The sequence below is a fragment of the Cyprinodon tularosa genome, unplaced genomic scaffold (genome assembly GCF_016077235.1).
Source record: "Cyprinodon tularosa strain WSP-4 unplaced genomic scaffold, ASM1607723v1 ctg518, whole genome shotgun sequence".
Classification (NCBI taxonomy): domain Eukaryota; kingdom Metazoa; phylum Chordata; class Actinopteri; order Cyprinodontiformes; family Cyprinodontidae; genus Cyprinodon; species Cyprinodon tularosa.
Window position 1 is genome coordinate 786,344 of NW_024039250.1, and position 72,089 is coordinate 858,432.

At 39.7% G+C, this 72,089-nt stretch overlaps 1 protein-coding gene across 1 annotated transcript; it reads right to left on the reverse strand.

Moving 5' to 3' along the window:
• Positions 1–491: 491 nt before the first annotated feature.
• Positions 492–59,334, reverse strand: LOC119795629 (putative uncharacterized protein DDB_G0271606). The gene is made up of 2 exons (XM_038303705.1): positions 58,365–59,334; positions 492–544 (listed from the first exon to the last, which is right to left on the reverse strand). Exons 1-2 carry the CDS (start codon positions 59,332–59,334, stop codon positions 492–494), a joined length of 1,023 nt encoding a protein of 340 aa, XP_038159633.1.
• Positions 59,335–72,089: the final 12,755 nt, after the last annotated feature.

Sequence of the window (72,089 nt, forward strand, 5' to 3'; positions counted from 1 at the left end):
ATTGATTTTAAGGACTGTCTTTTTACTCTGTTTTTAATGTTATGGTCTTTTAAACTTGTTTTGTAGCACTTTGAGATTTGAAATCAAATGTAAAGTGCATGATAAATAAAATTCATTATTATTATTATTAGAATGACTCCAGTGGTTAACTGGCTTAAGGAGCCTGAATCTAGAATATAGCAGTGCAATTCTAGATTACTGAATACTAGATTCTAGTAAAGAACTCGAGATGGATGGAGCAAAGAAGAAAAAAAAGCCAAATCAAGCTTCATTTTCTTTAAAAGTAAATGCTTATCTCAGTGTCGTCTAAATATGCATGTTTTACATTTGAGTTCATCTGCTGTTTAGTGCAATTTAATCCAAAACTTGTTGCTTTACTGGATAAAGATTGCATCTTCTCCTGCATTCAGAGCCCCACCAGCAGAAACCTGCTTCCTGTAATAAACAGGAGTAGAGTGGCACATATGGGCTTAATGTTTTCCTCTCCAGTGCTATGTGATGCTACCAGCTATATGGATTAGCAGAGCTGCATGAAGTTTCAGCACTGACGTAAAGAGACATCAGAGTGAAGGGTTGCTGTGAAGCTGCACTGGCCTACTTTAAGGATATGATCCATGTTTAATGTCCCCCCCCTGCTGTCTATGAAGGCAGAGGGGGCCACTTGTTTTTGTCATGATGTCATCTGTGTGGACACATTCTTCTGAACATTGCTGGGACACGTTGCATGAGGAAAAACGTGATGACGGCGTCGCCAAATGTAGAGATCTTCAGGCAGAGCTGGAAGCTCTGCAGCTTTTTGCTGCTTTTATTCACATCTCCGGTGTGCCGTCGTCAGTGCAGCTTGCCCGACTTCCGCTTGTGTCTTAAGATAGACATGTACGACACAGAAGCATTTCCTAATTAATGCATTCATTTGCCTAATTAGTAACCTCATTGGTATAAGTGGTTGCGGTGACTGTACGTACTGATTATGGAAGAACATCTGGCTGCTGAAAAGCTTGTTGTTAATCAGGTTGTTATTGTAGGAAAGAGAAAACATAAATAAATGCTAATTTATTCATATTAACAACATGCACAGGTCTAGGCAAGATGACGTGTGCTTGTCTAAGACGGTAGACAGTGGATGTTTTAATATAGGCAATATGGCTCTCTGCACAGGGTGTCTACTTCAACAAGTTTCTATTCAGCCTAGTTGAACGTCCAGTGATGGAATAGTGGATAACCGCCATATTGTGCATGGTTGGTCTGGTTTATTAACTATTTTAGTGAGTGGGATAGTATCTAACTCAGCAGATTGTTAGCTTTTGAGCATATGGGCTGTTTCTGTGTTTTTCTACTCTTTTTCATTTTTAAGAGCTGGAAAAAATGTAACATGTCATTTCAAAAATGCTCAAATATAATCTGGAATATAAAAGCTTATTCGAGATTATAACATGGGTGGAGCAACATGAACTTATTTACATAAAGTCTCATCAGTAATCAAAATCATTTCCGCAAAGCAAGGAACAAGAAAAAAAGAGAAAAGATACCAAAAAATAAAAAATAAAAAATGGTGAATTTAGTGAATTTCCCAATGGGAAATTCCATTGGGACCAAGCAGCACTAAATTGGTGACTTAGAAACGACGCTGTCAAGGAACGCTATGGACAGCGGAAACATGCAAGAGGAGGAGAGTTTAGTGTCGGAGGTCGTGGATGAGTCTCCTCCGTCATCCATTTTTTATTTAGAGGAGGAAAGCGGGGACGAAGATGTTGTGGAAGAGGACGCCAGGGCGGCAGAAGCTTGGTTTGGTGTAGAAGGCTTCCAGCCGTACATGTTTGAGCCCTTGCCTCGCAACGCTGCCAGTTCTGTTAGCTCTACGCCTGCCGAAGACACAGACGTCCATCCCCGTGAACACTGGGACGCAACTCAATGGGAAAGGAAAGGATTCTTATTTCAACTGTTGCGTATATTAGCTGCGACATTTGAATCAAGATGCTATGACTGAAAAAATGTGATTGACAGCTGACTTTTGATATTTGAATTTTTTTTCAAAATAGAAATTTTCCAAGTTTTGGGACAATATTGTCTGATTAAGAATACATTTATATACATGTTTAAACCAGAATAATTTGACATTTAAAGATTTCCCTCCGACTTTAAAGGAAAATTCCGGTTTTTAACACTTTTAGCCCCTTTTCTGTAGTGTCCAGGATGAAATCGAATGATCGACACCAAAATTTTGACGATTGGTCCTGTCTCTGCTATTTGGCTCATGCAGAATCCCCCCCTGGCTGCTTCAGAATGGCTTGCATAGTGCATGTCAGATAATGTCCTTAAAACAACCTTAAACGTTCTTTTTTTTAAATATGCTACTCACCGGGTCGTCAGCGCTGTTTAATGACGTTCCAAAAAAAGTTTCGTGAAGAAAAACCGTTCCTGTCTTGTTTTATTTAGCATTTTGTAAATCCCAGAACTATTTTTTCCGATACATCACAACCGCTTATAAACTTCCGCATCCCGTTCGAATCTGAAGCGTTGCACACTCCAGACCACTAGTTGGCGACAATGTCTCTATATACTCCTCCTCAGTATATTCCGGTTCAAAACGGTATCCTCTACCGTCAAACTCAAAGTCCAACATGTCCTCCTCAAGAATCCACCTTTCGTATTCCATTTTCAGAGTTTTTTAAAGTGTTTAACAGAGACGTTAGCACCTCGACGTCGGAGTACACAGAGTGAAGCAGAAACACTTGGGCCTTGCGAAAAGACTACAACTAAGCGTAAACAGGCCCCATTTCCGTTTCCGGTGGCGGAGGGATATTGACTATTCCAACAGAACTCAATGGGATTTACAAAATGCTAAATAAAACACTACAGGAACGTTTTTTCTTTACGAAACTATTTTTGGAACGTCATTAAACAGCGCTGACGACTCGGTGAGTAGCATATTTAAAAAAAAGAACGTTTAAGGTTGTTTTAAGGACATTATCTGACATGCACTATGCAAGCCATTCTGAAGCAGCCAGGGGTGGATTCTGCATGAGCCAAATAGCAGAGACAGGACCAATCGTCAAAATTTTGGTGTCGATCATTCGATTTCATCCTGGACACTACAGAAAATGGGCTAAAAGTGTTAAAAACCGGAATTTTCCTTTAAAGCTGCTTAATTATTTGAGGAACAGTTTCTGTTAGAAAATGGAATCTGTAATCTTTGTGTAAATCACTGCTAAAAATGTATTTGCAGCTCAGACTTATGACAAATAGCTTAATTCAATGTCATGCCCCAAGCTAATATTGACACTTCACCTTGTTAATGTCCCCATCTTTTTCCCTGGACTGAGAACATATAAAGAATATTGAAATTCTGTTACAAGTTTTTTTAAAGATGTTGCTGGACCAAATGACTTTCCTCTGCAGGCAAATAAAGAAATATCAATAGTCTGAACAGCTTTGGTATGACAGCTTCCTCTGGTATATAAAATAACTGACCAAGACCCCTTTTTTCCCAGCTGCAATGAAGAGATGAATGGGATCTTTTAAAATGCTGACATTTTCAGGTGACAAATTTACCACAGAGCATCACAGAGGACCTCATCTACCTGCTTTGACAGAGTGCTGCTCAAATTAATGTTGGTATGGGCCTAAATGTCATATGAATATCTCCTCTTCTAGGTATAGTCTTTTTTATATTAGATATCTATTGCAAATTTAAAGAAGGGGAAAAGCAGAACAGCAGTACGATGTAAAGATACAAGATGGATGATGAAAATATTTGATTCTTCTGGATCTAACTTGGTTGCATCTGGAAAGACCTTCAGTATTTCTTATTCAAAACGACTAAATAAGTCTTTATCTGGGTGTCCTGTCCTCTGCAAGGATCTCTGGTCTGCTGCAATGTTGATCAGCATATTTTGCTTCTAGTAAAGGAGAAAATCGATCAGTCTTTGGTTTGCAAATCATGGCACTGGATATAACTTATGCATTTAGCATGAGGTGACATCTGGTAATAGGATTTATGAATCATAATTTTTTCATCTCGTCATTGTCTGCTGATCTTAAAGGAAAAATATAGAGGACAATCTTTTATTTCTGGGTGGATCATCTCCATAAGTGGTCCTCCTAACTGTCAATCATTCTGGTGATATGTCTACGTAAGGCGTCCTACGCGCTCGTCCCGTTAGCTATCTTTTTCTGCGCACTTTAAGGCATATATCTGTGGTGAGCTACGGTTTCAGACAGTCATTGAAGCTCACCTTTCTCACCGCGGTTCTTTGAAAATGGCAGAGGGTCGTAAGAGAAAAAGTGTCTATGAAGTGTATGGGAAGAAAGAGGCTCTCCTCACAAAGCATTATGGGATTTGCTGTAACAGCAGCCCGCTGCCGCCATAGGCTATCGGTACCGGACAGCAGCGACTAATAACAAAGATGGTGCAGGCACCGAGGTGGACGAGGAGTTATGTGACCAACGGAGCAAAAAGAAGTGATCATCTGTCTGAACGGTCAGTTAACTGACTTCACTATAAAGTTCACTATATATTCCCCGATCTATATAGTGATGGAGGGATTTAGGGGTTAAGGTGGACGGACAGACACAGTAAGCTGGTATGAGCGATGAGAACAGCAACTTTTAAAGTCGTAGGGAAGCGGCTGTTCCAACCGTTTCTCCTGATTGGTGCCCGACTTTACACGAGTGAATAAAGTAAATGTGATTGGTCGTTTATCAAGGGGGCGGGATTGTTGTGGCGGAAGGTTAGCAAACAAAGTTTGGTTGTGGCCGGTTTGTCGGAAGCATCTTGCTAACCAGTTAGCATCTTAGTGCTAGCAGGTTCCCAATGGGAAATTCCATTGGGACCAAGTAGCACTTAATTGATGACTTAGAAACGACGCTGTCAAGGAACGCTATGGACAGCGGAAACATGTTAGAGGAGGAGAGTTTAGTGTCGGAGGTCATGGATGAGTCTCCTCCGTCATCCATTTTTTATTTAGAGGAGGAAAGCGGGGACGAAGATGTTGTGGAAGAGGACGCCAGGGCGGCGTAAGCTAGGTTGGTGTAGAAGGCTTCCAGTCGTACATGTTTGAGCCCTTGTCTCGCAACGCTGCCAGTTCTGTTAGCTCTGCACCAAACCGTTGCGTATATTAGCTGCGACATACGAATCAAGATGCTGTGACCGAAAAAATTTGATTGACAGATGACCGTTGATATATGATTGGTCAAATTTAGGTGCATGAGGGGAAATGGGCTCGTGCACGCTCTCACACATAGTAGTAGGCGTTCCCTCTCGGGAGCAGGTACAGGGTTGTGCATGTGCATTTTTTTTTTAAGTGGAAAGGGTGCGTCTTTTTTTATTTTATTTGCAAAAATACCACAATACCTTTAATTATTAATTTATTTGCATGCTTAAAGGTTATTTAAAGCATTTTGCCTCATATTTTAAATTTAAATCTGTTTAAAAGCTTACAAAGTTCAGGATCTAACATTGATCAGATTCCTTATTCATGGTGTTTCAAAGCTGGAAGCATCAATTGTAAAATAGTTGGGCAGTGTTTATAACCCCATTCAACTCTCAGCTACGCTGCAAAATGATATATTGAGCAGTCCTACTCCCGAATGACTAATTGGCACCTATTTAGTATCCTAAAGTTCTTGGGTAGACATGTTCATCTTTTTAACTTTAATAAGAAACATTTTATTATTCTGTGAAAAAAGTGGGAGTTTTTTTATAGGCATTATTTTTCCAGGTAACCAACATTAAAGGTCAGCTCTTGATTCCTGGTGTGCTTAGTATCGATCGCTCTGCACATGCTGTATTCACTGCCCAATGCTTTTTTCTGTTTTGTTTGGTTTTTATTTTAACCCTGTAACCATCTTCTCTGGTTTACAGTAAAACTTGTAAAGTTTTTGTTTGACTTTTACATTAAAGGAGTTTGAAAACTTAAAAAAAAAAAAATGTTTGTCAGGCTGAAAAAAAAGCTTTGCAATAAGCTGAGTCATTCCTACACACGTATCAGGAACATGTAGAGGAGAAAATAACTTTTATCCATCTGGCTGCAGTAACAATTGAATCATTTGTTTTTCACGATTTGCTTCGAACTGTCACCGCCTTATGATCTTTGCTAACAAAAAGCTGTAATTAAGATGTCTCTGCCGCAGGGTCATTGATCCAACATGTTCACAGAAACCCGCATCTGGCGTCTCTAACCATGTTCCTATTGATCAGTTTGGCTCAAACCGAGCTCTGAAGTGTTTTTACGTGATGGAAAGAAAAGCAATTGCATCATTGCACAAGTTCCCAATATGAGTAGCTGTTGATAAGCAATTTTATGTTATTTAGGGGCACTTTGGAGCTGAGAGGTGCAAACAAAGGTCAGAGACTAAAAGCTGGAGTGATGGCATTTAATTTCACTGTTCCTAAAATGAAAGGGAGGACTCTAGCTGTTTTGTTTAATGCAGCTGCAACCATGATTAGAAAAACCTCATGTAATCATCTTTCATATCAGTATACTTGATGCTGTTTTGATGCCACCCCCCAAACAAGAGCCCCCCCATACCTAATTTTGTCAATTCTATTCAGTTTATTTCTATAGCACCAATTCACAACACATTTCATCTCAAGGCACTTTCCAGTTCAACCAGATCATCCAGTCAGATTGATTCAAATATTTCTATCTAAGATTTTAGAAGGTTGCTAAATAGTTTTTTTTTTTTGTAGTAATGGGTTGGTTATATAGTTAAATGTGACACTTCTTTAAAACCTCAAATGGGAAACTGGTGTCTGGACCATCATTTTATGAGCAGGGTGGTCGACTGCAGGCATTTTCTTCTGTTCCTCTTTTTGATTGAGGATTTTTTTTATTTGCTTTTGTTCTGCTTTTTTGTGGTCTAGTTGATTTACTTGTTTTACTAATATTTTTCCTTTTATTTGTCCTCTATTTTAATAATCTAATTCATGTAAAGCATTTCCATGTTCTGAATTGTGCTATACAAATGAAAATGCCTTGCCTTTTGTCATTCCTCTTACTGCAGTTATATGACTACAATTTTCCAGGCGTCGTCTCTAAAGTTTGTTTATCTATATTTAAAATAGAACCTCAAATTTCTGGGTTAAAGTCTATTTTTTACCGTGAGTCTTTTCTGTGAGGGAATAATTTGTCCAGTTGAATACAGTATAGACATCTGGGTTCTGCTCTACTGCCGAGCATTGCTAACTTTTATTTTTGTAATGTTTCCTTTTTCACTGACAGAACTCAGCTTGGTTTCTATCCTTGACTGCGAAATCTACAAATATGGACATGGTGTTTATGCTCTTTATTCCACACTGTCAAATTATGATAATATATTAGAGAGAGAAATGAAGATAGGGGGTAAAGGATGGCAGAGACGGTGATTTGCTTCTGTTAAGGATTTTAATTTTCCACACCAGAGGAGTCTGGTTCCACATGAAAAAGGATGAAAGTACTGTTCAAGGAGAAAAACGTAGTCAAATCCTCTCTAAGCTCCGACTACATTTTTACACAATGGAGATTTTCAAGCATAACATTTATGGTGAATTTGAGTAATAGAGTCGGAATTGTTTTAAAACAAGTTTTGAAACAATCAGACCGATGTGCTTTAAAATTACATTCAATTTATTTTTTACATCAGTAAAATATTTTACAAGCTGCATTTATTTTTTTTTAAAGGGGTCATAGAATGCGAAACCCAGTTTCCATTGTCACAGATGAATAACGATAGTTCAGTGAGAGAAGTTCAAACCCCATTGTATGGAGGATAAAAAGTGCCAAAATTAAATAAATAAATACAACATTAAATAAATAATTAAATGTGTCAATAATTAAATAAATGTGGAATTAAATAAATAAATGTGTCATTCATTAATTAAAACCACGTCACTAATTTAAAGTGCCACAATTAAATAAATAAATACAGCGATAAACAATTAATTAAATGTGTAATTCATTAAATAAATAAGGAATTAAATATATAAATGTGTCATTAATTTAATAAAATACGTCTTCATTTTATTAAAAATATATATATAATTATTTCAGTGTGCATTTAATTATTTCATGGTCCTGTGTCGCAGTGCATCGAAACCATTAAAAGAATCTGTCAAACTCACCCATCAAAGTTAGGGGGCGGTTATCTGACACCTGATCGGTCACCCTGCACATTAAGGCCCCGTCCACACGAAGTCAAACCCTGCCCTAAACGCACAAATTTTTCACCAAACCAGCCTCTCATCCACACGAAGCCGGCGTTTCGGGGGTCTGTAAACAATCTTTTTTTTATTCAGCCTTCAGAGTGGGAAGATTTTGAAACGCTGTTTTCGCGTTTCCATCTTTACGCTCTAACCGCATTTTTTTTTACACGCATGCGTCATAGCGTCGCCTCTAAACACGCATGCGCGACACAGTATCAAAACAACAATGGCGCCGTTGCTGCTAATGCTACTCACCCTGCTGTCGGGCTTACAACAGAATCTTCTTCTTCTGGAATATCTCCAGGAAGAACAGAGCAATTTCGACCACATAGTTCAGCACCTGAATTTGACTTAACCACGAAAATGGGCCCGCAGGGCAAACATGTATAAATATTAGTGCGCATGCCCAACATTTCGTCGCTTATTTTTGCTTTGGCACCACAGCGCCACTTACAGGCCTGGCATACATTTTGCAGCGTTTTCATGCATTCGTGTGGACGATCACATTTATTTTACGTCTCCGTCTTTACGGCAAAAGTTTTGGAAAATATCAGCGTTTCGTGTTCGTTTTGACTTCGTGTGGACGGGGCCTTAGGCGAAGCAAATCGATTACAGAGACTCGATTCGCGTTAACCCCGCCCCCTAACTTTGATGGGTGAGTTTGACAGATTCTTTTAAGGGTTTCGATGCACTGCGACACAGGACCATGAAATAATTAAATGCACACTGAAATAATTATATATATTTTTTTTATAAAATGAAGACGTATTTTATTAAATTTAATGACACATTTATATATTTAATGAATTTGTATTTGTATCTCACAATTCTAAACTTCCACCAAAAAACGGGTGAATCCAAACGAAAACCCCGTTGGGTGGGGCGTGGTCCTTGGAAGGAAACATGGCAGTAGGCCATATATGTATTTCTGGTTGGTACAGACTGACCGAGCAGCAGCGCCCCCTGCTGTCCGATCAAGGGTACTACCCTCAAGTCACAGATAATTTTGACAGCTTAAAATTTGTGTGAATAGTAAAAATGAAGGCATAACTTGTAAAGTTGAATTTGTGTCTCACAGCAGCAGATTCGTGCAGTAGCATTCAGTGATTTGTATTTGTGTGGAAACAAGGAGTAAAGTTAACATTATCGTGTAAACTCATCCAATTCTTCCGATTCTGGCTCACATATATGGTTCAACACCTAATGTGTCCATATATAAAATTTGATGTTTCAGTGAGTGAGTGCTTGTTGCTATGATGCGTCTTTGCTCAGCATCTTGGCTCGTTTTAAACCAACCAATCAGAGCACAGCTCATCTGAATATCCATGATCAAACCATAAAAGGAAGAAACCTGTGGTTTCATTCTAGGGCTTTTAACCAGGCTGCATTAGGGCTCATAGAACAGCTAATATGCCATTTTCAGCCCAACCAATGTTACACACCCTATTAGAGACCTGAAGGACCAGATACCCTATAGAATCATTCTATCACCCTATTAGAGACCTGAAGGACCATATAACCTTTAGAATCATTCTATCACCCTATTAGAGACCTGAAGAACCAGATACCCTATAGAATCATTCTATCACCCTATTAGAGACCTGAAGGACCAGATACCCTATAGAATCATTCTATCACCCTATTAGAGACCTGAAGGACCAGATACCCTATAGAATCATTCTATCACCCTATTAGAGACCTGAAGGACCAGATACCCTTTAGAATCATTCTATCACCCTATTAGAGACCTGAAGGACCAGATACCCTTTAGAATCATTCTATCACCCTATTAGAGACCTGAAGGACCAGATACCCTTTAGAATCATTCTATCACCCTATTAGAGACCTGAAGGACCAGATACCCTATAGAATCATTCTATCACCCTATTAGAGACCTGAAGGACCAGATACCCTATAGAATCATTCTATCACCCTATTAGAGACCTGAAGGACCAGATACCCTATAGAACCATTCTATCACCCTATTAGAGACCTGAAGGACCAGATACCCTATAGAAGCATTCTATCACCCTATTAGAGACCTGAAGGACCAGATTCAATTCAATTCAATTCAGTTTATTTATATAGCGCCAAATTCACAACACATGTCATCTCAAGGCACTTTACAGTTCAACCAGATCATACAGTCAAATTGATTCAAAGTTTTCTATCTAAGGAAAACCAGTTGATTGCATTGACTCATTGACTCAAATACAATCCCCCACACTAAGCATGCTTGTAGCGACAGTGGAGAGGAAAAACTCCCTTTTAACAGGAAGAAACCTCCAGCAGAACCAGGCTCAGTGTGAGCGGCCATCTGCCGAGGCCGACTGGGGTTCAAGGAGACAGAAGCAGAGATACAAAAAGCAGCTGTAAAAGGCGGCCCCGTCCAGGAAACACACAGCCAGGCAGACGAGCTCCAAGGCAGCTCCCATGCCAGAGGACGAAGAGAGCACATCCACTCAGTCACGTTCAGAGAAACAGGACCACACTGGAAAACAGGCCGATCTCCAACATCTATTAACAAGGGTGTTGATAGAAGCAGCACAGCTGATGTTTTTTTCAGGATGACGTCACAGCCAAACAGGAACAGACGAGGCAAAGCTACTCTGAGGAAAAGCAGAGAGAGCAGAAGGTTAGAGATTGAACTAACAGATTCTGCAGAATAAGAGAACAGAGAGAGAATGAAGCAGAATGATGAAATGGGGGTCCCTATGTCCTCCAAAAGTCTAAGCCTATAGCAGCATAACTATAGAGATAGCTCAGGATAACCTGAGCCACCCTAACTATAAGCTTTATCAAAAATGAAAGTTTTAAGCCTAGCCTTAAAAGTAGACAGGGTGTCTGCCTCACGGACTAAAACTGGTAGTTGGTTCCACAGGAGAGGAGCCTGATAACTAAAAGATCTGCCTCCCATTCTACTTTTAGAAATTCTAGGAACCACTAGTAAACCTGCAGATTGAGAGCGAAGTGCTCTGTTAGGAACATAAGGAACAATCAGATCTCTGATATAAGATGGAGCTTGGCCATTTAAGGCTTTATATGTGAGAAGGAGGATTTTAAATTCTATTCTTGATTTAACAGGAAGCCAATGAAGAGAAGCCAGGATAGGAGAGATATGATCTCTCTTTTTCATTTTCATTAGAACTCTGGCTGCAGCATTTTGGATACCCTATAGAATCATTCTATCACCCTATTAGAGACCTGAAGGACCAGATACCCTATAGAATCATTCTATCACCCTATTAGAGACCTGAAGGACCAGATACCCTATAGAATCATTCTATCACCCTATTAGAGACCTGAAGGACCAGATACCATATAGAACCATTCTATCACCCTATTAGAGACCTGAAGGACCAGATACCCTATAGAATCATTCTATCACCCTATTAGAGACCTGAAGGACCAGATACCCTATAGAATCATTCTATCACCCTATTAGAGACCTGAAGGACCAGATACCCTTTAGAATCATTCTATCACCCTATTAGAGACCTGAAGGACCAGATACCCTATAGAATCATTCTATCACCCTATTAGAGACCTGAAGGACCAGATACCCTATAGAATCATTCTATCACCCTATTAGAGACCTGAAGGACCAGATACCCTATAGAATCATTCTATCACCCTATTAGAGACCTGAAGGACCAGATACCCTATAGAATCATTCTATCACCCTATTAGAGACCTGAAGGCCCAGATACCCTTTAGAATCATTCTATCACCCTATTAGAGACCTGAAGGACCAGATACCCTTTAGAATCATTCTATCACCCTATTAGAGACCTGAAGGACCAGATACCCTTTAGAATCATTCTATCACCCTATTAGAGACCTGAAGGACCAGATACCCTATAGAATCATTCTATCACCCTATTAGAGACCTGAAGGCCCAGATACCCTTTAGAATCATTCTATCACCCTATTAGAGACCTGAAGGACCAGATACCCTTTAGAATCATTCTATCACCCTATTAGAGACCTGAAGGACCAGATACCCTTTAGAATCATTCTATCACCCTATTAGAGACCTGAAGGACCAGATACCCTATAGAATCATTCTATCACCCTATTAGAGACCTGAAGGACCAGATACCCTATAGAATCATTCTATCACCCTATTAGAGACCTGAAGGACCAGATACCCTATAGAACCATTCTATCACCCTATTAGAGACCTGAAGGACCAGATACCCTATAGAACCATTCTATCACCCTATTAGAGACCTGAAGGACCAGATACCCTATAGAACCATTCTATCACCCTATTAGAGACCTGAAGGACCAGATACCCTATAGAATCATTCTATCACCCTATTAGAGACCTGAAGGACCAGATACCCTATAGAATCATTCTATCACCCTATTAGAGACCTGAAGGACCAGATACCCTATAGAATCATTCTATCACCCTATTAGAGACCCGAAGGACCAGATACCCTATAGAATCATTCTATCACCCTATTAGAGACCTGAAGGACCAGATACCCTATAGAATCATTCTATCACCCTATTAGAGACCTGAAGGACCAGATACCCTATAGAACCATTCTATCACCCTATTAGAGACCTGAAGGACCAGATACCCTATAGAATCATTCTATCACCCTATTAGAGACCTGAAGGACCAGATACCCTATAGAATCATTCTATCACCCTATTAGAGACCTGAAGGACCAGATACCCTATAGAATCATTCTATCACCCCTTTAACTCTTTGTAATTTTGGCTTCAAATCCAGATCCACCTCAGCTACCTGATGTTCTTTCAGAGCACTTTCTCACAGCTCTCCCTCTACAGCTCTCTTTCAAATATTATCAAATTCAAAACTTTAATGCTGCTGCACACAACTTCAAAGACACCCAGAGCTGCAGGCCATGGTTTCCTCCCTACATGCTGGTACATGCTGGGATGTATTTTCTTTTTTTTGCCGACCCCTCTGTTCATCAATCCACCTACTGTTGAATTCTCTCTTCCTTGTCTGAAACTGAAACTTTTAACTTCTGCAGAAACAATAAAATGCACAAAATTGAATGATAAATGGGTGTCTTTGCATAAGAATCTTGGTTTAAATTGAAGAGGCAAGAAAACCCCAGAGCGTTCTGTAGTTTTCCTAATTTACTCCACTGCAGCTGCTAGTTATGATAAAAAATATTTGGAAAAAGATTATGACCAAATTTAACAGCAGAAGTCTGTTTTTTCCCCCTCCTCAGTGCAGGAGGTGGTACAATACTCTATTTCTTTTATTTTCTTAGCTGTTATTTTTATATTATTTTCCCCCAGGTCCCCATTGTGTGACCATATTTACTTTAACCTTTGCTGCTGTAAACACTTTTTTTTCCTCCACTGTGGAACAATAAAAAGATTTTCTATTCTGTTCTATTCTACTTTCTAGACATTTGATTTTTATTGCAGGTCTAAATATTGAACTAACCTCAACAAGTGATGAATATTATATTCACTTTTAAGCTAATATTGCAGCTTGGAACCTGCTTTTTTAAACCCTTTAGCATTCTTAGGATGTCCAATAAAGGCTGTAAAATGTTTCTTGAACCATTTGGAGCACAGTATGCATAACCCAGACCTCTCTATAAAGGCTACAGAGCAGTCATACGTATTTAAAAGTAACTCATTATTCAATTATCTCTTTGCTTACAATTATCGCTTATTAAAATACAAAAAAAAAGACAGCAGGTTTATTAAAATCTAAATGTTTTGCTATCTGTAATGGCAATAATGGGGATAGAAACTGTTTCGTTTTTGTTTTTGCAAGCATCATCAGTATAGCCTCGTGAGACCATCCTGATCTCGCGAGCTTTCAAGGTTTCACTCGCAGATCAGTCTGGAGACTCTCCGTTAAAGAAAATTTGGAGCCGTTCACCAAACGAACGTCCAATCAGCATTGGCTTTGAGGCGGGTTGAGGTGTGACGCAACGAGAAGCGCGACAGTTCAGTCTAAAGAACATGGCGGCTTCAGCCGATGAAACTAGCGTTAGCGTGGCTATGGAGCAAGTTTTATCGGAATTACAGAGTATTTCTTCACTGAAAGAAGAGGAAAACACTGCTCTGGAGGCTTTTCTCAGAGGAAAAGATGTTTTTGCTCTTCTCCCGACTGGTTTCAGCAAGAGTTTGATCTATCAATTGGCTCCTCTTCGTCGTCGCTCTCCAGTATTTTCGCCCCTTCCCAAAATTACTTCAACGGAACTTTCCAGATGGATATGTGGAGCTAATCCATCTGGCGGAGTCAGGTTACCATCAGTAAGAGTTAGGAGAGATGTGGAAACTAGCTGAGACAATTTTTTAAAATGTCAGATTTCACCACAAGAGATGGTCAACTTGGAATATTTTTTTTACAATCTGTTGTCCTGGATTTTGTTGAAAGCTCTAAAAAAAAGACTTTGCTTTTTGTCCTTGACAGCGTCGTTTCTAAGTCACCAATTTAGTGCTACTTGGTCCCAATGGAATTTCCCATTGGGAACCTACTAGCACTAAGATGCTAACTGGTTAGCAGGATGCTTCCCGCCACAACCAAACCGGCTTGCGAACCTTGCGCTACAACAATCCCGCGCCTTTGATAATCGACCAATCACATTCTTTTATTCACTAGTGTAAAGTTGTGAACCACTCTGGAGAATTCAGAAATGCAAAGGTTTGAACAGCCGTTTCCCTACGACTTTAAATGTCTTGATTACGTAGATGTTAAGTGTCTTTTTTTAATCAGTGAGTTTTGCTCTCTGTACTCAGTTTTTTAAAGCCAATTTATTACAGTGGCTTCTTCTCTTTTGATACAACAATTCTTTTTGATATATATTAAAGTTGGCAGGCCAGGAAAACAATTTGTAACTAAATTATCTCATCAGTTTGTTATTACCCCTTCAACATGCTGCGTTTAAAGTATGATTAATATGATTATAGCTCGAGTCAAACGTCTTCTGTGGTTAACTGATGAATCAATTAATCCTTTGGAGTCCTTTACAAGACTGGATATCCTGATTAGACCCTCGGCTGTGCTGCTCTGCAGGTCTGTTTTCTTTCCTCCATTCTTTTAGGGTGCTGTGTCATGCTGTCTCTCATTATCAAATTTAAAATATAATATATCTGTATAGCAAAACCGAGGCAGACTGAGTGCACGGAGCATTCGTTGCTTATTTATGAACAATCTATGTTTCATATTCCCATTTCCCATGTCAGCAAAGGTTTTACAAGAGCTGCTTATGTCTTGACAAATTACATTGTGCCCCTGCAATGGGACGTTAGACGATTGGAACATAACAGCGAGTTAAAGGGGTAAAGTAAAATTACCTCGACTTCCTTCCTCAGATTTGGCTATTTTAATCCTATTGAAACTCTTGTAGAATATAAGAGTTTTGGTAAAAAAGTAGTTATACAGCTCCGTACTACAGGTAGAAAACTTTGAGTGCTGCGTAAATTATAATGTAAACCTGTGCCTAGAATAGGCTGTGATGCTGTTCTGTTATTTTATGTGACTTTAAGAGCTTCTGAAGGAAAAAAGCAACTGGCAGGAAGGCAGCAGGCTTCAGACCTTCTGAGGGAAACTCTGATCTGATGATGTTCCTGTAATCCAGACAGGATTTCCCTTGACATGTGTGGGATTTCTCAGGAACATACCAGCCCCCTCCTTCCCTCCCCTGGAGCTGGGAGAGATTCTGAAACTCTGTTAGACTCCAGTTTATTGGCATCAGTGTAGGCTTACCCTTCTGTTAGCACTCAGCAAATATTCAGGTTAAGGTGAGAATATATTTCTGAGCTTAACTTACAGTGGATCAATAAAGAACAGTCAAATTGATAACTCTAAAGGTCATCCTTAAGATTTCATTGACAAATCAGAAAGTGCTGACTATTCCCAGTTAGCACTTCCTCTGCACGCCTTCCAAAACCTATTCCACTACTTTCACCTTCTAAGTGAAGAAGAAAATACAACCTAAACTCTCCTCGTCAGATTTCCTACCAATGGAACTATTATTAGATAATGGTGATTGATCATGAAGTTAGTTGGTTGGATTAATTATTTTAGATTACTTAAAGGAAAAGTACGGTCAGCAAGGATTAATCAATGGATCATTATTTATACCTAAAATTAATACGCTTGCGGTGATTTAATAAATTTGCAATAAAAACAATATTATAACAATGATATAAGTCTGGGAGCGGCCATTTTTGTCCAAATATAGTAACCCCTCCCTCCTGCCATCTTCCAGCAGTGACGTCACGGTGCGGTAAGCCTAGCGCCATTCTCCCCGCTTTCCAAGCTAAATCAATGGGAACTACTAGACACATCTGCAATCAACAACAATTATTAAAGATTTCCAGAGGACTTCACCATTGAAATTCACCAGAGCTATAGTGAAACTGACAATGCCCACGTGCATGGCAGCTGGATGCTGGAATACATCGGGTAAAGTGGAAAAAAAGAGTTATTCCACCTTTCTGATTCCTGATCCTCCACGGACGGGTTGGTCGTTGGATCGCCAACTTGAAGAGGGAGGATTTGCCATCGAACTTCTGGCCAGAGAAAAAACCCGTAATATGTAGCCAACATTTGGAAGAAGAATGTTTTCAAGATGACTTGGATAATAGCGCGTTGTGACAAACACCAGATGCAGCACTGGGACTTGATCAACAGCCGATACCGCACCGTGACGTCACTAACCAGTAGGTGGCAGTAGTGTTCTTTGACAAACATGGATGCCTCCAGTAAAGCACATTCACATGAAAATTACTCTGAATTAAAAACACTGATCATTTATTGAACGGGAAGGAATCATTTCAGATTTAAAGTACTTTCCTAATTTTGAATTCTGAATATGAGTGACTTTTCCTTTAAAAAGTTCTGTCACCGTTGAGTAATTTCTTAAGCTATAGAAGGGGGATGATGTGGGGCAGGTTTCCTCGATTCCAGTTAAGGTTTGGCATCCTGGACCTTTTTAGATGTTCCTGTACCTTAACGCACCTGAGTCAAATAATCAGGTATTAGCAGGACTGTGTAGAACTTGCCTGCATACTAAGTAGGTAATTTAGCCATTTGAGTCAGGTGTGTGGAGGTTGGGGTGGGGGTATAAACGAGAATTGTACGGCTTCTTCCCTCATGCCCCATGAGCGTGGCTTTAGCTCCATACCACTACACATTTGCCCCTTCCTTAAAACTCTTGTATACCATCAAATAAAGTCGTCCATTTTAGAATTTATTCCATTTCTTTTCTTGTGATTTTCTGTCAGTTGACAAAGATGAAGCAAACCAGCAGAATTCAAATTCTGTTACACCTGCTAATGAAGTGCAAGTGATGCAGACTTGCTATTTAAAGGCTAAACATGCTACTGGCCCTCCCCACTACCCGGTTTGGGTTGGCACTTCATGTGGCGGACCCTCCGCAGGAACAGTGTTGCCAACTCAGTGACTTTGTTGCTATATTTAGCGACTTTTCAGACCCCTCCAGCGACCATTTTTCCAAAAAAGCGACTAGCAACAAATCTGGCGACTTTTTACGGTGTCACTGGCTGCTTTTGGAGACTTTTACGTGAAAGCATGTATCGTTCCTACTCTTGTCCTCCAGCGGCAGCTGCTGCCGTGGGGCGCCTCCCCCATCCCAACCCCGTTCTCCCGCAGGAGTCCCTCTCAGCGCTGCAGTCAGAGCCGCAGGATGTTTACCCTCAGCGTCCAGACTGCAAATGAAGCGTGCATGCGCCGGGATTGACGGCGCAAATTGATCACGCGGTGCCGCTCGGAGCGAGCGGGATGTAAATGTAAAATGTTATTTGGTCTAAAAAAAATAACTGAATTTGAAATATTTTATCTTAAATAAATAACAGCATTTGATTCACACAGCCACAGTCAGTCACTTAATCACCTTGTCCATTACTAGTGTTTTTACTCACTTTTTGTCTTTCTGTAACGACATTATTTCTCCCACAGCATCAATAACATGCACATCACTTCCTGTGGCAGATTATGCAAATTAGGCGATTACATCATTTAGCGACTTTTAGCACAGCCAAAAGCTACTTTCCTTACTGTGGAGTTGGCAACACTGCGCAGGAACGCGTAACAGAGGTTTAGATGCTACAGGATAAAGAATGGCAACACAGGAAGTTTATTCTTGATGATGTTAATGAACTGAAGTACTGATTTGATCAGTTTTCCCGCTGCTGATCTAAAATGCGCACCAAAGTTTTGGACACTACGCCAAACTACGCCCTTTCTTTTTTACGACACTCCTGTTGAATTATTGAAGAGTATTAGCAGCAGGAAACCTCATCTAGTTATTAAAAATGTTGCTTTATCTTTTATCTGCCAAAAAATGTATGCTGACATTCAGAATCACCCATCTTCTTCAGGCGGAATTTGAAGAACATGACTTTATTTGAAGTTAGGAAAAAAAAGGATAGTTGTAATCAACTGTTGGTCTGCAATATATTCTGTTTTTCAGCAATCCCTTTGTAACAAACCAGGTTCACTGGTGCATTCACTGTCATTCGGTTTGGAAGTCTTTTAATCTCCCTGCTTCCTCAATCTGTTAATGTTTGATGTGAGAGCAGATATCACTTGTCTTGTTGGTTTCTTTTGGGAAGGAAAAAAGCCTGGAGCTCCACTGATAAATAATATTTGCTTCCAATCCAGTGAATTAAGAAAAACAATCTTCCTCTCAGCTGCTTGTTGTGCAACAGGTGTCTGGTATTTATTATTCATGCCATTTGCCAGCTGGAAGACTGGTGCCCATGTTGTCAGAATTAATGAGATTTTCTGCTACCTTTTTATGGTTAATAAAGGGTGTGTTGCATAAAAGCCCTCCTAACCACTGTAAGATGATAGCTTTCTAGGGTGCAGTTACGGGATCATGCATGGATTCTTTTTAATAGCACTAAGAGTAGACAAATGCCTTTGCATGTCCTCTTCACCAACTACAGGCCTTCTGACACAGTATTTCAAAGAGATCAGCTGGTGCCCTTTGATTTTGATGGAGGAAGTAGCTGCAGGTTCTCCAACTGTGATTCTGAGCAAACTCTTCCCTCAAGACGTGGAATTACAGTTATCTCTCATTTGCAGCTGTATTAGCTAATCTTATCTGGGGCACAATGTGTTTGCAAAGAGTCTTTTGAAATATGCGCAGACTCTTGCTGAGAAGCCTGTGAATGGAAAGTGTTCAGGAAGGCGCTGAGTTTGGATATAAAAGGTTTTGGGGGTTGAAAGTTCTCTCACAATAACCAATCCATTTTCACTTTTGGCTCTGCTGCATTAAAACATAGTGATGTAAAGGTATCTCAGCTACCTTGCATTTTTTAAAATTCTTGAATTGGGAAAATTATCTTATAAAGCAGAGATCACGGATTAGAGGACCACCTGCTGGTTAATCTGGACCAAACCTGATTTAAAACAATCGTAAATTACTGAATGTTGTCTAACCGCAGTGTCTAACTTCACTTGCGCCGCTTCTCCAGTTAATACGGTAAAGCCCTCCGGAGCGTCCGGCTCCAGGCTGCACGTGATCCAAATGAGCCAATGAGCTGTCAGTCTGCTACTTTTAGACACAGCAGGCAAACCTGTGGCAAGCCGGGCGATGGGAAAGAATGTTAATTTGTTATTTTGAGGGAAAGAAAAGCAACTCAGTACAAATAAATAGCAACTAAATACATGCATATTAAATGTTTATCATCAGTTTAGCACTTTTGGCACATCTGTATTATTCACTGGAAAAACAATCTAGAAATAAGTTAAAATTTCCTAAATTAAGAGTATATTCCCCTAATTTGAGTAGGTAAATTAGATAGTTTGCCAATGGAATTAGTATTTTTATTCTTAAAATAAGCTAATTAGATAATATGCACTTGAAATAAGACAATGCAACTGTGTTTTCTTATTTCAAGTGTAAATTGTCTTGTTCCATTGCCAAAATGACTCTTTTACCTCCTCAATTCAAGAACAAATGCGATGGGCCTATTTTTTATTCTAAGTTAAAGTAATCTACTGATGCTATGAAACAGCCAGTGTGTGAGAAAGGGATGAATTTATCAATGCTGTAGCGCATTGTTTACATTGTGACAGGTCTAACCAGAGAGTACCAATATGGCTGCCGGTGGCTTCACTTTAACCTCGTACTACCGACGGGCAATCAGCCATCCAGTGAATAAATAGAAATCAGTGGTTTTGACATAAAGCGAAGCATTAAATAATGTACATCTAGCTAAAATAAAATCCAACCAAAGACCAAGACTATTCACTGTTTGCCTGCACATGTTGACATCACACACGGCATGTTTACAGAAGCTTTCACAAGGAGTCAAAATATAAAACTGCATCTCACCTCTAATGGAACAACTTTGTTTTTAATATGATCAAAACTCTGTCTAAAATTTTGATTTATTATTCAGGGTAATTGGTATGAAAGTGTCAGTACTGCATTTGGGTAAAAAAGAAATAAATCTGCTAACGGAGCATCCCTAGCTTAAAAACTCATTTTACTTGAATGAGTGAAATCAACCCTTTTTGTGCCTTCAGTATATCAGGTTCTTTATTTTATATTAGAAGGTAAAACGTTGCATATTGAGCTGAACACTAAGAAAAAATCTGTATAAAAATATGTGCATTGTATAAGCACTGTGCAGCTATATATATTCAGTTAAAACAACACACTACCAGCGCTCAAATAAAGTTTAATTTCTTGACAGATCAGGTTTAATATTAGGCAGGTGGTCATAATGTTATGCCTGATCAACGTATGAGTTGAAGCTACTAATTTCAGAAAAAATATTAAGCTTTCCAGATACACTGATGATGCTGCAGTATGATATATTGGGAATTATTTGTCGTCTTTTTGCTTCTGCTGTGTGACGTAGAACAATGCAATTTAACTGTCTCATCCATGCGGTCTGAAGCATTTCTTCTGGGTTTGGGTTAAGCTTCTTAGACACAATTAAGAAAACAAAATCCACTTCTGTTGTGTAAGCAGTGACTTATTAAGCTCCAAGCAGCAAAGTGGGTTCCTCACTGTGGGTTACGGCCTAATTCTGTGCTTCCTAGCTTAGTTCGTCAATATATTGCTAAGATTTAAACAGTACTGTGTAAAAGTATCCTATTATCCCCCATTTATTCACATAAAGCTTTAGCTGTCTCTAAAAAGTTAAAATCAATCAGTGCTTCCTAATAGTCTTTAGACTTTGACTGCTTTTTTGTTGCTTGTCAGATTATTTTTTTGTGTCAAGCCTCAAGTTTACAACAAAGCAGAAGCAAGCAGAGCTAATTTTCTGTCATTGCTTAATGGTCAATCTCATTGTTAGTGCTCACAAATGCACAGATTCTTCCCATTTGTTCCCAACTGAAAATTGCCCCATCAAATGAATTTTCAGTGTATATACTGTTAGGTTTATGATCTGATATGGACAGCTAAGCATCAACGTGATGCAACACATAGACTCATGAGCTTTAAGAAGCAGGAGATGACCTTGTTCAGGGCTCAATCTTAACATCTGTTATTTTTTACTCCTGTTTTATAGTCCTTTTTATATGGTTTTGCCCAGTTTGAGTTAATAGTAAATAACTTGCTCCCAGGAAAAGAACCGTGAGGAAGCCCCCCGATGCGCAACAGCTTTTTTAGGGGACATAACTTCCTCATTTTAACAATACTATGTTACCCAAGTATTGACTTATCTGCCTTGACCTGGATTTGAACTGAAGTGACATTTCCTCTTTAATCCACAGGGCTTAATATGACATTCAACCATCCTTTGTGGCAATAAAAGCTTCAACCCTTCTGGAAAGGACGTCCACACAGTTTAGGCAACTCAAGGGTTTCTATTTCTGCTTCTATTTACTCCCATGGGGTTCCATCTGAATACATTTCTCTTCCATCCAGGAAGCATTTTCAATTCAAAATGTCAGAAATAGCGTTGAGTTCCAGGTTTTATACAGTAGACCAACAAAGCCTTTTTACATTGCGACAGTTTTGGCTTAGAAAACATACAATGACCCATACCTGTCTATGTCTCTGAAGGGGGGTCGTTAAAGGGAATCGTTGGCCTGGCTGACCAGGCGAGGTTTTCTGTTCCTCTGTATGGTGATGGGGGCTGCGATGATAGCGGGAAGGAATAAATTCTATCGCTGCATTGCAGGTTTTTGAACTTCCACCCCCTCTGTTTAAGGTTGGTTTTTCTTTCTTAACATAAATGGTTTCCTTCAAACCTCTTTCAAACCACATGTCTTCTTTGTCCAAAATGGAGACTGACACGGGAGTGGATTTTCACTCCTGTCCCGTCCCACTCCCACAAAAAAAAATTGTGTCCCGTCCTGATCAGGGGCCAGAGTAGAAATCTAAATCCTGTCCCGTCCCACTCCTGGTGAAATTACTCCCACTCCCATTCAGAATGACTCCCGCTCCTGCACCACTCCCATTCTTGTTGTTTTTGAGCGCGGGTGAAAAACTCAGAGCGGAAGCACTGTTGGTTTTTGGGTCGTGTAGTTTTTTTGACTCGCATTATAGTGTAGGCTTCAAGGAAAAAAACTACAAAATGGCGGCACCAGTACTGGATTTTTTTTCTTTCTATTTTTTATTTTTTTTTGGCATCGATCCTAGTTTTTTTTAGTTACTATTGGTTTGCTCCGGCTCCCGTCTGCTCCCGTTAATGTTTAATCCTGTACCGTCCCAATCACGTGATCGTTACTAATACTGACTCCCATCCCACGGGAATATTTAATCCCGTGGGATTCCCGAAAAAATGTCAGTCTCTAGTCCAAAATGTGAACATTCTGGTCCTCAAACAAATGTCCTTTGTCCATAAGGTTAAGATGTACCTTCAAGTCTTGTCCGGAGGTTCAGTTTGCATGTTTTCTAAGCCAAAACAATGCTCTGTTTTTTCCACTCTATAAAGCCTGGAACTCAACGCTATTTCTGACATTTTGAAATGACAAAAGCTTCCTGGATGGAAGCGAAACATCTTCAAACTTGGAAACCAAGTGCAGTGGATTGGTTTTTTTTTTATTACTTTATTTCGAATGACTATGACCTGGATGACTGAGAATCTTCACCAGCGTGTTCCATCTGATTGAGTTTAAGACCAACCATTTCCATCCACACCGACCTGTCTCATCTATATCTTTATGGACCTTGCTTTGTACTCTGGGGCACAGTCATGCTGGAATGGGTATGACACATCTTCAAACTGCTCCCACAACGTTAGAAACACGGAGTCAAAATGTATCTTTATTTGCTAAAGCTTTTAGAGGTCCTTTCACTGGAGCTAAGGGACCAAACTCAGTCCTTATAAACATCTCCACAAAATAATTCCCCCCTCAACCAAATTTTATGGTTGGCACAATACAAGTACACAAGTACCATCACGTTGCAACTGCCAAACGCAGACTCTTTCATCAGACTGCCAGATGGTGAAACATGATTTATCACTCGAGAGAGCGTGCCTCTGCTGCTCTAGAGTCCATTGGCGGGGCGCTTTATGCCAGTGTTTCAGTTTATGTGGCTTACCCCTTCATGGCTAAGTTATTGTTGAATCAGCCCTTGGTATCTGCTGAGAAGGTCATGCATTATTCGATTCAGGTGTGCTGCAGGAGAGGCGTATCTAAAACATGCAGTATTGCACTGCAAACAAATGAAATCTAAATAGGTAATTTTTTCGTAAAATAAGTGCATTTTTTCTTGAATTGAGGAGATAAGTGGGACATTATTCCAATGGAACAAGACAATTTACAGTTAAAATATGAAAAAAAAACATTGCATTGTCTTATTTCAAGTGCATTTTATCTAGATACTTTATTTTAAGAGTAAAAATACTAATTACATTTGCAAATCATCTTATTTCCCTGCTCAAATTAGGGGAAAATACCCTTAATTTAAGACAGTTTTACTCATTTTGAGATCATTTTTGCAGTGTGTGTGTCTGTAGGACCATGGTTACAGACGTTTGCATGAGAGGACTGAAGATACCTGCTTAGTGGGAATCTGTATTGTCTTGCAAGGGGTTGGGGTTTCTAAAAAATAAAAAACGTAATGAAAAATGTGAAAAGTAGATTTGAAATATAATCGGTTAGACATGGATGCGCTATAGTGCTGTCTATATGTCCTGGGCATTACTTTTTACATTTGATGTCTGAAAATGTCTGCTTGGTGCCTCTCTTCCTGTCATATGAGTGTTCTCCGTCTGATGTGGAATCCGTATGGATTTGGCGGTACCGCTTATTGAAACCTGTGAGTGGGAGCAGGTACTAATACAGTCTGCATCAAGACACACCTGGATTATTTATTAGAGTTTTATACAGAGTTTATCTCAAAATCACTACCAGTTATTGTGTAATGTTTGTTTTGTCCTAAATAAACTAAAGTAAATTATACACCAGTTCTGAATTAATTATCTTAAATTCTGGTAAATTGCATCAGTTAGCTGTGGGTCAACAGGGGACAGGTGTGTTTGATCATGGTTAAAGTTAATGCAAAAGCCTCAGGCAGACACAAGCCTTATTGTTACTCCATGCATCTTGGCGTTTTTACCTCTTTAAAGACATCCATCTCTTTTCTGGTGTTTCAGGTCCTTCTACACGTGAGACATAAACCTAATCTGGCTAATGCCATCCATTCAGATGCAGAGTCACTGTGTTTCAAATAGTCTATTACCTGTGACCATATGGGAGATGCAAATGACTCTGAGTCTTCTCAAATATATCCCAGGCCGTATAATGATTCTCTCATCAAGTGCTCCAGCATTGCTGTTTTTTTTTCTATTGTCATTCCACCGTCACAAGTACAGCAAAAGAAATTCACTCTCTGCTTTTAGCCCATCCCCTTGGAGAGCATCGGCTGCCATTGTGCCACACCGGGGTGTCAGGGTTTGGTTGTGGTTTGGAGGACCCAAATGCAGAGGCAGAGAGGCTGAGGAGATTTCTTGTGGATTTAATTAAAGGAAACTGTTTAACAAAGGCAGGAAACCAAAAATCCGACTAATAATGAAACACAGACCAGAACCATGGAGACTTCAAGGGAAAACCAAACATGAGGAGCCAGGGAGAGACGAGGAACGTAGACCACAGCTTGGGAAGACAGCAAAGACAAGGAACCAACAAAGAGTGAGAGCAGAGGGAGAGTACAGGTGCTGGTCATAAAATTAGAATATCATGAAAAAGTAGATTGATTTCAGTAATTCCATTTAAAAAGTGAAACTTGTATATTATATTCATACATTACATACAAACTCATATATTTCAGATGTTTATTTTGTTTAATTTTGATGATTACAAATGACAACAAATGAAAATCTCAAATTCATCATATCAGAAAATTAGAATATTACTGAAGACCAATAAAAACAAAGGATTTATAGAAATGTTGGCCAACTGAAAAGTATGAACATGAAAAGTATGAGCATGTACAGCACTCAGTATTTAGTTGGGCCTCCTTTGGCCTGTATTACTGCAGCAATGCGGCGTGGCATGGAGTCGATCAGTCTGTGGCACTGCTCAGGTGTTATGATAGCCCAGGTTGCTCTAATAGTGGCTTTTAGCTCTTCTGAATTGTTGGGTCTGGTGTATTGCATCTTCTTCTTCACAATACCCCATAGATTTTCTATGGGGTTAAGGTCAGGAGAGTTTGCTGGCCAATTAAGAACAGGGATACCATGGTCCTTCAACCAGGTACTGGTAGCTTTGGCACTGTGTGCAGGTGCCAAGTCCTGTTGGAAAATGAAATCTGCATCTCCAAAAAGTTGGTCAGCTGCAGGAAGCATGAAGTGCTCTAAAACTTCCTGGTATGTGGCTGCGTTGACCCTGGACCTCAGAAAACACAATGGACCAACACCAGCAGATGACATGGCACCCCAAACCATCACTGACTGTGGAAACTTTACACTGGACTTCAAGCAACGTGGATGAAGTGCCTCTCTTCTTTTCCTCCAGACTCTGGGACCTTGATTTCCAAAGGAAATGCAAAATTTACTTTCATCAGAGAACATGACTTTGGACCACTCACCAGCAGTCCAGTCCTGTTTCTCTTTAGCCCAGGCAAGACGCTTCTGACGCTGTCTGTGGTTCAAGAGTGGCTTGACACAAGGAATGCGACAGCAGAAACCCATGTCTTTCATACGTCTGTGTGTGGTGGTTCTTGAAGCACTCACTCCAGCTGCAGTCCACTCTTTGTGAATCTCCCCCACATTTTTGAATGGGTTTTGTTTCACAATCCTCTCCAGGGTGCGGTTATCTCTCTTGCTTGTACACTTTTTTCGACCACATCTTTTCCTTCCCTTCGCCTCTCTATTAATGTGCTTGGACACTGAGCTCTGTGAACAGCCAGCCTCAGCCAGCGATGACCTTTTGTGTCTTGCCCTCCTTGTGCAAGGTGTCGATGGTCGTCTTTTGGACAACTGTCAAGTCAGCAGTCTTCCCCATGATTGTGTAGCCTATAGAACTAGACTGAAAGACCATTTAAAGGCTTTTGCAGGTGGTTTGAGTTAATTAGCTGATTAGAGTGTGGCACCAGGGGCCATCAATTTTGAACCTTTTCACAATATTCTAATTTTCTGATATGATGAATTTGAGATTTTCATTTGTTGTCATTTGTAATCATCAAAATTAAACAAAATAAACATCTGAAATATATGAGTTTGTATGTAATGTATGAATATAATATACAAGTTTCACTTTTTAAATGGAATTACTGAAATCAATCTACTTTTTCATGATATTCTAATTTTATGACCAGCACCTGTATATATAGCTGAGAGAGACAAAGGGAGGGCTAACGAGCTGACGAGGAGCAGGTGTGAGAGGAGACAACGAGGGAGCCAAGGGGAAAGGAACACACACACGAGGGCAACAGAAAAACATGAGAACTAACATAAATCTAGAAATTACAACAAAACTGGAATTAAACCAATAAAACTAGAAAACAAGGAGCAAAGTAAAGAACAACAGAACCAAGACCATGACACGGGGGAGCAGTGTGGGGCTTAATATCAGAACCTCAGGAAGCCCCATCAGAATTTCTCCTCTCGATATTTTAGCGTTTCAAAAAATGAAAATACTGTTAAAATGACTAGCTGATACTAATCATTTGAAGTTAAGTCAGATACAAGAAACAAGAAACAATTGTTAGGTATCTTATACCTGCTTGAACAACTAAACTGATCAGCTTTAGAGCTCAACTCAAACTACAGATGAAAACAAACCAGTCATGTAACCACTAAACTCTTAACATTTCCTTGTGATACTTGTATTGTATGTTATGTTCTTTCTTATGTATTTGCCTGCCTAGGGTCTATGGATGAAAACTAGCTTTGTAGCTATAATCCGTCATATTTACATTTGTTTTTTATACTGATGTTCATTAATGGAGGAAAAAAAAACAAAAAAAAACTACCAGGACATTTTTGAGCGAAACGCAAAGAACATTGCAAAATTTGGGGGTTGGATTTAAAGTAGAGACGAGGGTTCAGTTCTGATAAAAATCAAATTACTAAAAAATACTGAATTACTGTGCAACAAATATCTACTATGAAGCAACTGTTAAGAAATGTAATTCATTTCCTACATATCCATAATTTTTTTTCACTAATGATTTGATCTTGCTTCCAATATTTAGGCTCACATGAATCTTTTATTCTCCATATTGGTTAAATAAGATCAGAAACTACAGATTTTTTCTTTTTTGTTGTCGTTCCAATGGTATTTGTTGTTTTTGTTTGCATCTCTCCTGTTGGTGATTTGATGCAGTTTTTACCCCAGAGAGCTGCAGGAGAAATGAAAAAGGTGCCCTGTTCCCAAAAGTACAAAAATGCCATGTTCCTCAGAAGTATTTATCATCCTTCCACTCTATGATTTCAGCTACTGACGACTACATTGTGCTTTAGGTACAGACTCCATCTTTTTGTTTACTGCCGGCGATGCGGCCTGCGAGCTCCCAACTCAGTAAATATTAGTCTCGCTTGACAGAGATGAAGCTGCAAATGAACTCGTGGGGTGAATGCACTAAATGTCGCTGTCTGGATTCTGATGAGGATGCAATTAACTTCAGTTCTCAAATGAGTTCGGCGGAGAAAAACAGAAGTTTAAGCTCTTTACCCCCCCCCCACCTTCCTCCATTTCAATCACATGCATGGCGGGAAGGAGATCCACTTGGAGTTTGTCAGCTGAGAAAAATTAAATTATGTTTCCATTTCAATGCCGTAGTTATCATTTTGTTTCTGCTTGCCTTTCCAGAGACAGTTTGTGAAAATAATAAAGCTTGTCTGTCTTTCTGCTGTGAGCAGCTGACTTATTCAACAGAATTCTTAAAAGAAAACAAACATTAAACAAATGTTTTTGATGTATTTGAAATAATTTATTTAATGAGTAAATGTTTTTATAATTATCTTTGGGGAAGAAACACACATTTGCATTTGTATATATTGTTTTAAAAAAATGTTTGTTTGATTTAGGAATAGTTCCCCCACCCCACCCCCGGTTTTACAGCTTTAAATAATCAAAATTTTTAATCTGCATTAAAACTGAGCAGTTAATTGGATTTGCAATATAATTGCGGCTCTACAATCTGCAGTATTCAAATCGTAAAGGAACTACTTGAATTTAACAAAAGTAAGACATTGACGTTTTCATGTCAGCATTTTTGCGTCACTAAAGGTGCGGGTAGCATGCAGATCTATTCATGCAGGTAGAAGTTAAGACTTCTCCAAACAACAGTAACAGTAAATTCCTCCAACAATGGAAATCAATTCTATTCAGTTTATTTCTATAGCGCCAATTCACATCATGTCATCTCAGGTCACTTTCCAGTTCAACCAGATCATCCAGTTAGATTGATTCAAAGTTTTCTATCTAAGGAAAACCAGCTGATTGCACCGACTCATTGACTCTTCAGCAATCCCTCACACTAAGCATGCTTGTAGCGACAGTGGAGAGGAAAACTCCCTTTGAACAGGAAGAAACCTCCAGCAGAACCAGGCTCAGTGTGAGCGGCCATCTGCTGAGGCCCACTGGGGTTCAAGGAGACAGAAGCAGACATAGAAAAAGAAGCATAGACATTTTCAGCAATTTCAAAACATAATCTGTAAAAGTTTGCTGGCAGCAGCACAGCTGATGTTTCTCTCCAGGATGGAGTCACAGCCAAACAGGAACAGACCAGATGAAGCTACTATGAGAAAAAGCAGAGAGAGCAGAAGGTTAGAGATTGAACTAACAGATTCTGCAGAGTGGGAGAATAGAGATAGAATGAAGCAGAATGATGAAAAAGGGGTCCCTATGTCCTCCAAAAGTCTAAGCCTATAGCAGCAGAACTATAGAGATAGCTCAGGATAACCTGAGCCACTCTAACTAGAAGCTTTATCAAAAAGGAAAGTTTTAAGCCTAGCCTTAAAAGTAGACAGGGTGTCTGCCTCACGGACTAAAACTGGTAGTTGGTTCCACAGGAGAGGAGCCTGATAACTAAAAGATCTGCCTCCCATTCTACTTTTAGAAATTCTAGGAACCACTAGTAAACGTGCAGATTGAGAGCGAAGTGCTCTGTTAGAAACATATCATATTTTTCTCTCCCTAATCTGCTTGGTTTTTGTTCCAATGCATCCTTGAACTAATTTATCATGATATTTTTACACAATGTGAACATGGAATTTTAACAAGGTTGTGTAACCTTTTGAGATCCTTTGTTTTTTCCTGTTTATTTATTTCAGAAAGTTTTTCATTCTTAGTGACTAAGGCAATAAACTAAATTAAGTGAAGACAGTCGGCTTAATTTGATTAGGGAAAAATGTCTCATTGTTTACAGTCTTCAGAGTCTATTTAACGGCAAGCAAAAACCTAAACGTCGAAGCATGGTGGATCTCTGAGTGTCTGACAAATTGCTGATAAATGAATGGAATTGCAGAAGCTATCAATTTACCAGTCTAACTTCTAAGTCATACCTTTGCACATGAGCTTCGCATGGTCATCAAAACTAGAATGCTAATAAAAGTGACTGCTATTAGCTTCCTTCACCAGATGCTTTGACTCGCCCTCTGGGATAATGTGAGGAGTTGACCTTTTAGGAGGCAATCTGTAGTAAAGTTGGTACTTCCTCACATCAGGAGAGACCAGCTGAAATGGTTTGATCAGCTATTAAGGATGCTGCCTGGATGCCCTCCATGAACCCATTTGGAGAAGCTGTAGCCTCATCAGGGAGCTGATAAATGGTGGAAGATGGATGCTTAAAGTTTTCCTAAATCATTCTAAATAGCTGGATAGGAAAATTATTTTACAAAGTAGCTCTGAAGAATGAAAAACGGTGTGAATAAGCTCGACATTATTAGTCTTGGTGCATCTAAAAAAAGTTGGAGCTCAGTGAGCTACAAGCGAATCAACAATATCTTTTATTTATTTTTAACTTCAGTAAATTAGATTAAATGGTTAAACTCAAAGATTTCTTGCACACATATTGATCCATTTAAGCATTTATTCTCTGGCTAACAAGAACTAAAAATTTAAGTTTAATGCAGTTTCTTAAAGGAAAAGTCCGGTTAGCAAGGAATAATCAATGGATCATTATTTATACCTAAAACTAATACGTTCACAGTGATTGAATGAATTTAGCATTAATCAGTAAAAAAAAAAATTAATAATTTTTGTCATGATCACTGAGTCTGGGAGCTAACCTGACTCCACCAGATGGATATGCTGGATTTGCTCCGCATATCCATCTGGAAACCTTCCGTTGAAGTAATTTTGGGAAGGGGCGAAAATACTGGTTAGCTGATTGGCCTATGTTGGTGATAGACGGGCCAAATAAACCAATCAGATCAAAGAAGCATATGACGTACTAACAGAGCGACGACGAAAATACAACATCTTTTCCTCTGAGAAAAGCCTCCAGAGCAGTGTTTTGCTCTTCTTTCAGTGAAGAAATACTCTGTAATTCCCATAAAACTTGCTCGATAGCCACGCTAACGCTAGTTTCATCGGCTGAAGCCGCCATGTTCTTTAGACTGAACTGTCGCGCTTCTCGTTGCGTCACACCTCAACCCGCCTCAAAGCCAACGCTGATTGGACGTTCGTTTGGTGAACGGCTCCAAATTTTCTTTAACGGAGAGTCTCCAGACTGATCTGCGAGTGAAACCTTGAAAGCTCGCGAGATCGGGATGGTCTCACCAGGCTATCTGGGAGCGGCCATTTTTGCCCAAATATAGTAACCCCTCCCTCCTGCCATCTTCCGGCAGTGACGTCACGGTGCGGTAAGCCTAGCGCCATTCTCCCCGCTTTACAAGCTAAATCAATGGGAACTACTAGACACATCTGCAATCAACAACAATTATTGAAGATTTCCAGAGGACTTCACCATTGAAATTCACCAGAGCTATAGTGAAACTGACAATGCCCACGTGCATGGCAGCTGGATGCTGGAATACATCGGGTAAAAGTGAAAAAAAAGAGTTATTCCACCTTTCTGATTCCTGATCCTCCACGGACGGGTTGGTCGTTGGATCGCCAACTTGAAGAGGGAGGATTTGCCATCGAACTTCTGGCCAGAGAAAAAACCCGTAATATGTAGCCAACATTTGGAAGAAGAATGTTTTCAAGATGACTTGGATAATAGCGCGTTGTGACAAACACCAGATACAGCACTGGGACTTGATCAACAGCCGATACCGCACCGTGACGTCACTAACCAGTAGGTGGCAGTAGTGTTCTTTGACAAACATGGATGCCTCCAGTAAAGCACATTCACATGAAAATTACTCCAGTAGATCCTTTCATTTATGGCTCAACTACTAATTTATTAATTCACAGATGGAGCATTTAGGTTTATAATAATAACCCATTTAGATATATCTTTTTTTGTTGTTGCTTTTCTTCCATTTGAAGCTACTGGGTCAGACTCAAAAGCATAATGAAGGGCAGATTATTATAACTCATCTATAGCCAAAACAAGCACAAAGAGCGCACATGAAGAAAGGCATTATTACTAATTCATTTCATTTTGACATGGGAAATCATTAAAAGCACTGGAAAGCAACCAGATTTCAGCAAATGGGATTTAAGTCTTTAATTTAGTCCCTCTTAACTGATTCTTTATTTTCCTGTTGACACGGTTTAGCTCAAAGGGCAAATCTACAGGGTTGCTTGCTGAGTAAGGCTGGATTCATAAGGATTCATCTTAGTTTCCTGACTTTCATAGAATTGAAAAAGAGGAATGGCCAGGTTAGACTTTTTTCATCATATTTCTGTTTCCTTGTTTCAGGGAAACAAAACACTTGTAGGGGAGATACACAGATATAGAAAAATTAAAATCTCAGAGAAACTACAACTGGCAAATCTCAATATTCTCACCAAGATTTTATTGATTGATTACAAACTTTATTTCATGCCTTTGTTAGTTTTTGTGAATTTGAATATTAAATCAGATCAATAAACTATTTATAATGGAGAAAACCAGTCATTGTCCCTCCTTTTGTTAGTAGACAAAAACATAATTTGCTCTTGCATTTCCTACTTTGACTTAGAACTCGATAGTCAGTGGAAACGTCGTAATGGAACTGAAGGCTCTTGAATTCTGTGTCTCTCAGCTTTTCCTTTAGATTCTGGGACCTTTATTTTTTGATAAAATAAAAAGTTGACTTCAATCTGAAACTTTGGACGCGTGAGATTTTTATTTTCCTTTATTCAAGATAAGACATTACTCCCATCGTCTCTAATTCAGGTTTAGTTGAACAGCAGCAGTGCAACAGTTGCACCCCATGCCCTTTAATACATCTGTGTGGCACATAGGGTGGCCAGATGTCCGGCTTTAGGGCGGACAGTCCGGATTTTCATTGCACTGTCCGGCGTCCGGCGCCGCATCCAGCCGGACGTGTATTTGCCCTCCTTTACCCCCAGATTCCACATACTCCGTCAGTGCTCCGCTCCGCTCAAGTACGTCGTGCGGAGTACTTGTCTGTCATGTAAATCAATGAGAGCTGTTCCACATCCTCCACTAATCCTCCGCACGTCTCTGTCCACGTACGTCTTCTCCGTCCTTCACCGTCAAAATACGGAACTGAGCTCTTTTTGGCTCCGCTCCCGTCAGTCCAGATCAAGACCCGCAATTGCAATTGCACCAAACAGGATAAAGAATGTAGAGAAGACCCGGTTTGTCAAATTAAATTATAGTAAAAACAGGTCGGTTACTAGAAATTAGAGCATAGTTCGTATATATTCCCAAAATTAAGAGCAATTAATTAAATAACTGGATGCAGACTATTGGTGCTTCAACAGACCAAAAAATTCTTATTGCAGGAATAGATGAAGAGATGATGAGTTTGGAAGCAGAGAACAAACATAGTTCATACAAACTATGGATGATTCTGTTTATTCCTGTTACAAAAATCCACAACAGAAAGAAAATATTTGGGCAGAAACTGAACATCTGCTGGATGATGATGGGGATTTTTTTTAATATGTCATATTAAATTTAACGTTCACAGGGTTTATACCGGAATGAGGAACTCTAATTTAATGCTCTTTTAATGCTATTAGAAATAATTTTAATTTCATCAACAAGTATCATGTACACAAGTTATTAGTATACATGAAATAAGGAGCTGTAAGCACAGGACCATGACTCAAGTTTGTGTATATATATCTATATATATAGATATATATATATCTATATATATATATAGATATATATATATATACAGATGGATAGATAACATGGTGAAATCATCTTTACTCTCGACAGGCTGCAGCCATGTCACAAATTCCTCTTTTCCAGCCACTTTTTGACATTTGTATTGTCCTATTCTCTAGCTCTCTCTCCGCCTCAAGCTTATTTTCCAAACAACTGCTTTATGATCAATTGCAGCAGTTCTGCTCAAATTAATCTTGTCAAAAAATAGTCACTTTTTAAACACCACAATGTATTAAATAAATACAAATGCTGGGAACCAATTCTTTTTTTACATCTCTTTAATATTTTGTTCTATTCAACTACACAAGCATCATCTTTAAACTACTAAGAATTGTACTATAAACAGACTTTACCCGATTCTTATGTACACCGTAGTAATTTATTGATATGCCGCACAATGTCCTCCTTTTTGGTGCTATAGAAATGGCCACCCTAGTGGCACATGAAGCTCTGACACCAGCCGTATTTCAAGCATGGAACTGTTGTTACATGTCTTTTTTACGGTGGCCCTGAAGTGCAAACTGCAACTGCAAATCTAAAAGTGCAACTACATTAAGGAAATCGCAACTACATAGAGCAAAGCGCAACTACATTAAGGAAATCGCATTAACCTACCGGAAAAGGTAGGTTAATGTAATTGTGTTTTTCTTAATGTAGTTGCGCTTTTAGATTTGTAGTTGCAGTTTGCACTTCAGGGCCACCGTACTTTTTCTCTCTTTAACGCAACTTTGCTTTAATCTGCTTTGGTACAAAACTGCCAGAATGGTTAAAAAATCAATATTGTCTAATTGCTCGCCGATCACCAATTACAGTATTAAATCCATGAATTAATCAACTGCTGCCTCGTGTACATTGACATTGTATTATTAGGTATCTAAACTATAGGAGATGAGAAAGTATCATGAATTGACCACTGTTTTAGTGGAGGTCGCTGCAGAGACTAAGGCCGTTTCTCAATTCAGAAGAATGGGAGTACGGACTCATGTCCTCGCCAAGTATGTTCTTTAGAAGAAAATCGGAAAGTGTGGACGGGAGCACGCAGCATAAATATGGGTCAATTGGAACAGAAGCGTGCTTGTGACGTCACCACACAAATCAAGTGAATATTTTTTTAAATAAAGCAAAAAAACTTCCCATCAGAGCGGCGGCCAGCGGTCCTTCACACACGGCTATGACGAGAGAGGGCTGCTAACGTTAGCCTGCCTGCAGCAGCTGTCCGGTTCATAAAATGTAGGTTTTTGCAAAAGAAGAACTGAAATACACAATTATGGATAAAATTTCTGCAGAAAGGAGAGACAGTTGAACCCCAGACTCAAACACACTGTCTCCCACTGGACCTCCTCCGCAGAGCATTTACTAACAGAACATGACGCATGGTTACAAACAGAGTATTGTTCTGACAGAACAGAACAAAATGCTCCATCAGAATGACAAGGCAGGATGGTCTCCTGACTGAATCATGACACAGGAGTGGAGCATCCCCTCGCACAAATGTTTTATAAGCACACATTAATTTTATAATCATCATTGAATAAACCTAACAGCAGCCCTCTCTCTGCATAGCCGTGTGTGAAGGACCGCCGGCCGCCGCTCTGATGGCCATTTTTTATGTTTTATTTGGCAAAAACGCTACCATGGTAGTGCTGGATGCGCATCTACTGCATCTAGCGATCTTTCCCACCCATAAAGACTCACTCTTTTCAATTTGGTTAAAGATAAATACTGCTCTCTGCATCATCGTCCGCCATGGTTGTTGTTTTTCTTGCCGCTTCTGCATAGCAAGACCCAGAATAGTGACCTTTGTCGGGTATTAATGGCGTTCAGGTCGGATGAATGCGACCTGGCCGTCACATTTGAAAATATCAGATTCGTATCGGATTCAGGACCACAGAGCCATTGGAAGAAATCAGATCTGTGTTCAGACTGGCATGATCCAGGTCGCATATGGGCAAAAAAAAAAAATCAGGATTTGGGTCACTTCAACCCTAAGTGTAAAGATATTACTAGTGGAATTAAATGACTGGAATATTTGAACTTTTTTAGATTCCCCTTTAGGTTCAGGTAGTTCACCTGTTGGCTCTGGGTGCTTGTGTTTATATTTACAGTTCAACCAGCGGATCTTCAAAGTGAAGCAAAAGCCTTTGCAGAGAAAGTAATCATGTTCTAATACTGTTCATCATATTGGTCTTTTGCTCTAGTGCTGACGTCAGTAACAGATCGAGGCTGCCTTGATGTTTTCCATCCATCTGTATTAAATGTGAGATTTGCCGGTAAAACCAAAAACTCTGAACCAGTTTGATGAACACATGATTTTGTGCTGATTGAACAAACAGAAAAGCCTGCAGTGTTTGCTGCTGGGCCATTGTACTTGTTGGTTATAGATTACAGTCTCTACCTCAGGGACATTGCACAGCCCATCCCCAGCCTGAGTTACTGCTTATTTTGCCGTTCCCTCATGGTGAGTCCTGCACATTGATCTCCCTGAATTGCTGAGATGATCTCCCCCCTTTGCATTCACCTCCCTGAAGGCTGGACCTAAATTACCTTTAACTCTCCAAGTCATCTGTCTGGTTTTGGACTTAAGGCCGCCTAACAGCTCAGGGGACAGGAATAAAACAATGGTTGTCTTGCTGCTTCGTCATGCTTGTTTGAACAGTATTCTGTCCGGGGAAGGGCAGTCTTGAGGTATAAAAAACAACTCAGCTTAAGTTTGATATAGTTATATGGTTTTATGGAAGATAAAATCTAGCTTCCTGTTTTCCACTTTTAACTTACTTTTTTCCCCTCTATCTGCTTCCATCTTGCTTCTCTATGATTCTTTGATCTGCTCAAATAATCAAGCTTTGTTATTCTAATTAGGACAGTTACATCCAAACAAGTTTTTTTTTTTGCATTTTCTGATTGCAGTTTTTTTTACAAAACGTTGTGAGATGGTTTATACTTTTTAAAAATTTAATGGTTCACCGAATCTGTGCACCATGTATCACATATTCCCATTACTACAAATGTTGTTTATTATTTCATTTGGATTTTTATCTGGGCTGCTCGGTGGTGCAGTGCATTTGTATATATATGTATGACTTTCTGAGGGAGGCATTGTAGAGATTGCTGACCACAGGCAGGAGCAATTTCCTGTGGGGCTCTGTGGTGAGAAGTCTGCTGCTGAAGGAGCTCCTCTGCTGGGCCAGTGGGTCGTGGAGAGGATGTGAGACAATTAAATGTATTGATGTCACACTGGAGAAATTCACTCTCTGCATTTAACCCATCCCTTTGGGGAGCAGTGGGCTGCCATTGTGCGGCACCCAGGGGGCAGTGTTAAGGATCCTGCTCAGGGACCCCGAGTGACACTGCGTGGGAGTGGAGCTTGAACTCAGAACCTCCGGGACACAAGTGCTCTAACCAATAGGCCACCACTCCCCAATATATGGGGATATATGAATATGTTAATATATATTAATGTACACTGTAAAGGTACTTGCTATCTTGGTAATACAATGGGCTTGTTGCAAATTAGCAACAATGGGTATCAAGGGGTATATATTACCACTTTCACATAAAAAAACACCAATAGTATTCAAATATTTGAATTGGTAACCAAGAGCAAGATTAGTGTGATAATTAGGATGAATACAGAGATAAATGAAGCAAGAATCCCAGTTAATCCAACGGCAAAGCACAGCTCCATCATCAGTAGCCGTTTAGATTCAATATGCTTTGAATTACTAGATAAAATAGGAGATAAAGCATGGATGTAATATACAGTATATAACCCTCACCAGAGATACTGATTATTTTTAAACACATATATCCTCCTTTCTTTCAGCAGGAAGTCTTAGTATCTGCATTAAATATCAGCCATTGAGGCATACAATTTGTCGCTAGTTTAACTTTTCTCTAACTGACCAATCAGAGGCCAGGAAATGCTGACGTTCAGGTGGGCTTCTAGCTGGCCCAGTGGGGCAAATCCGAAATCTGATTGGTTAAAGAAAACGTTCCTCACTAATATTATTAAGGTAAGATCAGCCAGCTCTGCTGATTTTAAAGACCCTGGGCAGATTTGAGTGACATTGCAACACAGAGAGGCTGAAATCTGATTGGACAAAAAATATAGAAACCAGACAAATGTCATGGAAGGAGAGCAGCCAAGAGAAATGCTAGAAAATTAAGAGAAAAGATTGTTGGGAAATGATTAAATGCAGCTGGATGAAATTTTAGATTGATTTTAGGCCAGAAGTGAAGATTTTGAAGGCCCTGATCGCCCACCACAGCAAAAGGCTCATAACAGAGGTGACGGATTAGCGGACCAGGGTCCGGATCCGGACCCACCTGATTTAAAACATTTATAAATTACCGCATGCCGATAACAGTGTCTAAATTCACCTGCGCCTCTTCTCCTGTTAATACGGTAAAGCCCTGGGGAGCGTCCGGCTCCAGGCTGCACGTGATCCAAATGAGCCAATGAGCTGTCAGTCTGGGTTGCTGCTGCTGCTACTTTTAGACACAGCAGGCAAACCTGTGGCAAGCCGGGCGATGGGAAAGAAGGAGAAGACCATGAGAAAAAGAGAGCAGAGAAAGTGTGGACTGCTGGAAGAACTGCGGTGAACTAGTGAAAGAAAAGTGAAATGGCGTGCTCAAAGATGACCCTGCACATTTAGAGGATGTTTGGCTCAACCTGCTGCTGTGAAGCAGGATTCTCCACCATGAACAGAATCAACAATAAATCTGGATCCAGGCTCAAAATGAGCACCTTGATATGTGCTTGAGAATGGCTTAGTCTCCGATTAAACCCAGGTTTAAAGCCTTGCAGGGCAGCCTAAAGCCCACTGCCAACATTAAGACAGAAAAAAGAAAGAAAATAACAAACCATCAGTTCAGGGGTTATATAATGAAATTGTCTATATACCAAACTGAACAACTGTTGTTCTCTACTTCAAAAAACACTTTAAATTTTAACTTTAGATAAAATGGAAAAATGTTCTACATTTTTTAAATATTTTTTCATTTAGAAATTCAATGTAAAAAGTAACAGATTATAATAAAAAATGTCTGCGGACCTTTACTGGTTGATGATTTTCTTTATTCGGATCCCTCTGGTTTGGTTTCTACAGAAGAGGATTAAGGCCACTGAAAAAAAAAATTGAACTGATTTTTTTATTTTATTTCAGTTTAACATTGGGAAAAAAGTCAGAATTCTGAGATTAAAGTCAGAATTCTGACTTTTTTCTCAGAATTCCGACTTTTTTCTCAGAATTATGAATTTTTTCTCAGAATTCTGACTTTAATCTCAGAATTTTGGATCTTAATATGGATGGGCACCATGAAGGAAGAGATGTGGGAGCAATCAGCTTCACTGACAAAGAAGTGAGTTGTTTGAGGTGGCCAGTGAATTAGGCAACTTTTTACGTGCCCGAGGGGTCCCCTCATTAATGGAGGAGCAGAAGGTCATTAAAACAAAAGAGCTAAAACAGACATGGCTATGGCTTGATGCTAACATGTTTGTTAGCTGTCAGAATTCTGAGAAAAAAGTGAGAATTCTGACTTTTTTCCCAGAATTCTGACTTTTTTCCCCATATTAATCTGAAATAAAATTTAAAAATCAGTTAACTTTTTTTTTTCCAGTGGCCCTAATCCTCTTCCGTAGGTTTCCCCTGACATAGATTGATGCTAGGATTGCGGTTGCTTGATGACAAAATGTCAAAAAGTTTATAGAAAGCAACTCTAGCATATAAAGATCTGTTTTCCAAAATTCAGAATGGGTTGAATTGATTTTAATATAAGGAGCCACCTGTTGCTAACCTATCAGTACAGCAGCTGCACCTTAATTTCAGCTTTTTGTTTCCTTCTCTTAAAAATTACCGAGGTCCGTCATTCAAAGCTCGACGCCCAGCTAATATCTTCCCTGCTTCCTAAGCTGTTAAGGTAAAAGCAACATAACTTAGGTCAAGTAGCCAGCACTCTATGTGCCAGAGAGAGACAGAGAAATGTGAGCAGATGCTGTGCTGTCGGGTCCGTCTGCCAGCTCTGCTATTTGATGGGCCAATGTTTAGTCAGTCGCTCTATCTTAGCTTTAAACTCGCCAGAGTTTACTCAGTAGGTCTCAAAATTTAATGCGCCAGTATTTAGTTAGGCCGTTTTAAGCAGACAGAGAGAGTGCTCAAACGGTAAACACTGACATCTGTGTGCTTGGAAAGGGCTTTCATCCAGCTCCAAACAGGGGTTAATGTCATCTGATTGTAGTGGGGTCTGTGTTGCCATCCACTGCTTAACGGTGCAGTCGTAAGCTAAGCCAGAAGGTTAAAAAAAGAAGAAAAGAGTGCTTTAATGATTTCCTTCAATTAAGACGTAGAAATAAATATCTCTTTTTCTGCGACATCCTATACTTTCATTGCCATTTCCAATTAAAGGTTATTACAGTGTTTGTAAAATAGCCAGGCAGAATGGAGGCCAGATCTCTGATTTAGCAGTGCAGGCATAATCAGAGAGTGAGTAAGGCATCCTGCACCGACAACCATGGTACGCATTTAATTCAGCACTAGGCTGCTTCTAATTGGCCAGTTGGAATAAACAAAGTGCTGCATGGGAAGGATGCAGGGTTTCTGTTTTTACTACCTTCTGCATCACAGAGGAACCAGCACTACAAGCTGCTATGCTTTCATTTAGAACTGGAAGAAACAAGATGCCGCTAGCATTATTTCTAAAGTCAGCTTTGCTTTTAACCCATCTAAAATAAACAACAAATAATAAAGGATTTAATTAATAAATAAGCATTTTAGCAATAGCCTTAATATATGTTATTGGGATTGGTGTAATATAAGCCAAAGCAATGATTTGCATAGTGCGGTCTCCTGTATTGAGGTCCTTCATAGAAATTCTGTCATGTTCTGATTGTTATAATTCATTATTTGGGAATCTGAAATACTTTAAAGTATATGAAAAAATTTAATTGTAAGTGGCCTTTTTGGTTCTCCCATCGGTTAAATGTAGGCATAGCTACTTTTGAAAGCAGTGGGATTTACATCTACCTACATGATAAAGTACAGAAGCCTGGTCACTAATGTCCGGTCAGCAAGGAATAATCAATGGATCATTATTTATACCTAAAACTAAAACGTGTGCGGTGATTTAATGATTTTAGGGTTAATCAGTAAAAAAAACAACAAAAAAACAATATTTTTCATTGTGATCACTGAGTCTGGGAGCGGCCATTTTTGCCCAAATATAGTAGCCCCTCCCTCCTGCCATCTTCCAGCAGTGACGTCACGGTGCGGTAAGCCTAGCGCCATTCTCCCCGCTTTACAAGCTAAATCAATGGGAACTACTAGACACATCTGCAATCAACAACAATTATTGAAGATTTCCAGAGGACTTCACCATTGAAATTCACCAGAGCTATAGTGAAACTGACAATGCCCACGTGCATGGCAGCTGGATGCTGGAATACATCGGGTAAAAGTGAAAAAAAAGAGTTATTCCACCTTTCTGATTCCTGATCCTCCACGGACGGGTTGGTCGTTGGATCGGCAACTTGAAGAGGGAGGATTTGCCATCGAACTTCTGGCCAGAGAAAAAACCCGTAATATGTAGCCAACATTTGGAAGAAGAATGTTTTCAAGATGACTTGGATAATAGCGCGTTGTGACAAACACCAGATACAGCACTGGGACTTGATCAACAGCCGATACCGCACCGTGACGTCACTAACCAGTAGGTGGCAGTAGTGTTCTTTGACAAACATGGATGCCTCCAGTAAAGCACATTCACATGAAAATTACTCTGAATTAAAAACACTGATCATTTATTGAACAGGATGGAATCATTTCAGATTTAAAGAACTTTCAGAAGTTTGAATTCTGAATATGAGCGACTTTTCCTTTATAGAACAAAGTAATCTACAATGGATGGAATACTTTTGTGGTTGTAGAAAATGTATATACAGATTAGGGATGCACGATATTGGGATTTTGGCCGATATCCGATATGCCGATATTTTAACACTCATGTAGCCGATAACCGATATCGATACCGATGTTAAAGCTGAACAAAAATAAGTAGTCATTTAAAAATAGCAGTTTTGTTATCCATTTCTGACACTTTGAAAAATAATATACTCAAATATATTTTCATATGCTGATATCAAATAGATTTTTAAAAACGCGGTATCGATCTATTTTACTTTCAAAATCTGGTGAAATTTCATCGTTCTGTTACAAACTCTCGTGATATTTTGCAAATTCTTGTGAGATTTTGTTAGTAAAATAGATCGATACCGCGTCAATATATCAACATCTAAAAATATGGCAACATTTGGTGAATTTTCGGGGGATTTCGTAGCATAACGATGACATATAGCAATATTTCATTAGTAAAAGAGATTGATATGGTGTTTTTAAAGGGCAATATATCAGCATATGAAGATATTGGGATATTTTAATGGATCAATATTTTTTCCCTCGTCTTTAGAAGTTTTTAAGTCTGTAAAAAAGAAGTTTTTCAGGAGGAAGAAGTAGTAGTATTTTTTATTTTTTTTTAGACTTTAGAAACTCAGAAGCTGATCAAATATCGGGTTAAATATCGGTGGGGTGGCCGATGTCCGATATTCAGTTTTAAGGCCGATACCGATAGGGGGCCCATTACATCGTGCATCCCTAATACGGAGTGTATAGAAAATGGAATTTTGTTCAGTACAGCTTTCCAGACAGTAAATGAACATTTCCATCCATAAAGTGCAGAAGTGATCAAATGTAAACAGTGTGGGAGAAAAAACATGGTGCAAAAAAACCCGCATTGATATGGAAGTTCAGAGCATTAATATCTATGGTGCAAATATGTATTTTTTTTGGTTTGGTGTTATCAGTGAGGTGCAGAGTCTGGGACATGATTTAGATTTTTTTCTCAACACAAAACCCATTGCAAACTATGAGAAAAGATTATTTGTTTTTTTTTTAATTTTCATTGCCCGACAGTTGCAAATACAGACTGATAGAGCTTAACTATTACCACTCATCTCTGTGGGTTTTTTTCCCCCTCTTTTAATATATTCATGTTTCTCAGTTTAGGTCCATTTAAGCCAATCTCTGATGTGATAAGTGTTTGTTATTGTTTACTGGACCAGTTGTTCATCAGGCACATTTGATATTTAATGAGCCCCTAAGTTAAACAAGTTCTCCGTTTCCTCTTAGCGTCGGCCTATAATGGACCAGTCAGTTTGCAGCTAATGGGCCACTCTGCACCTAATTTCTGTTTACTTTTAAATGGGGCAATCTTCACTCTGGCTCTCATCTCTTTAGTTATTGGTGAACATTTAGCTGTTTTAATTTGTCTGTTTTTTACATTGGAAACCGCATTCTTTCATTTATTTATTTTTTTTTACCATCAGTACTCCCACTTTGACCCCAGTGCATCATGCTAATTACAAATAAAACAAAATGAAGTTGAAATATTTGGAGTCATGCGGTAGAATATTTGCAGCCATTTTAGGGTGTTTTTCTTTGACTGGAATATCAAAGCAGTGATCTCTTGCTGCCACTATCACAGCCTGTGATGTAAGCATAATGGAAGTGGATTGCTGTTCATGTGTGTAATTCATCCACTGATGTGTGGAGGCCTGAGAGGATTCATGAGAATTTATTGACTCTGTCTTTCTGTCTTCACGCCTGACTGCATGTATGCCTCCTTTTTTGTGTTGTAGACTGTAAACGGAGAGGAAGTTAGAATGTGATTTATTCATGGCCGGCGCAGTCCACGGGGACTCCAGAGATAACACACTGGATTAAATTTACCTTGTAAATAGTTTAAGATACATGTTTTATCTCTTCACAAATATGTGTTCATGAGCTAAATTGTCAAGCAGAGAAAGTTTAACTAAAGGTTTTCTCTGCTTCGTAAAGGTAGGGAGGAGACATTAGCGGTCCTGGTTAAGGAAACATTTTCAAAACTTTCTTTGTTCTTGTTTTTCCAACCTGAGACTGTTAGATTACTTCACTGTTTACTTGATCAATAGTCATCCATAGATATTTTAATTTAATTTAAGATTTCCCTTGACTATGCCTGCTTTTTCACTTTCTTTCAGTCCCAGGTTGCATTAGTCCTTCCCATGGTCTGGAGTTTTCACCCATTGCTATATATTTAAATTGTGATGGTTAAACTATCTAAATCAGAGGTCACGGAAGAGGGTCAATAGAGGGAATTGTTGGCCTTGCTGACCAGGCGAGGTCTTCTGTTCCCCTGTAAAGGGGTTTGGGCTGCGATGATAGTGGGAAGGAATCACCACTATCGCTGAATTGTAGGTTTTTAAAAGCTTAAATCTTGAGTCCACCCCTCTGTTTAAGGTTGGTTTTTCTTTCTTAATATCAATGGCTTCCTTCACACCTCTTTCAAACAACCTGTCTTCTTTTTTCAAAATGTGAACATTCTGTTCAACATTCCTCAAAAGAATGTCCTCTGTCCATAAGGTGTAGATGGACAGCAGAGTCTCGTCCAGAGGTTCAATTTGCATGTTTTCTTTAACCTGACTCCGCCAGATGGATTTGCTCCGCATATCCATCTGGAAACCTTCCGTTCAAGTAATTTTGGGAAGGGGCGAAAATACTGGTTAGCTGATTGGCCTATGTTGGTGATAGACGGGCCAAATAAACCAATCAGATCAACGAAGCATATGACGTACTAACAGAGCGACGACGAAGAGGAGCCAATTGATAGATCAAACTCTTGCTGAAACCAGTCGGGAGAAGAGCAAAAACATCTTTTCCTCTGAGAAAAGCCTCCAGAGCAGTGTTTTGCTCTTCTTTCAGTGAAGAAATACTCTGTAATTCCGATAAAACTTGCTCGATAGCCACGCTAACGCTAGTTTCATCGGCTGAAGCCGCCATGTTCTTTAGACTGAACTGTCGCGCTTCTCGTTGCGTCACACCTCAACCCGCCTCAAAGCCAACGCTGATTGGACGTTCGTTTGGTGAACGGCTCCAAATTTTCTTTAACGGAGAGTCTCCAGACTGATCTGCGAGTGAAACCTTGAAAGCTCGCGAGATCAGGATGGTCTCACGAGGCTATGTTTTCTTAGCCAAAATAAGGTCTTTTTTTTTGCTTCACTCTATAAAACCTGGAACTCAACGCTATTCCTGACATTTTGAATTGAAAAAGCTTCCTGGATGGAAGAGAAACGTCTTTAAACTTGGAAACAAAGTCCAGAGGAATGTTTTTTTTATTAATTTGTTTTAGAATGGCTATGACCTGGATGGCTGAGAATCTTCACCAGCAGGTTAAATAAAAAATTATGCAGTTTTAAGATTTTGAATAAGATAAGTGTCAATCGTAATCATGACTGCTGAATGGGTTATTGTATTGTATTGTATTATTATATTTATCATTATATTTATATACTATATATACATATATATTAAAAATGTTATAACTGTAAATTTACAGCACTGGGAAAAAAAAGAAATCTAGATAAGTCATTTTTTCTTAAAATAAGTGCATTTCTTCTTGGATTGAGGAGGTGAAAGAGACATTTTGCTAATGGAACAAGACAATTTACACTTAAAATAAGAAAAAAACTATAGCATTGTCTTATTTCCAGTGCATATTATCTAAATATCTTCTTTTAAGAGTAAAAATACTCATTCCACTGGCAAACTATCTCATTTACCTACGCAAATTAAGAGTAAATACACTTAATTTAAGAAATAGATCGTTTTTCCAGTGAGTCATTTTTACTATTTTTCACACTGCATGAAAAGTGAGATTTTCGTCCCCGTAAACTCCCGCAGATCTGCCTGATTTTCGTCAGTTTCCGACAATTTGCAACCCGTGCTTGTCCGCGTTTGTCGTGCCACAAATTGTCGGAAACGGACTCTGACGTATGTGGAGAGCGATCAGCTGTACTAATGGCCCTAATTAGCATATGAATGCAGCAAACCCGCGCGGCTGGCCAGGTCTGGCTTGAATAACCTTCTCAGTATTGGCTGAAACCACTATTCTCAAACAAGTGAAATCGCTCGTGATTGGCAGCAAAACCACACGTGGCCACGCCAGGCTTTAATTTTCTTACTGAGTATTGGACGGAACCACTTCTTTTTAAACAAGTGAAGTCGCTCGTGATTGGTTGGCATATATATATATTTACATATATATATTTATTCATATATATATTTATTCATATATATATTTATTCATTCATATATATATATATATATATATATTCATATATTTATTCATTCATATATTTATTCATTCATATATTTATTCATTCATATGGTGTGTATTTATGTTATCCTACACTACTACACAATTATTATGCTACCATCAAGGACATGAATGAATTTATACAGGAAATGAAGATTTGCCAGGAAGCTGTTTATGCAAAGAAAGAGCTTTATTAAAACACACCCAACTATATACAACGCGTATCCAAACACATGCGTATCTAAAAATTACAACTCCGTGAACGGTCCGTTTGCTTCCTCGGGGTTGGAGGTAACAGGCAGCATTCCCTCCGAGGCAGGTCCGATGTGCAGACGCCTACTGTGCGTGGCCCTGTACTTCGGCATCGCTTCTAACCGGGACTGCAGCTTAACACGGAGTTCAGTGAGATCCGGCCTACGAAATGGCGGCGACCGTACAATCCATCCAGAGACACCGCCGACGACGCCATCTTCTTCGTCGGACATGAGGTCGACGGTGGCGGACTTACAGAGTTCCACTTCCTCATCTGATAGCACACTCTGCCTCGCCTTCAGCAGCTGAAAAAAAAACAATGAATCAGCGCACTGCATATGGACACAACACATCTATCAATGCACCTGAAAAATAGTCACCAAATAAAGTCTTACCCTCTTTCTTCTGGCCCGACTCCGAGCAGATAGCCTGGCGGCCTCCGCACGCAGCGTGCTGGCTAGCAGCGTGTATCTGAAGCTCCTGCATACCGTCTCATAATACGTCTTACAGGCAGCTGGAAAACAATTAAATGAGAGTGGAATGAATAAAAAAAAAAATCAAACGCAAGTCACAGTAACAAGGAAGGAGAAAACATTAAAACAAGTCACTTACACACAATGTCGTCTTTATCAACATCGTGCAAATCCGAGCAAATAGGAGGTCACCGCCTCATTGTGAGGCGACTGTAGTCTGTGAAAAAAAAAAAAAAGTACAGCTATGGTCGGTATCCATCCGTATCCATGTCCTTTTACCGCATATTCTTTAAACCTTACCCCTGCTCCGGTTCATAGCGCCTGCAATTAGTTTCCGAGTTGTTAAGACGGCATATTGCTTCCTGTGAATCACAAAAAATACACTTTAATAAAGCTTTAGGCTAGGCTGCTTTTAGCTTACCTAGCTAGGCTAGGTTGTCTTTAGCTTGCCTAGCTAAGCTAGGCTGCTTTTAGCATAGCTACCAGTAATCGAACATATATTTACCGCTAGCGTGGCGTTGTTCACCCGTCTTCTCTTCCTCGAGTTCGTATATCCTGCAAAGTTGCTCGACTGCAGAGCCGCCATCTTGTCCTCTATGGACTACAACCTGGAGCGCATCGAATTCTCCAGCTGAGTGAGGCATTCATTCATGTCGGCAGTATGTTGGGCAAGCTGACGAGACAGTCCGCTGATAGCAATCAGCAGTTTCTTCTCGTCAGTCTGCGGGCTGGCCGAAAGTTGTGGACTAAGAGCAGTTGGAGGCGAGTTGAACGCGAGACGTCGTGCAGCCATTGTTCACGTAACAACAAAATACAAACACGGTAAATGGAGATGAAGTTCTTCTAAGTGTAGTAACACAAACATGTCTGCTAATATGCTGGTCTCGCGAGAAGTCATAGTGCACAAAAGCTCACACGTGATTGGACGATGGGGCCGAAGGCTCATCAGGCTCCTCCAATCACATACGACGTCATTGTTATACGGAAGGACTCGCGAGAAGAGCTCGCGTCGCTCCATTCTGGAAGGTGGCGGTAATGCACCTATAAATTGTTTGCAATTGCAATTGTTTGTCTCCATAAGATTGAATTTGAGCAGGTGGACATTAGAGATAATAAATGCAACAACAAGTTTTTGAATCAATATTCTATAAATAATATGTACCCAGGAAGAATAAAAAGCACAGCTCTCTAACAAAATTTTAAGAAATCTATGATAGTCAAAATTAGGACAAATTATTTGAAATTCCCAATTCCTCCTAAATATAAAGAATTACAATTTAAAATAATAAATAACATATATCCTTCAAATGAGTTTTTAAGAGAGAGATTTAAGTTTAATGTTGAGAATTGTGGCTTTTGTACAACTCAATTGGAAACAACTAAACATCTTTTTTATGAATGTAAAGAAGTATTAAACTTATGGGATCAACTTCGAACCTTTCTGTCTTCTAAAACAATAAATTTAGATTTTATTTCCTGGCAAAACATTCAATTCGGTTTATCCATTAAAGAAAAAAAATGTGGAATTTTTAATCAATATTCTAATAATTGTAACAAAGTATTATATCCATAAATGTCGCTATGCAAAATGCTCCCTCTCAATCTCTGCTCTCAAAAATGAACTTTCCCTTTTCAAAAGATGTCTGAGAAAGATGCAGAATTTAAATGCAATTAAATTGTTTGAGTTAATTGAAGAATTTCAGTTGGTAGTCCCCACTGATTAATTTACTTTAAACCCTATTATTATTTTATTTATTTTTATTTATTTTATTTTATTTTATACTTTTTTCCAGCCTGTACATTTAATTTTATTTTTCAAAAGCAGGAGTTGTGATATTTCTTCTTGTATTTAAATATTTGTTATTGACTTGTAATTTGAGATTGTTATTGTTTTCTTATATATTCAATAACAAAAAAAAAAAAAAAGTGGAAATCTAAAAAAAAAAATTAATCATTACAGCCAACTGATTCTGATTAAAACTAACTTTTGAAGTAAATTATTTTGTGTATTTTCTTTTACATAACATTTGCATACACAGTAATCTAGCGTACTTTAATTAAATAAATCAATTCAAGCTAAAATGTAAGAGTCTATAATTAGGCTATACTGAGCCTGATCTATTTCTACCATCTATTTGGGGGATATTTATTGCCACACTTTGGGCCACTTAAAACCAATTTAGCATGCTGACCTATGTCCTTATGACCACAGTGTACCAATCTTCTGATGGCTACTTCCAACAGGATAATGCGCCATGTTATAAAGTGAATCATCTCAGAATCATTTCTTGAAACTTTTCCACTTAAGTAATTGTGAATTGAGCATATTGACAGACAACATTTTATTTTTTATCTTAAATGCAAATTAAAAAAAAAATAATTACTGCTCTAAATGTATTGCTCTGTCAGCTAAAGATCTGTTTTGGTCTCTATACTTTAATTAAATAAATCAATTCAAGCTAAAATGTAAGAGGCTATACCTGATCTCTTTGTATCAGAGATTTTCTTACCCTGGTTTGCATTTGTATAGCTCACAGCATGTTCATTTACATGTTAAAGCCTCCCCTAGAATTCCATGGGGGGGAGGCATGGGGGGAACACTGCCTAAGAAATTCCACGTCAATTTCTGACAATTTACGGGAGTTTACGGCAAGGCCTGCAAATTGCCGTAAACTGCCGCTAACCTGAAGTTCCACGACAATCTACAGTGCCGTATATTGACGAAAATCCCACTTTTCATGCAGTGTCAAGGCTGCACTTTTAAAAAGATGAAATTTTCCACTGAGCCATTTCCAAACGAAATTTCTTTTTGTTTTACACTTGTGTGAACAAAATGACAAATAAAATCTGTCTAAAGTCAAATCAAGTGATTATGCTTAAATCTGACTGGACACATAACACGTGTTATTGGTAGCTGAATCTTATTTTATTTTACTTTTGATACATCCCACTTAATTTCATCCAGGTAACAAAACAGTATCGCTATAGCAACGCAGTAGATGAAGCAAATAACACATTTAGCGTACAGTAAAGGTAAGATGTGCCGACCATAAAGCATAAACAGATTAAAAATAGAGTGATGCTTTCTCAATGTTTCCAATGCATAAGTAAAAACTGTCTGCTAAATAAATTGCATAGCTTCTTCCTAATGTTGAAAATCATGTCTTCATGTAGAGAAACATTAAATAGAGTTAAAAGCTGAGTTATTTTACGTCACGTCAAGGCCTGAGGCCTTAGTGCCACCTCCACACCCCACAGTGAGTTTACAACAAAATCTGCATTGCGATCAGTAATATTTTAACACAATTAGCACTTGTTTGTAAAATCCCTCTCACTCGTCCCTGGAATGTTACTAAGAACCTTGTTTTGGTGGCTGGTTTGGTGCAAATGCATCTGAGCTTCTCCAAAAAGCATTTCCTGGTCCTGCAAGCTTGTTTATCAGCATCTGTTACATGGATTCGATTAGCTCCAATTAAGAATTAAAAAAAAGGAAAACGTCTCCCTTTACCAAACGGCCTCAAATTGTGCAGAATCTGTCTTAGCCAAACATCAAAGTGTTTCCACTGATTAGTAGCTGCAGGGGGGAGGTAATCAGTGAAATGTTGAAGTGCAGTCCTTGACTGGATTGGTATCCTGGATTGCCTGAGCCCCCCCCACCCATGCTTTTCATTTTTTGAGCCACTTGATTTAAAGACAGCGGTGATGAAATAAACAGGCCTGCTGTCTGGCTCCTGTCAGAGGACTGCAGGAGTCAGCACAGCAAGCCAGCCAAGTTAAATATCACAGGACTTTCTCAACTGGGTCCTGCTATGACTGAACCAGAGCCAGAGGAGAAACCATAAACTAATTAGTTTACCCAGCTGATGTAAAGGACACTTTACTAACATAGAAAAACCTCAGAAATGCTGCTGAGAAGCAATTACAGTAACACAGACTGCTCTACAGATTATATGGAAATTTTAAATGTATAAAATTACATTTCTCCTGAATAATCTGAAATTATTTAATGTTTGCCATAAATATGACAAAGGTTGTCCAATTACTACAAAAATGGCCGATTATATGACCTTCGTTACATGGTTTACGGCAGGGGTCTTTTTTTAAAATACTTTTTATTTTTTATTCATATATCTCGTACCATGTCTTTCGGTTGTGCTGTTCTTTTTTCATCTGGTTACAGGTGATGAAGCAGACTGAAAATGTTTTGTCCTTGTCTCCTTTCTATCTCTTCTTTAAAGAAGAGGATTAGGGCCAGTGGAAAAAATAAAAGTAAACTGATTTTTACATTTTATTTCAGTTTAGTATGGGAAAAAAGTCAGAATTCTGAGATTAAAATCAGAATTCCGGCTTTAATCTCAGAATTCTGACTTTTTTTTCAGAATTCTGACATTTTTATTATCAGAATTCAGTCAGAATTCTGATGATTAAATTCAGAATTCTGAGATTAAAGTCAGAATTCTGAAAAAAAGTCAGAATTCTGAGAAAGAAGTCAGAATTCTGACTTTTTTCCCATGTTAAACTAAAATTAAAAAAATTTTCAGTGGCCCTAATCCTCTTCCATACTTCTTTCTTTTATCTTTTCGTTCTTTTTTCCTTTTCTTCTTCTGTTTTTCTGCTCTTTTTACATTGCAGTGTCCAAATAAACTGTAAAACCCTGCATATTTATAATAAAGCAATTTACATGCATGAAACAAGTGGAGCAATATGGTAATTGCCATACTGCCACACTTGTGAAAATAAAATCTGTTGGGCTCTTTTTGGCATCGAGACAATTATTCTTATTGCCACATTGCCAGACAGGACACTAATAAAAAAAACAAAACTTTTTATTTTTAGTATTTTTTTGTAAAGTAAGGAATGACAAATGCAATTAAGAACAAGAAAAAATTAAGAAAAGAAGCTTGAGATCATTAAATAAATGCACATTTCAATCTATACAATACAATCTATACAGTCCAATAGTCTGATTAACCTGTTGTTAATAATATAATTATGTTAATAATAACCTGTTGTTGGTTCTTTCGTTCATGTAAACGGACCTTTTTACCCACTTTCTTTCTGCAATTTCTTTTTCCAGCCTTAAGGAAAAGGTCATCTGCTCAAGGAGATGTAAATGTTTTACTATGCTAACAAATGTGCCCACCGTCGGTGTATCTTTCTGAAGCCAATATTTGGTCATTGCCTTTTTCTCTGCTGCCATCACAATTTTTAAGAGATACTCATCATCATCTTTGTCTAATTCCTCCGGAAAATGACCTTAATACAGAAAAAGAAATTTCACACCCACACTATAACCCAACAGCAATAACTTCTGTCACCTTCCAGTAAGTCTGGTGGGAGGGGCACAACTAATATAGATGGCCATGGGCCAACATGTTTTCTCCACATTCTCTCCAGCATCCGGGGGGGGGGGGGGGGGGGGGGATTTACCATTAGGCAATACAAGGCAGCTGCCCACAGTAGGGCCCCAAGTTCCTGGGGGCCCCCATAGAACTCTGTTTAATAATAGTATGATTAATACAACTATTCCTTATTTGTTCACATTAATTACATTTTTTATAAAAATCCTTTGGCTAAAATGCCATCAGAATGCTGATAATATTAAGTGTGTCTCAGCCCCCCCCCCCTTCAGTGTCCACCATCTTGGATCAGTCCATTTGCTGCACATGTTCAGAAAGGTCCAAACAGACAGCAGCAAACCATTTGAAAACAAACCATGCAAAGAGCAGTGTTGCCAACTTAGCGCTTTAGTCGCTATATTTAGCCACTTTTCAGACCCCTCTAGCACTTTGATTTCTAAAAAGCTCCTAGCGCCAAATCTAGAGACTTTTTTCTGCTACTGGAGACTTTGGAGACAACATCTAAAAGCAGCGAACTCTGCTCTCCAGAGCGAGTAGATTGGTAACCCCGCCTCCTGCTCTCCTCTATCTTGTCTGCTGTCATGATTCATGCAGCTATTATTTCATCCAAATGAAAAATGGAGAACAGATAAGCAGATCATGGCTTGTCTACAGTGAAAAGAAGGACTGGGTTATTTACTTTGGCCTTTTTGGAAACACAGGAAGGAGCAATCAGCTAAGTGAGCTTAGTGCTTGGAAAAAATCTTTCATTCCTTTAGAGACAGCATGAAAAGTCAGCTGAGTACAAAACATAGAGAGGAAAACAAGAAGAAAAGGGACAAGAAGAGAGGGACACAACCTAGAACAGATAATGGATGTCTATTCTATTAACATTTATCTATCTGGAGAATGGGGCTGTTCTATGTGTTGCCTTCTCAGTTCAGAGGGCCCCTGCCTGTCTTTGCCTGGGGCCCCAGATTTCCTAAATCCGCCCCTGCCAGCATCCCACCTGAGTGTCTGTTTGTTTGCTCTTTTGCTAAGGTGTTATAAAGAAGCGGGTCAGATTCTTCCAGCATCTCATTTTCAGTATTTAACTAAAAAAATCACAGGAGTATCCCAAATTAATATAATACACAAAATGGAGAAATAAGTAAAATAATATAAAGCAAAATAAAGTTGGCATCCCTCGTGCTGTCTGACTGATTTATAGATGAACATCATTGTGAACTAAAAACGGAGCAAAATAATTATTTATTTTCTGCATTGCAGTGAAAGCCGTAATGCTCCACCTGTGTGAGAATATGTGAGAGCAGCATTAGGAAAATAAGAGTGTTACGCCGCTGGACAGTTCCTTTAAACGTAAATAGTTGTTACTTGTAGAGTGTTTGTCTAGTCTGCCTGCAGCTTGCAACAATAAAATAGGAGAGTGCAATCTCCTAAGTTTGTTGTTTCATTATTTAAAGCCAGATTCCTCAAGTTACCTTCTAGGCCACTCGAAACTGCGTGCATGTGTAACCCTGTGAAACACATGCTGCATATGGTAGCACCAACATGTCCAGTATATTGACTCATCTGATGAGGTGCCAGGAGTGATTGATTGACAGCACAGAGAGGAGAGAGTGAGCTAGGAGGGGGAACCTTCTACCTCCTGCAGGTTTTAAACAGCTTCTCACTAAAATGTTTGACAGGACAGAAATCAGGATTTAGCACAGCTTGGAAATATGCAGCTTTATGCTGCTGTGTTGGACGCAGAATTCAGCCAAATGATCAAGTACCTGAGCCGTGTGAAAATACTGTTTCTGCATTTCTTGGGCTGCAGAGACCTAAAGAAGAGGCACAGCATGGAGCTGTCAGACACACGTAATTTAAACCAGAAATATAAAGCTATGGATTTCTTGCCAAAGGAGATACAAGTTTGTGCTGAGTAGGATTTTATTTATTTATTCTTTCCTAGTTTTAAATCTCTACTCCAAATAATAAAACAATGAATTAAGAATCGTTTTATTTAGACATTTTGAACTCTGCTTTAACTTCAGACTGTTACAAAGTTAAACCCGATGCTGAACTACACTTTGTGCTTCACTTCATGACAAATCATGGAGAACTGCTAAGGTTTTAATAAAGACAGGCAGGTATTATATTATATATTAGGGTTTAACAGACTCACGCATCATCAATAAAAATAATCCTAACACTCTTTCAGTTGGAACATCTAAAGCATTTATTTTTATACATTGCAAATTAGTGCTGCAGTAATTAATTGGATTAATTGTGATTAATTGGTTATTGAAATAATTCTCATTTAGTAATCAATTCATTGTTAATGGGAGTGCAGAGACTAAAACATGCCTTTGGCTGACAGAGCAACTAACTTAGAGCAGAAATTATAAGGAAATAGTCAAACTTAAAAATAAAAGTGTGTGTGTGTGTATATATATATATATATATATATATATATATATATACATATATACAGCTAGAACGCTGGGACCCTTTTTCCACCTGGATGCCAGCTGTTTTTCGCCCCGATGTCCCTACGTTGTCGGACTATTCGCCCCCACTTCCTCTCCTCCTCGGTCGTACCTAGACCCACAGCGTATAGCGCAGACCACGCTTCAATATTGAGCATAAATCAAAAATGTCTGCGTCAAGCTCACTGCGCAACACTGCTGCAGGAGTATAACCTGCTACACAATCGTTCTGATCTGAAAGACAGATGTGATTACCAGCAGGTCTGGTGGTAACCAGGCAGCGCTAAAATGACTGAGAATTTCGTTGGCCTTCGTTGTTTTGAATTTCCCTTGAAATAAATGATACTGGTAGCCTATTGCCACCTAGCCTGCCATAAATAAAATTTTGCTGTGATGGCAGAACAGTTTCCATTTTATTTTATTTTTTTACTTTGTTTCGCAAGTCAGTTTGGCCAAGATTCCATTCTGTGTCTTTTTTTTCTTCGTATTGCCGTGCAGAAAAATTGCAGCTGCTGGAAGATGTTTGAATAATGTTCTGTACCGTTAATGGTAACTGTACTTTTTCAACAAATGAACGTAGTATTTTATCAGTTCATCAAGACACAAAATCTGGTTTTTATTCATTCCACTGGTAGTCTGTTTTGATCAAATAGAAATAGAGGCCTGCCTCTATTTCTGACCTCCTTCCAATAATTGCCTGGACCAATATGCACCTGAGTGAAATAAAGGCCCGTCCTATATTAGAGGATTTACGGTATATATATATATATATATATATATATATATATATATATATATACATACTAGGGCTGTAACTAACGATTATTTTAAAAATCGATGAATCGGACAAAATATATTTTTATATATTTTATAAAGAGGTTATATACTAACCTCTTTATTCCAAAATAAACATTTTAGACAGAACAAACAAGCACACAAGTACAGGGTGCTCATTAACTGTCCTGGTGCAATATGAAAAAAAAAATGTTTGTGTTAAAACTACGCAAACTGACATGAGAAATGTAGATGTACATCCACAAAATATAGGCTACTTTGTTTCATGAAGCGCAAAAAAAGACATTTTTGTTTTTAAAGCCTCTAAGGGGTTCAAACAATAGGCCCCCCCATTTCAACAAATGAGTTTTTTTAGACTAGAAGAGTTCTGCCTTTTAAGACAGGAAAGTATAGCAGTTAAAGTTGCTACTTGAGAAAATACTGAACCATAGAGATAAAAATAGCCCTGTGATTCAAATTATAAATTGTATTTGGAATAAAAATGAGAGAACTAGGGGTGTTAAAAAAACACATCCTCCAAAGACAGATATTTACATGGGAATGTGGCAGATAATTAATTGACATATTACTGATCTTGCTGGATTTTATTCTGCTTTACTTCCATAAATTGCAGGATCTTCTTTACTTTATCTTTGCCAGAAGATTTAAACTTTAAAAGCCTTGCCCTCATAATTTGCAAGTTTATTTATGATAATATAATTTATTTATAAAGGCTATTTTAATAATTGTGATCAATTTGTGCCGTCAATCCCGGCGCATGTGCGCTCCATTTGCAGTCTGGACGCTGAGGGTAAACATCCTGCGGCTCTGACTGCAGCGCTGAGAGGGACTCCTGCGGGAGAACGGGGTTGGGATGGGGGAGGTGCCCCACAGCAGCAGCTGCCGCTGGAGGACAAGAGTAGGAACGATACATGCTTTCACGTAAGAGTCTCCAAAAGCCGCCAGTGACACCGTAAAAAGTCGCCAGATTTGTCGCTAGTCGCTTTTTTGAAAAATAGTTGCTGAAGGGTCTGAAAAGTCGCTAAATATAGCGACAAAGTCACTGAGTTGGCAACACGGCGCTGGCTCGCTCTGCCGTAATTTTTTTTCTTCCCCCGTTTCAGTCAAGTGGATGTGATGACGGCGGCGGCAGATGATGCATTAATTGCGCGACACAACTAATCGATGATGAAATTCGTTGCCAACGCTTTTAAAAGTCGATTTTATCGATTCGTTGTTGCAGCCCTAATACATATGAAGGACCAACTCTGCCATATTTAAAAATAAATACAGAAATAAATAAATGCTCAATAAATGTATAAGCATACAATTAATTGCCAACAAAAAAGTGAGACATAAATTTATATAACTCTTAATTAGCTTCTTTATTTATTTGCCTTTGTAATATTTACCTTATTTATTTTTCTGTCCTTTATAATCTTCGACTTTATTTTTTAATTACTTATATTTTTAAGTATTTATTTATGTGCATGTTATAATATTTTTGTCTGTTTTATTCTTCCTTTGTATTTTTTTACCTTAGTTATTTCTTCGCCGCTGTTTATTTCTCTCTGCCCTTTTTACATTTCCCTATGCATTTCTGCCTCATTATGCAAATGAGGAGGGGGCGTGTCCTAGAGAGTCAACTTCTGCTCATTGGTTGGCTTGGCGGCCCATCTTCTTAACTCACAGAGCTCAGAGTACTAAGTTAAATGTTCTCTTTTCTGTTGCTGTTGTTCAATAAAAGTACGTTTTAAGATCATTTGAGGCGAGAACCTTATACTTTTAAGCATCACCATATGGCCCATTCACAGATTTAATGCGTAATTTAAAAGAAAATGTGACCAACTTGAGAGGACCGCGGCACCAGCGGAGCTCCGAAGCTGACGGCAGCCAGGTCTAACCGCAGCCCATCTGCAGCGGCCCTCTCTCGGCATAGCAGTGTGTGAAGCGTGTTGGTTAGCATTTTACTACATCGGTCGAATCTACAGGAGGAGAGTCTGATGTCGAGTCTGAAGTCATTAGAACTTGAGTAGGGACTTTGCCAAACTTTGCCAAATACAACAAAAAATCGCCATCATCACCAGCGATTCTTCACACACGGCTATGCCGAAAGAGGGCCGCTGCAGACGGGCTGCGGTTAGACCTGGCTGCCGTCAGCCTCGGAGCTCCGCTGGTGCCGCGGTCCTCTCAAGTTCGTCACATTTTCTTTTAAATCTGTGAATGGGCCATATGGTGATGCTTAAAAGTATAAGGTTCTCGCCTCAAATGATCTTAAAACGTACTTTTATTGAACAACAGCAACAGAAAAGAGAACATTTAACTTAGTACTCTGAGCTCTGTGAGTTAAGAAGATGGGCCGCCAAGCCAACCAATGAGCAGAAGTTGACTCTCTAGGACACGCCCCCTCCTCATTTGCATAATGAGGCAGAAATGCATAGAGAAATGTAAAAAGGGCAGAGAGAAATAAACAGCGGCGAAGAAATAACTAAGGTAAAAAAATACAAAGGAAGAATAAAACAGACAAAAATATTATAACATGCACATAAATAAATACTTAAAAATATAAGTAATTAAAAAATAAAGTTGAAGATTATAAAGGACAGAAAAATAAATAAGGTAAATATTACAAAGGCAAATAAATAAAGAAGCTAATTAAGAGTTATATACATTTATGTCTCACTTTTTTGTTGGCAATTAATTGTATGCTTATACATTTATTGAGCATTTATTTATTTCTGTATTTATTTTTAAATATGGCAGAGTTGGTCCTTCATAAATACATACACAGTAGCAACTATTCAAAATGACCCGCTTCCCTCCAACTTTCCATTGCTGTTAAAGTTACCCAGCTGTGAACGTAACACTTCGCTCCGTTCACATTGCCTCGCATTTCCTATTTAATTATTAATTTATTTTAGTAGACTTAAATCAAATCAATGTTATTTTACCAATTTTATAATCCAACATTTTTAATCGACGTTTTGAGCGTATTTGAGCGATCTGGAGCAGAACGTTATCTTTGCTTCGGCCTTTGAAATGAAAACCTCTCTGCGCTCCTCCATATTTATTCTGCTCCTGTTGCTCTGCTTCCTGTTGCTCTGGTTCCTGTTGCTCTGGTTCCTGTTGCTCTGCTTCCTGTTGCTCTGGTTCCTGTTGCTCTGGTTCCTGTTGCTCTGGTTCCTGTTGCTCTGGTTCCTGTTGCTCTGGTTCCTGTTGCTCTGGTTCCTGTTGCTCTGCTTCCTGTTGCTCTGGTTCCTGTTGCTCTGGTTCCTGTTGCTCTGGTTCCTGTTGCTCTGGTTCCTGTTGCTCTGCTTCCTGTTGCTCTGGTTCCTGTTGCTCTGGTTCCTGTTGCTCTGCTTCCTGTTGCTCTGCTTCCTGTTGCTCTGGTTCCTGTTGCTCTGCTTCCTGTTGCTCTGGTTCCTGTTGCTCTGGTTCCTGTTGCTCTGGTTCCTGTTGCTCTGGTTCCTGTTGCTCTGCTTCCTGTTGCTCTGGTTCCTGTTGCTCTGGTTCCTGTTGCTCTGGTTCCTGTTGCTCTGGTTCCTGTTGCTCTGGTTCCTGTTGCTCTGGTTCCTGTTGCTCTGCTTCCTGTTGCTCTGGTTCCTGTTGCTCTGGTTCCTGTTGCTCTGCTTCCTGTTGCTCTGGTTCCTGTTGCTCTGCTTCCTGTTGCTCTGGTTCCTGTTGCTCTGCTTCCTGTTGCTCTGGTTCCTGTTGCTCTGGTTTCTGATGCTCTGGTTCCTGATGCTCTGATACCTGTTGCTCTGGTTCCTGTTGCTCTGCTTCCTGTTGCTCTGGTTCCTGTTGCTCTGGTTCCTGTTGCTCTGCTTCCTGTTGCTCTGGTTCCTGTTGCTCTGCTTCCTGTTGCTCTGGTTCCTGTTGCTCTGCTTCCTGTTGCTCTGGTTCCTGTTGCTCTGGTTTCTGATGCTCTGGTTCCTGATGCTCTGATACCTGTTGCTCTGGTTCCTGTTGCTCTGGTTCCTGTTGCTCTGGTTCCTGTTGCTCTGCTTCCTGTTGCATCTTTGAAACAGATCGTGGATGAGCGTAGGGACATTGCCCTGATTCTCCAAGGACCAAATCCTGAAAATATATTTTTTAGAGAAACTGCTCCTTCATTTTAGTTTGTTCAACAGATATTTGGTTGCTAATCAAATCAGGAATTTTTTTAAAGAAATTTACCTAATAATTGTTTTCCCTACGGAGACCCGTTGGCTAAAAATCAAGACTCCTCTATAAAACATTCAAAATACTTTTCTTTAAAATTTATCTCTTTTTTTTAAATGAACAAAACAACAAAAACAATTTCCGATCTGTTCATATTTTAAGCTTTAGAGTTTTCAGGCGATAAATAGGATATTTGACCTTTAACCTCTTAAATCACACTATAATGTCCATGCCTGGAAACAGAGCAACCAGCTGACTGTAGTTTTAGTTTTACAGCAATTATTGGATAACCGTTTGCTGTTAGCGACTCCAGCTGAACTTTTTAACGCTTGATTTTCACACACGCAACCAGAGCTTAAACTTCCTGCATTGGATATCAGCTCCCAGAATAATTCTCTCTTACGGCCCAGAAGCTGCCAGCGTGGAGTTTGATGTATTAGCTGGAGCTGATTGGGCGAACATAGAGCTCTAGTCTGCTAAAGCGGCTTTGCAACAAGCAAACAAACTAGGAGCTGTGTCACTTAAATCAATAATGAGGCTGGATGTTTCTGCAAATTTACTTGAGTAAAAAGTAAATCTGAGCAGCACATTTCCCAAATCATGGACAAGGAAGATGAGAGAAAACCCTGCTAGGATCACACACTAAGGCTTTATATCCTTTCATGCTGTTGCTCCCTTTTCCAAAATGAGACATGACGAAAGAGAATATGCCGACTTAAACCTGGAAGATGTTTTGGTCAATTTCTAGGATCAGTAAAGCACTAATTGTGGTTTATGCATACCCCCTTAGCCTCCTGCAGGTCTGAGGAAAGCTCTGATGGAGCCTTGCACGCCGTCTGTCACGTTTCTCATTAATCAGAATTCTTCATTAGATTGAGTTCAATTCCCTAGTGAAGCAGGGAGCAGAGATAAGAATCAAGGTTAAGTATGCCGCCACTTCTCTTTTTCTTTCTCTGCCTTTTTTGCCTTTTTTGGTCACAAGTCATTATGTGCTGCAAATGTTCTCCTAGAGAAGAAGGACACATTCTTATGGGAGCTCAAATCACAACCGCACATTGACTTCATACTTTATTATTCTAGAAAAAAAAAAAGGATCTCCTTTGTGCGTAAAAAGTATTTTCTATTTCTATTTTCCATCCATCTCTCTGATATTTCTCTTTTTAACCTGAGCTCTGCAGTCGTGACTCGAGAATAAGAGGGGAATAAAAAAAAAAAGGAGAAAATTATGAAATTCGATGTTTGAGATCGAAAAGGAAACCAAAATAAAAGTTTATTCTCAGCTTTTCATGTCCGCGCTTTGAGAGCACGAAACTTTAAATGAATTCCTCCTGCTTCACATTATAATCATCTTCTCCCAAATCTTTGTTTTCAGAGGTCTTCTTTAGAAAACATCTCATCATTAACAGCAGCAGAGCAAAAGACGTGTCCATGTGGAGGGACAAATTAAGGTCATGGCGGTTGGAGCAGCTGCCTTGCTAAACTGAGAAGAAGTGGGTCAGAAGGCGCTCTGGTGGCTTTCCACTAATGAACAGATGATAACAGAAGTATGAATTAATCACAGTGGGCTGCTCAGTGGGGCAGTGGGTAGCACGTTTTCTTTGCAGCAAGAAGGTTCTGGGTTCAATTCCCGGCCCTGAAGTTTGCATGTTCTCCCTGAGCATGCATGGGTTCTCTCCGGGTACTCCGGCTTCCTCCCACAGTCCAAAAACATGACTGTTAGGTTAAATGGCTTCTCTAAATCCTCCTTAGGTGTGAGTGTCTCTGGATGACATGAGTTAGGATTCTTGGAATCATCATAGCGTCACATCAGTCAGTGGACTGTGTGAATAAAAAACAAAAACAGTAAAAAAAAAACTTTATTTTACACAAATCAGCTGTTGCTCTCTCCTTTTTATGAGTGTAAAACACTTGAAGATTTTAAGAATTTAAAATATAAAAATTTGATGAAACATATTAGAATCTAACACCATTTTATTTTTAATGAAAACACTAACTTGGGCTACGTTCACACTGCAGGCCTTAATGCTCAATTCCGATTTTTTTGTGAAATCTACTTTTGTGATCTACTGTGTGAACTGAAAGCGTTCAACCGAAGTGTCCCGCATGCGCACTCGAGGATGCGATGACGTCACATGTAGCAAGCGTCCTCAGTGTTTGCGGAAGTAAACATGACTCGTAATACCGCAGCGTATATTGCGTTCTTTAAGTTCTTCTCCAACAGGAGCAGGCACATTACAAACGAAATCTTTTTAAGAAGATCAAAAAGAAAGACCCTCCCCCGGTTCCGATAAGACCCTTCAAGTTTGGTCTGAATCGAGCTATCTTTCCAAATATGAATTAAGTCAGCAACCTCACTTTCTCTCCATTGACTGCTCTCTGTGTTATCTTCCGCCATGGTTGTTAGTTTTTCCCGCCTCCGCTTAGTAGGACGCAGATTAGTAACGTTTAGTAACATTTGTCAAGTATCAATGACGTGTAGGTCGGATGAATGCGACCTGGCCGTACAGACACAGGTCGCATTTGAAAAGATCAGATCTGTGTTGTTCAGACTGTAATAAAAAGATCAGATACAGGTCACATATGGGCAAAAAAATCGGAATTGGGTCACTTCAGGCTGCAGTGTGAACGTAGCCTTAGTGTTGCTTATTCCTATTTTAGTTCCAAGTCATGTTTTATTCAGATGTTCTCCCTGAGCATGCGTGGGTTCTCTCAGGGTACTCCAGCTTCCTCCCACAGTCCAAAACCATCACTGTTAGGTTAATTAGCATCTCTAAATCCTCCTTAGGTGTGAGTGAATGGTTGTTTGTCTGGTTTGTCTCTGTGTTTCCCTGCGATGGACTGGAAGACCTGTCCAGGGTGGACCCCGCCTCTCATCCGTAGCACCCCTCGCTACACCAGTAGGGATAAAACGTGACGGAAAATGGATGGATGGATAAGTTAATTACAATTCAGGGCTGTTTTTTTTTTATCTTGGCTCACCCAGCGTGACACAAACGACCCGGATATAGAAAAGGAACATTATCTACCTCTCTGGATGACATGAGTGAGGATTTGTGGAATCCTCATAGCTTCACATCAGTCAGTGGACTGTGTCAATAAAAAAACAACAAAAAAAAACTTTATTTTACTCAAATCAGCTGTTGCTCTCTCCTTTTTTTGGACTTGATGAACCATATTAGAATCTAACACCATTTTATTTTTAATGAAAACACTAACTTTGTGTTGCTTACTCCTAATTTAGTTCAAGGTCATGTTTTATTCAGATTTTCTCCTCCATGGTTCTCTCTTAAAATAATCCTGCTATCTACAGTATCTTCAGTAGTTCTCAGACTTAATGCAGAGCTTGCCTTGGTTTACAGACAGCCTTTCTTTGATGCTATGATTAGATGCTGACAGTTTTCTTTTGATTGAAATTAAATAGTTGATAGTTCACCTTTTTTTTCCATTTATGCTTTGTGGAATGAATGCAGCTCTTCTGTAAACGCGTGATGGTTTGCTAAAGAACATTAGTGCAACATTTGCATAATAATGAGCAGTTAATACGGAAGACAGAGCTGTAATGATTTCTGAATTCAAAGCGAGAAGCAGTGGGAAAGTTCAAAACGTTTATTAGAACAAACAGGAGCGCGGGCTGCTCGTCAGCTTCGGGGCGAATCTTTGCAGAGATAAGAGATACAGGTCAGTGACTGGATAGTCGGGCTGATCACGACTTGGAGCAAAGTCACTGACCTGATTCAGTCAGTTCAGTTTGTTCTCAGGCCCCGTCCACACGAAGCCGACCCCTGCCCTAAACGCACAAATTTTTCACCAAACCAGCCTCTCATCCATACGAAGCCGGCGTTTCGGGGGTCTGTAAACGATCTTTTTTTTATTCAGCCTTCAGAGTGGGAAGATTTTGAAACGCCGTTTTCGCGTTTCCATCTTTAAGCTCTAACCGCATTTTTTTTCTTACACGCATGCGTCATAGCGTCGCCTCTAAACACGCATGCGCGACACAGTATCACAACAACAATGGCGCCGTACTGTGTTGAATGGTTGCTGCTCATGCTACTCACCCTGCTGTCGGGCTTACAACAGAATCTTCTTCTTCTGGAATATCTCCAGGAAGAACAGAGCAATATCGACCACATAGTTCAGCACCTGAATTTGACTAAACCACGCAAATGGACCCGCAGGGCAACCATGTATAAATATTAGTGTGCATGCCCAACATTTCGTCGCCTATTTTCGCTTTGGCACCACAGCGCCACTTACAGGCCTGGCATACATTTTGCAGCGTTTTCATGCATTCGTGTGGACGCTCACATTTATTTTACGTCTCCGTCTTTACGACAAACGTTTTGGAAAATATCAGCGTTTCGTGTTCGTTTTGACTTGGTGTGGACGGGGCCTCAGAGGAAAGAGTTGAATCCAAACGGGAGGTTAATCCCCAGCCTGCGGCGGGTGCCGCCCCCAGAGCTCCTAGAGAGAGCGGAGCAGACGCCAGCCGACGCCGAGCAGCAACAGTGTTCTTGATGGGGAAATTCAAAGCGGGAGTCAGAAGACAAGTCCAGGTTCAAAAGCTGGTAGTATCAAGGAATCAGACAAACTAGACTCAGGATCCACAGGGCAGAACCTCATCACAATAAGGGAAACAGAACAGACGTCAGAAAGCTAGAGTTAGTCTCACCAAACTGCTCGAATAACCTGGTGCTGATGGAAAGCAAGAACACATAAATAGCAGAGGAACCAGGTGGAAATGATCGGCGTTAATCAGCCGCAGAACCAATTAGACAGGAGAGCAAAGGAAAAAACAATCAGCGCCAAGATCATGAAAAGAGCTTTATGAAAATTGTGAAGGAGTTTGAAGTAGGGTTAAATTATAAAATAATATCCTAGCATCACACATCTCCCACGGTTCTGTTTAATCCGTCATTCATGTGTAAAGAGAGGATGGACCAACTGCAAACATACCGAGACATGGACATATACTTCAAATCACTGGGGGAAAAAGAAAAGCTTTTATTAGAGCCCTGACAACTTTGGGGGAGCTGCAGAGATGCAAAGTTTAGATGAATGGAAACCAATCATATGATCATGTGAACTTCCTCAAATTTATTACTTCTGCTTTTATCTTTGCTTTCTTTTATTCTACTTTTTTCCCTGCCATTTCCTTCAATGTAAAGCCATTTGAATGATCTTTGTACTGAGTTTCCTTTCCTTATAATGGCACCTTACAAAAAGCAATTTCAAGTAACTTTTAAAGACCGTGTCAGAAACGCCAAACAAAGAAATAAAGAAAGTCCTCCTTTGATTTTTTTTAGTCCTATGAAAGTCAGTTTGTCGCAAATGTTATGATAATCGGACTGTCAGAGGCTTGCTGATGAAATTGTGGTGAAATGTAATAAATCTCAGCAGCTGGATGGATGATGAAATACTCAAAAGGACCTTGTTTTAATGCTCATGTACTTTTGGATTTTGGGGATTTTAGTTTAAAACTACTCGCCAAACCCAAATGAGGTGTTGAACTTCTTTGGTCTTCTTGGAAATATAATTTAAAAAAATATGACCGATATTCAGTAAATCAGTCTTTTTTTAAGCCCAGCAATTCAGACACAATATGTTATTTCACAAATTACAAGCCGAGGATTGAGTATTAATCATGCAGCTCCTGCAATCTGTTTTTAGACTGTTAGCGATCAGCTTCAGCTTTCATTTTGTTGCTTTGAAGTCGACCCTCGAATGCGGCGGAGGAGAACCTGAACAACTGTTGATTTGTTCATCTCAAAGAGGAAATCTAACATTATAAACAACATGGAAAATATGTTATATTTAAGAGGAAACCAACAGATCTAGTGATAAAAGAAGAGCCTTTATATTCCCCTGAAGGAGTTTCCTCTCCCGCTACACAGAAGCCTTGTAAAGTTTTATTGAAATAGGCAGGAGTGACCTTTTGTACAGTTCCTCAGTGCGCCGGAGCTGAAGAGCCTGGCCCTGCCTTTATTGTGTAATTGGTATGTTGTGCGGGGGGGGGGGGGGGGGTACAGCATCTGCTTCAGATTCTGTTTGCGACATCTTTCTAAGAAAATACAATTCCCTCCACAAACTTAAACATCTTCCTTCAAATGGTGGGATCCTAAGCACCCACAAGAGTCTTCTCTGCCGCTTGTAAATACCATCACTATTGCATTTTCAATCTACCAAGGGAAATGGTTTCAGCTTCATCAACTCCAACGTCGCTGGGTATAATCTAGCAGGAAAACTAGCAGCAGTTCTTTAATACTTTAGCTTTTTTTTTTTTACCTCCTTTCTCATCGTCACCTACAGAATGCGGTGCTACAGTAAAATATAATCTGCATCTTTGTTAATTAAACTCCTTGCAGAGATAGTTATTTTAAAGGTTTTATTTAGTTTTATAAATGTTTAAAGCTCAAAAACATGTATATTACTGACAGATAACCGGAATCATTAAAATACTTGTGGAAACTGTGAATACTGGTCAACAGCTATTACATTTCTCATCTTTAATTAAGAAGAGTATGGATAAGGTATTAAACCTTTTAAAATTAATGTTCTTGCAAAGTTTTACCTTTTTAGATAGTTCTGTCATTTTCTATAAGAAATAAACTTTTTACTTGAATAAAGATTTTTCTAAATCAGCCAGCAGTACGAGTAAAATAAACAGTTAAATGACTTAAAGGTATAGTAGAGGAATTTCGAGAATTTTTTTAAAGACTCGCCCTCTCCACTTAAAAAAAAAAAAAAAAAAAAAAAAAGAAAAGAATGCACATGTACAACCCTGTACCCGCTCCCGAAAGGGAACGCTTTTTAAACACGTGCAAGAGCGTGCACAAGCCCATTTTTCCTCTCCACTGTCACCACAAGCATGCTTAGTGTGAGGGATTGCTGAAGAGTCAATGAGTCGATGCAATCAGCTGGTTTTCCTTAGATAGAAAACTTTGAATCAATCTGACTGGATGATCTGGTGAACTGTAAAGTGACCTGAGATGACCTGATGTGAATTGGAACTATAGAAATAAACTGAATAGAATTTAATTGCATCAAAACCACCAGATTTGAAAACATCAGTATTTCTATGCAGCTTTAGATAAACAGGCTAAAGGCCTGGTTATCCTCCCCCAGCAGCGTGTCGCAGATATTTTTGATTTATGCCCAATATTGCAGCGTTGTCTGCGCTATGTTATTCCACGCCACAACGTCAGGGGCCAATCAGGAACTAGCTGAGGGTCTAGATACGGCCGAGGCGGTGAGAAAGTGGGGGCAAGTCTGTCCGACAACGGAGAGATATGAGGGCCAAAAAGAGCGGGGATCCAGGTGGAAAAAGGGTCCCAGCGTTCTCACGCACCTCGCTCCTCCAGCTGCTCCATCTTCAGTCGTTTTCCACAATGGCGGTCAGACAAACAAAACAAGCCGGTAAGGAACCAGACAGGAAATATGCATAGTGTAGAGCGGATGTAGATTTGACCAATCAGAGGCCTCCTGTCTGCGCTCACCTAGATTTTGGAGAGGGGCAGCAGAGTGTCTGTGGAAAGAGGGGGGGTCACATTTACATTTACTGTGACACAAATGCAGATGACCTGGTTTCTAAGTATAAATCAGCCTTAAATGTGAGGTGAAACCCTTTCACTTTTGGTTTTATAGAATTTAAAACAGATAAGTCTTGATTATTTTTCACATAATCCCCACTATAGAGCAGCCCTACTTTTTTTTTTACTGTACTTTATGTAGTTCAACATAACAGCAACGACTAGTTTCTTGGATGGCAGTTTTTTTTGTGTTGCTCTTGTTTCTAAGCACAGCTTTGATTCCCTTAAGGTGGGTAACAATATCTAGAAGCCCGTAAGTCCTCATCAAAGTTGACTTGTTCACTATTCTCATTTGGGGGGGGGGGGGGTGTAATACTCTTTGTGGCCATTTTGTCACCTCACTGCCTCTCAGCCTATTTGCTAAACCGGTGAATTGATTTGGCAACCCGTATACCTTGATTGTGTCTGCGGAGTGGAGCGATAGGGTAGGCGCTGCAGAGAGATGAGTTTATCCAACATTCATCGATCACACTGTCCAACTGAGATAGGGAGAGAATGCTGAGTGCTTACAAGGTTTTCCAACCAAAAGGAGTCACTGACCTGCTGATAAACACAGCAGCCATGATGCCCACAGGGAAGCCTGTTGGAATGTTTAGGGAATTCTATAATGAGGATTGCTGACGGGGTTTGTTTGTTTTAGTTTTAGCCTAACGATATAATTTGTGTCGGAGTTTGACAAGAGGCTGCATTAAGCTTAAGTAAGGACCTTTTTGGTCAGTTGTCAGTAATCAGTTGTTACATATAGGAAGGGAAAAATGGCTGCAATAAGTTAAGAAGTTGCAGGACGGTGCTAAGGGCCAATTTACTGGAGTTCTTGTTGCATGAATTACACTATATTGCCAAAAGTATTTGCTCACCTGCCTTGACTCACATATGAGCTTAAGTGACATCCCGTTCCTAATCCATAGGGTTCAATATGACGTCGGTCCACCCTTTGCAGCTAGAACAGCTTCAACTCTTCTGGGAAGGCTGTCCACAAGGTTTAGGAGTGTGTTTATGGGAATTTTTGACCATTCTTCCAGAAGCGCATTTGTGAGGTCGCACACTGATGTTGGACGAGAAGGCCTGGCTCTCAGTCTCCGCTCTAATTCATCCCAAAGGTGTTCTATCGGGTTGAGGTCAGGACTCTGTGCAGGCCAGTCAAGTTCATCCACACCAGACTCTGTCATCCATGTCTTTATGGACCTTGCTTTGTGCACTGGTGCACAGTCATGTTGGAAGAGGAAGGGGCCAGCTCCAAACTGTTCCCACAAAGTTGGGAGCATGGAATTGTCCAAAATGTCTTGGGATGCTGAAGCATTCAGAGTTCCTTTCACTGGAACTAAGGGGCCAAGCCCAGCTCCTGAAAAACAACCCCACACCATAATCCCCCCTCCAACAAACTTTACACTTGGCACAATGCAGTCAGACAAGTACCGTTCTCCTGGCAACCGCCAAACCCAGACCCGTCCATCAGATTGCCAGATGGAGAAGCGCGATTCGTCACTCCAGAGAACGCGTCTCCACTGCTCTAGAGTCCAGTGGCGGCGTGCTTTACACCACCGCATCCGACGCTTTGCATTGCACTTGGTGATGTATGGCTTGGATGCAGCTGCTCGACCATGGAAACCCATTCCATGAAGCTCTCTGCGCACTGTTCTTGAGCTAATCTGAAGGCCACATGAAGTTTGGAGGTCTGTAGTGATTGACTCTGCAGAAAGTTGGCGACCTCTTCGCACTATGCGCGTCAGCATCCGCTGACCCCGCTCCGTCAGTTTACGTGGCCTACCACTTCGTGGCTGAGTTGCTGTCGTTCCCAAACACTTCCATTTTCTTATAATACAGCTGACAGTTGACTGTGGAATATTTAGGAGCGAGGAAATTTCACGACTGGATTTGTTGCACAGGTGGCATCCTATCACAGTTCCACGCTGGAATTCACTGAGCTCCTGAGAGCGACCCATTCTTTCACAAATGTTTGTAAAAACAGTCTGCATGCCTAGGTGCTTGAATTTATACACCTGTGGCCATGGAAGTGATTGGAACACCTGATTCCAATAATTTGGATGGGTGAGCAAATACTTTTGGCAATATAGTGTATTTTCTGTCTAAATAGCATATTATGGTTCTGAGAGAACCATGACAGACATTAAAGAGGGATGTCTCAGAGGCGGAGAAGAACACAGTCATTAGCCGTTTCTCAATACGTGTACTTGTGCGTTCTCATGTTCTCCTGAAACATCATCAGCCTCAGTCCTAGCGCTGTTCCAATTCACAACAACAGCAGACCGAGAACCGACCGTCTCTGGATGTTGTTCTGGCCCCTCCTTCTTTACCCAGCATGCATCAGTTAATGAGCAACCTGTGCTTGTGTGCTTCTTTGTTCTGTCTAAAATGTTTATTTTGGAATAAAGAGGTTAATATAAAAAAATGTTTTTTGTCCGATTCATCGATTAATCGAAAAAATAATCGGCCGATTCATCGATTTTTAAAATAATCGTTAGTTGCAGCCCTACTTTAAGCGTCACTATATGGAACATTTACTGATTTAGTGCAGAATTAAAATTTTTTTTTCCTGAAGTTGAGAGGACCGCAGCAACTAGCGGAGCTCTGAGGGTAACAGCAGCCACGGCTAATGTTAGACCCTCTGCAGTAGCCAGGGCTAACATTAGCCCATCTGCAGTAGCCAGGGTTAACATTAGCCCGTCTGCAGCGGCCAGGGCTAACGTTAGCCCGTCTGCAGCGGCCAGGGCTAACGTTAGCCCGTCTGCAGCGGCCAGGGCTAACGTTAGCCCGTCTGCAGCGGCCAAGGCTAACGTTAGCCCGTCTGCAGAGGCCAGGGCTAACGTTAGCCCGTCTGCAGCGGCCAGGGCTAACGTTAGCCAGTATGCAGCGGCAGTATGCGCCAGTATGCAGCGGCATAGCCGTGTGTGAAGGACCGCTGGCTCGATTGGCGATATCTTTGTTTTATTTGGCAAAATGTTAATTTGATTTGTGTTTATCTGACTTTGTTCATTATTATTCCTCCACGAATAAAAAAAGTCATATTTTATTATTATCTAGAAATTATTAATAACAGGAGGTGAAATGCTGCTCCTGACTAGCTTTGAATGTGGTGATGTCATCAGTACGCTTCTGTTCCAATTGACGCCTCTGCTGCGTGCTCCCGTTCTCCCCGAGTCCAAACTTTCCTGTGTTCTTCTCAAGAACAGACTTGGCGAGGACACAAGTCCGTACTTGTGTTCTAGTGAATTGAGAAACGGCCATTGTCTTTGGTTTTTTAGAAAAGAGTTGTGTTCAGTCCTTGAAAACAAATAGCAAGGAGTATCACTTAAAGAAAGAGAGAAAAAAGAAAAAGAAGAGTCAGATTTACCCCTCTATGGCTACTGAACTTGTATTTAGTCCTCAGCTTGACCTTTTCTCTCGCAGCATGTTGAGGTTACTTGGAGAAGACATTCACGTTGTGCCTTTTTGGCTCAGTGCTGTAGGTCAGCCCACATCCTGTGGTGCTCTACCGCCAGTTGAAGCTGATTTATTATGATCTCCTCCAGGCTTATTTTAGCATTTTCTATAGCACTTTGTTTACCAGAGTGTAAGGACAATGCCCAGGATAAACCCATAGTTTGAAGGCATATTTTGTTGGAAGTTGTGGTCAGTCGTTAGAGCGCTCTTAACTTTCAGAGAAAGTTATGTAAAAAGTAATATTGAAACTTTTAGGTCAATTTTAGAGTAATGAAGGGACCTTTGACCTTGTTTTCTGTATGTTTCGATTACTTCATAAAACAACATAATTAATTTTCTGTTGGGTTCTTATATTCTGCTGTACATTGTTAAAGGAAAGCTCTGTATTTACATCTTCAAGCTCTCTCTCCCAAGTTGATTTTCCTGAAAAGACATCACCTGGACAAACTCTTTAAATAACACTTCATAACTTATATGTATTAAACAATCAGGAGACATGAAAACAGATTCTGATAGAAATCATAATCTTACTCAGATCAGAGAAGTTGCTCAGAGTTACAGAAGGCAGCTGCTCACCTCCGGGCTCACCTGTCATGAATTGGCCCCGATTAACAGTTAAAGAAGCAATTTATACTTCAGTCTGCCACATCATCTTATTTTACATCATACATTTTAGCAGATTAGGAGACATCCATGGTTCCAGCCTTATGGAAATATTACACTTTGTTCTTAGCTGAAGGACGCTAACCTGACTCCGCCAGATGGATTTGCTCCGCATATCCATCTGGAAACCTTCCGTTGAAGTAATTTTGGTAGGGGGGGAAAATACTGGTTAGCTGATTGGCCTATGTTGGTGATAGACGGGCCAAATAAACCAATCAGATCAACGAAGCATATGACGTACTACGGGAACGACGACGAAGAGGAGCCAATTGATAGATCAAACTCTTGCTGAAACCAGTCGGGAGGAGAGCAAAAACATCTTTTCCTCTGAGAAAAGCCTCCAGATCAGTGTTTTGCTCTTCTTTCAGTGAAGAAATACTCTGTAATTCCCATAAAACTTGCTCGATAGCCACGCTAACGCTAGTTTCATCGGCTGAAGCCGCCATGTTCTTTAGACTGAACTGTCGCGCTTCTCGTTGCGTCACACCTCAACCCGCCTCAAAGCCAACGCTGATTGGACGTTCGTTTGGTGAACGGCTCCAAAGTTTCTTTAACGGAGAGTCTCCAGACTGATCTGCGAGTGAAACCTTGAAAGCTTGCGAGATCAGGATGGTCTCACGAGGCTAGAAGGACGCTACTCTCATTCCCAAATCTTTGACACATAGAGAATGAGGTTTATAACTGTATAAAGCGGACCGAGGAACTGGCCTAATTAGATAAACTAGTGGAAAAACATCAGTTCTGACACACAACAGGCAACTAATACTAAGGTGTAATAAACTCACACATCATCGATGATAATTATCCTAACAACACTTTAAAAAATGCTTCTCTAACTTAAATGAATTGCTTCAATTGGTAACAAGTAATTGAATCAAATTGATCCAAATTAATTTATGAAGTTTATAAGCTGAAAACTTA

Coding starts and splice junctions, on each gene's coding strand:
- LOC119795629 (XM_038303705.1), bottom strand. CDS start 59,334: ATGCAACAGGAAGCAGAGCAACAGGAACCAGAGCAACAGGAACCAGAG. Junction 545..58,364: donor ATATGGAGGAGCGCAGAGAG/GTTTTCATTTCA, acceptor TCTTTACGTCAG/TGCTGAAACTTCATGCAGCT.